We start from the raw sequence: 72,089 nt of genomic DNA on the forward strand, positions 1-72,089 counted from the left end.
TGGAAGATCTGGGATGTATTTCTCAAGCACCACTGATTTAACTTCCGCCTCCCTGAACTTCTGGACCACTTTGCTAAAACACTTGAACGAGTCGTTTTCCACCAACTATCTCCATTTCTCACACAGAACATCCTCCTGGACAACAACCAGTCTGGCTTCAGAAGCGCCACTAAACTGAGACGGCCCTGCTCTCGGTTATTGAAGCTCTGAGACTGGCAAGAGGAGCCTCCGAATCCTCAGTTCTCCTCTTGCTGGATCTGTCTGCTGCTTACAGTTAACCACCAAGAAGAGCATCTCAGGAACAGTGCTTCAAGTCTGACCTCTCAGTGGGTCCTTCAGGGTGTCGTGAGGTGTTTAAGACCCAATATCTAGCTCTCGGTTATTGAAGCGGCTTCTCAACTACAACTCGCTTCAGTGGACTTACAGATACATTACCAGCTCATGAAGGGGAATTAACATATTCCTAACAAACATCTCAGGAAAGGAGACTTATTAAACACAACTGCAGAGGTTTATTAAGAAAATTATAGCAATCATTCAAAATGAAAAAAGATGCTAAAAACAGGAATGAACAGACAAGATCCAAGAATCCTCAAATCAGCTCCATCACACAGAACAGAGAGAGATTATACAGTCTGAGTCTGTCCATTACTGTATTAATATTATATTTAAAGCAGTTTACATATGAAGCGCAAGAGAATGACTTTCAACACTGTAGGCAAATATATCCATAAAACCATATAAATGAAAATAAATCTTGGCTGTTATTTGCACACAAAAAACTTTCTAAACTTTATGGAATGAATGAATGAATGAATGAAGTTTTATTATTGTGTCATGCGTATGATTAAGCCCAGCCCGCATGGACTTACAAGACACCAACATTAATAAGCATAAGTAAGAGGATTAATATACAAGATAGATATACAAAATAGACATGGATTACATCTACATACATTACAGACGCTTTTATCCAAAGCGACTTACAAATGAGAACAACAGAAGCAGTTAAACTTACAATAGGACAACAATATGCAAGTACGATGAGCCTTTCCAGTTTAATCTAACGCAGTACCAGTTTTTTTTATATTGATTCATCAATATTTGTGCATTTGAATGTTTTCATACATGAAGCGTTGCATGTTTTAGATGCCTTCAATACATAGATATTCCACAGTAGGATCTGCAGGAAACATGAGAGGAAGAAGAGAAACTGTACATGACTGAAGTCAAGGGTATTCAACTATCAACAGTTATTGATGAAGCATTTACAGACTGACTGATAGTTTAATGTTATAAAGCTGTCAGTATAAATGAACGTGTCGTACCTCTGTATAATGATCCAGCAGACACACTGACTCCAGTTTCTGATGCTGGATCAGCTGGATCTGTGGATCACGTTGTCACATGTCTGTCTTGTCTTGTTCTGCACTTGGGTGTTTGTTATGTTGTGCCATGTGCTTGTGTCATTGTTAGCCCCGCCCTACTTGTTATCTGATTATTGTTTGAGTTCTCCCACCTGTTCCCCCTGATTAGTTTCCCTTTATTAGTTCCCTCTTGTTTGCAGTCTGTGTGGATCGTTGTCTCTGTTTTCCCCTGTGTTATGTTTTGAGTATTTGCCTGCCTTGTTTTTCCCCCACGAGGGAGTTTTGGTTTTTGGTCTGTTTTGTTGTTTATTCATTAAAATTCCTTTCTGCACTTGAACCCTCGCCTCACCTTTTGACTTCCCGTGACAGAACGATCCACCTAGAATGAGGATTCAGCAAAGGGATTCCTGCCCTCACCTGGAGCGAATCATGAAACTCAGCGGGTTGGTTTCCCTCCGACAGCAGGGGACCAGGGTGAAGGATTTCGCCCGGAAATTCAGCGCGGCTGCAGAGGGACTCGGGCTTGGGGATATAGTCCTCAAAGATGTATTTAATATTTGTTTGGATGTTCCCTTGCCTCAGTGGGAGATGAAGGGGCTGGAAATTTTAGACTTCCCGGGTTTCGCTAAGTATCTCCACCATCGTGCTCGGTGGGATACATCGGACCCGCCTGCATCCCCGCTGCCCAGCCCAGAGAATGCATCGCCGCTGCCCAGCCCAGAGAATGCATCGCCGCTGCCCAGCCCAGAGAATGCATCGCCGCTGCCCAGCCCAGAGAATGCATCGCCGCTGCCCAGCCCAGAGAATGCATCGCCGCTGCCCAGCCCAGAGAATGCATCGCCGCTGCCCAGCCCAGAGAATGCATCGCCGCTGCCCAGCCCAGAGAATGCATCGCCGCTGCCCAGCCCAGAGAATGCATCGCCGCTGCCCAGCCCAGAGAACGCATCGCCGCTGCCCAGCCCAGAGAACGCATCGCCGCTGCCCAGCCCAGAGAACGCATCGCCGCTGCCCAGCCCAGAGAACGCATCGCCGCTGCCCAGCCCAGAGAACGCATCGCCGCTGCCCAGCCCAGAGAACGCATCGCCGCTGCCCAGCCCAGAGAACGCATCGCCGCTGCCCAGCCCAGAGAACGCATCGCCGCTGCCCAGCCCAGAGCTCCATCCACCATTAACTCCGTCCAGACCTGAACCTGCACCTCACCATCGAAGACGGCGGAGGAGGAGGAAGACCTCCGGCCTCCCCAATATCCCGGAGGATTCCGTTGCGGAGGAGCCAGAGACGGTTCACGTCACGTCTGCCCAGCCAGAGACTGTTCATGTCAAGTCTGCCGAGCCGGTGTCTTCGGACAGGATGGCCGCCGCCGAGGGTGTTCCCGTCACATCTGCTGAGCCTGTGTCTTCGGACAAGATGGCCACCGCTGAACCTGTTCACGTTACGCCTGTCGAGCCTGTGTCTTCGGACAAGATGGTCGCCGCCGAGAGTGTTCCCGTCACGTCTGCCAAGCCTGTGTCTTCGGACAAGATGGCCACCACTGAACCTGTTCACGTTACGCCTGTCGAGCCTGTGTCTTCGGACAAGATGGTCGCCGCCGAGAGTGTTCCCGTCACGTCTGCTGAGCCTGTGTCTTCGGACAAGATGGCCACCACTGAACCTGTTCACGTTACGCCTGTAGAGCCTGTGTCTTCGGACAAGAAGGTCACTACCAAGACTGGGTCTTCGGACAAGATGGCCGCCGTCGAGCCTGTGTCTGGGCCGGTGGTGTCTGTTCCTGAGCCTGAGCCCTCAGTGACCGCGACACTGGCCATTATGGCCACAGCCATGTGGTGTGTGTGGGCTACACACACACTTGAGCCGGTGGTGTCTGTTCCTGAGCCGGTGGTGTCTGTTCCTGAGCCGGTGGTGTCTGTTCCTGAGCCGGTGGTGTCTGTTCCTGAGCCGGTGGTGTCTGTTCCTGAGCCGGTGGTGTCTGTTCCTGAGCCGGTGATGTCTGTTCCTGCTCCTGAGCCGGAGCCAGTGTCTGTCCCTGAGCCGGAGCCCGCGTCTGTCCCTGAGCCGGAGCACGCGTCTGTCCCTGAGCCGGAGCCCGCGTCTGTCCCTGAGCCGGAGCCCGCGTCTGTCCCTGAGCCGGAGCCCGCGTCTGTCCCTGAGCCGGAGCCCGCGTCTGTTCCTGAGCCGGAGCCAGTGTCTGTTCCTGAGCCGGAGCCAGTGTCTGTTCCTGAGCCGGAGCCAGTGTCTGTTCCTGAGCCGGAGCCAGTGTCTGTTCCTGAGCCGGAGCCAGTGTCTGTTCCTGAGCCGGAGCCAGTGTCTGTTCCTGAGCCGGAGCCAGTGTCTGTTCCTGAGCCGGAGCCAGTGTCTGTTCCTGAGCCGGAGCCAGTGTCTGTTCCTGAGCCGGAGCCAGTGTCTGTTCCTGAGCCGGAGCCAGTGTCTGTTCCTGAGCCGGAGCCAGTGTCTGTTCCTGAGCCGGAGCCAGTGTCTGTTCCTGAGCCGGAGCCAGTGTCTGTTCCTGAGCCGGAGCCAGTGTCTGTTCCTGAGCCTGTTCCAGTGCCTGTTCTGGTGTCTGTTCCTGTGCCTGTTCTGGTGCCTGTTCTTGTGTCTATGTCCGTTCCTGGGCCGGTGGTGTCTGAGTCGGAGCCGGTGGGACTAGTTCCAGTGCCTGAGCCGGTGATGCCAATTCCAGTGCCTGAGCCGGTGGTGCCAGTTCCAGGGCCTGAGCCGGTGGTGCCAGTCCCAGTGCCTGAGCCGGTGGGGTTTGTTCCAGTTCCTGCGCCGTGGCCGCCCGAGGGGTTTTCTCCGCCCAGGCCGCCCGAGGGGTCTTCTCCGCCCTGGCCGCCCGAGGGGTCTTCACCGCCCTGGCCGCCCGAGGGGTCTTCACCGCCGTGGCCGCCCGAGGGGTCTTCACCACCGTGGCCGCCCGAGGGGTCTTCTCCGCCCTGGCCGCCCGAGGGAAAGTCTCCGCCCTGGCCGCCCGAGGGAAAGTCTCCGCACTGGCCACCCGAGGGAAAGTCTCCGCACTGGCCACCCGAGGGAAAGTCTCCGCCCTGGCCGCCCGATGGACAATCTGCTCCACCCTGGCCGCCCGATGGACTGTTTGTCTCTTCCGTCCCGCCCTGTTCTGTCCCTCCCGTCCCGCCCTGGTCTGTTCCTCCCGTCCCGCCCTGGTTGGTTCCTCCAGTCCCGCCCTGTTCTGTCCCTCCCGTCCCGCCCTGGCCTGTCCCTCCGTCCCGCCCTGGTCTGTCCCCCCCGTTCTAGTGGAGTGTCTGGAAGCCACTCCTTATGGAGGGGGTTATGTCACATGTCTGTCTTGTCTTGTTCTGCACTTGGGTGTTTGTTATGTTGTGCCATGTGCTTGTGTCATTGTTAGCCCCGCCCTACTTGTTATCTGATTATTGTTTGAGTTCTCCCACCTGTTCCCCCTGATTAGTTTCCCTTTATTAGTTCCCTCTTGTTTGCAGTCTGTGTGGATCGTTGTCTCTGTTTTCCCCTGTGTTATGTTTTGAGTATTTGCCTGCCTTGTTTTTCCCCCACGAGGGAGTTTTGGTTTTTGGTCTGTTTTGTTGTTTATTCATTAAAATTCCTTTCTGCACTTGAACCCTCGCCTCACCTTTTGACTTCCCGTGACACACGTCTGTTAGTTCAGTTCAACACATAATGCCACATATACACAACATCATCATCACATAATACTGGAGCTTCACATCACAGAAATGATGAATATGTGCACGAGTCTGTCGTCTATTATCTTCTTACTTCACTCTCAAGCTGTCAGGAGGAGAATGACTATCGCCATTCACCAAAAATAAATCTATTTATACAGTGATCATGTGATCATGAACCTTGTGTAGGAGCTGCTGCTGTAGTTCGGCTTGATGTCTTCTCAGAGTTTGAGCTTCTGACTGGAATCAGTGTTGGTGAAGCGACTGGATCTGCAGAAGATGAATGTTCAGACGCATCACCTGTAGGACATTAACATCATATGTTCATATCGATCATCACATGCAGTTTGTGTTCATCATCACAGTTTACAGTGGCAGTAGTTGAGAAGAGACTGTACTGTATTACTGTATAACTGTATTACTGTGTTACTGTATAACGTCTCGGGTTACGTATGTAACCCTTGTTCCCTGAGAAAGGGAACGAGACACTGCGTCGGTGACGACACTAGGGGAACGCCCTTCAGCGTAGCACGTCTGAATTCATGAATGAAACCGAATCCAATCCTATTGGCGTTGCGTGATGACGTAGTGTGTGACGGCATATACGGATGTGTACAAAAGCACGCCGGCACACAGAAATGTCAGCTTTTGCTATGAAGCAAGTGCTCCAGGCGGGGTGAGGTGTGGCGAACCGACGCAGTGTCTCGTTCCCTTTCTCAGGGAACAAGGGTTACATACGTAACCCGAGACGTTCCCTTTCGAGGGAACTCGAACTGCGTCGGTGACGACACTAGGGGAACGAGATACCCACTATACCACAACGAACCCCGCTCATCCTAGTGTGAAGCTGTCTTCAGGCGCACTTAGGACGAAAGCACTCGTGCACCGGGTGTAGAGGGAAGGTCCAGACTGTAAAACCTCATGAATGTGTGCGGAGTGGCCCAGCCAGCCGCCTCACATATGTCATGGATAGAAACCCCTGAAAGGAGGGCTCTAGAGGACGCCATGCCTCTGGTGGAGTGAGCTCTCACGGCCTTAGGTGAAGGCAATTTGCGCACCTGATAGGCCAGGGAAATAGTCTGAACGATCCAGTTACTGATGGTCTGTTTAGAGGTGGGAAGCCCCTTCTTGGGCGACCCAAAACACACCAGCAACTGGTCTGACTTCCGCCATGAGGAGGACCTCTGAATATAACACTGCAGTGCTCTGACAGGGCAGAGCAGATGAAGTCTCTCCTCATCCGCCGTCACGTGAGGTGGAGGATGAAATGCCTGCAGAACCATAGGCCGTGCCACATTAGATGGCACCTTGGGCAAATAGCCGGGCCTGGGATGTAAGATGGCCTTAATGTTGCCTGGAGCAAACTCCAAGCACCCATAGGAAATAGAGAGCACCCGGAGATCTCCTACCCTCCTCAGAGAAGTAATGGCCAACAAAAAGACCACCTTAAACGAAAGGTTCTTGGCCTCAGCCGACTCCAGTGGTTCGAAGGGAGCCTCGGCCAGCCCTTCGAGAACCACTGCCAGGTCCAAAGAGGGAACTCTGGCGCGAGTCGCAGGTCTCATCCTCCAGGCTCCACGTAGGAAGCGTACGACCAAGTGATGCCTCCCCAGCGGGCCATCACTCAGAGGAGCGTGGAAAGCCGCAATGACAGCCACATAAACCTTGAGTGTGGACGGGGTAAGCCCGGCAGAAAAGCGGTCTTGGAGAAACTCCAGTACTGAAGCCACTGGGCAGTTAACTGGGTCCAAGTCACGCTCTCTGCACCAAACGGAAAATACATTCCACTTAAGGCCGTATAACTTCCTCGTGGAGGGAGCTCTGGAAGTTAATATGGTTTCGACCACTCCAGCTGACAGGCCGGCTTCTAGGTACTGTGCCCCCTCAGGGGCCAGACCCACAGTTTCCACAGCTTGGGTCGAGGGTGGAGAACTGAGCCCTCCGCCTGGGACAGCAAGTCCCTCCTCAGAGGGATCTGCCATGGCGGGCCTGCCAGGAGTGAAATGATGTCCGAAAACCATACTCGGGCCGGCCAAAACGGGGCTACTAAAAGTAGACTGACTCTGTCTCGACGGACCCTTTCCAGAACTGCTGGGAGCAGAGCGATCGGGGGAAATGCGTACAGACGCAGCCTCGGCCACGTCTGCATCATGGCGTCCAGCCCCAGCGGAGCTGGATGCCTGAGAGAAAACCACAGTGGACAGTGGGACGTCTCTTGAGACGCGAAAAAAATCCACTTCCACTGGGCCAAATCTCACGCACATGGCTTCCACCACCTCTGGGTGGAGTCGCCACTCCCCGGGCCTCAGCCCCTGCCTCGACAGGACGTCTGCTCCCTGATTCTGGTCCCCCGGGACATACATCGCCCTGAGAGACGATAGTCTCCGCTGGGACCACAGGAGGATCTGATGCGCCAGTCTGCACAGAGGGCGCGACCTCAGACCCCCCTGGCGGTTCAAATAAGACACCACCGACATGTTGTCGGTTCTTACAAGGACATGGCGACCATGGAGGTCTGGCAGGAAGCTCCTCAAAACCCGGAACACCGCCAACATTTCTAGGCAATTTATGTACCAAGAGGAATGATGGTCCTGCCAGAGGCCTCTCGTAAAACGGCCGTCCATGACCGCGCCCCAGCCCGTGAGGGAGGCGTCTGTCGAAATAGATACTCGGCGACATAACGCTCCCAAATTGGGACCCTGGGACAAGAACCAAGGCTTCTTCCAAATTGACAGGGAACGAAGGCATCTGTGCGTAACCCTTATCAAGCGGAATGGGTTTCCCCTCGGGGAAAACCCCTTGGTTCTCAACCACCACTGCAAAGCTCTCATGTGTAGCAGGCCAGAAGGTATCACGCTGGACGCTTCTGCCATGAGACCCAACACTCTCTGAAAGTGTTTGACAGTGACGGCCTGGCCTAGCTTCAACCTGGACACTGTGGTCAGGATAGACTCGATCCGAGCAGGAGACAACTGAGCCCGCATCGTGACCGAGTCCCACACCACTCCCAGGAACGTGGTTCTCTGGGCTGGTGTCAACACGCTCTTCTTCGTGTTGAGTCTTAACCCCAGGCTCTGGATGCGGGCGAGGACGACATCTCGATGCCGAATCGCCAGCTCTCGCGACTGGGCCAATATTAACCAGTCGTCGATGTAATTGAGCACCCTGATGCCCTCGAGCCTCAGGGGTGCTAGAGCTGCATCCATACACTTGGTAAATGTGCGAGGGGAGAGTGCTAGGCCGAACGGAAGAACCCGATATTGGTAAGCTTCGCCCCCGAAAGCAAACCTCAGGAACTTCCTGTGAGATGGAAGGATGGAGATGTGGAAGTAGGCGTCTTTTAGATCTATCGTGACAAACCAATCCTCGGATTGAATTTGACTCACGATCATGGGAATAGTGAGCATCTTGAACCTGAACCTCCTCAGAGACCGATTCAAGTGCCTCAGATCTAAAAGTGGATGCAACCCTCCATCCTTCTTCGGAACTATGAAGTACCGGCTGTAGAATCCGGACTCCCTGACTGGTGGGGGAACATGCTCTATGGCCCCTTTTGCCAGCAGCGAGTAAACTTCCTGTTCTAACACCAGACCCTGCTCTGGGTCTACTGCAGTCCAAACCACCCCGTTGATACTTACCTCTTTTTTGGTGGGCAGCCTGGAACTGGAGCCTGTACCCTATTTCTACAGTGCGCAGGACCCATGGAGAAATATTGGGGAGACGTTGCCATGCCTCGACAAAAATTCAGCAAGGGAACCAGCCCCTAAGGGTTGGTGTCAAGTGTCTTGTGAGAGCCCTTGACGATACCCTGAAGCGGAGGACCGACAGGGAATAATCGAAAACGACTCTCGGTGTGCGGACGCCAGCGCTGCCCGGCCGCAAGCTCTTGGGGCAGACAGAGCAGCGTGCGTTCGCTGGAAACTGATGTGTCCCGAAGCGCAATTAGCGGCGGGATGCTGACACTAGTTTCCTGAGGGCCCGGTGAGAGGGAGGATCTCTATCGCTCTCTTTTTGGGGGGCCCTCCAAGGTCTCACATAAGTTAGGACCTCTCTCCCGACACCTTCCTGGCCTGAAGGACAGTCCTCAGATCCGTCTTCTCAGGAGGCTTGGGCGAGAGCGCCGCCTAGAGTCCCAAACTCAGCTTTTGCTTTTTTTTTTTTTTTTTGAGGGGGACTTCTAGAAGCGACACTCTCCTTCAGATATTAGGCTGAATTCAAATATCTAACCAAGTTCTAAAGTCAGATAATATTTTAATTATTTTAATTCCTCAGAATTAAATGTAGCCATAAACACTGGATAGTGCACCAGAATACTGTTTAAATACTTATTTATACGATCTACTACACGCTGCCTCGGCAAACGCGAGCCGTTACAAATTGGCTTTCATCCCTCGAGAAGAAAGTCAACAGGCGCGAGGCTGAAACACCCGAAACGCACGACTGTGTGCGGCGAGTTATTTCACAATGAACAGCCTGCCAGCACCCTCAGGAGCTGACTGTGAATGCCTCGCACCCAAACAGTATTATTTCCCAGATCGCGTGTGTCCCTTTTATTGCAGACCCTTAACGCGCTGTCTCAACAAACGCGAGATTCGAGTGGTTCACAATAAATTTGGCTTTCATCTCTCGAGAAGAAAGTCAACAGGCGCGGCTGAGAGACCCGAAACGCACTGTGTGCGGCGAGTTATGACTACATGCCTATATCTTTATTGCAAACTGCAAATAGACTCGTAATCAACGCGCGCCTCGGCAAACGCGAGATTCGAGCTACTAGATTCTGTATTGCAATGCAGACATTCAATCTACGCGCTGCCTCGGCAAACGCGAGATGTCAGTCATAGAATCGTATAGCAAACTGCAAAGTACACTCGTAATCAACGCGCTGCCTCAGCAAACGCGAGATCCGAGCTACTAGATTCTGTATTGCAAAGCAGACCTTAAATCTACGTGTTGCCTCGACAAACGCGAGATCCCAGCCACAGAATCTTATTGCAAAGTACACTCGTAATCAACGCGCTGCCTCGGCAAACGCGAGATCCGAGTTACTAGATTCTGTATTGAAATGCAGAGTTAAAATCTACGCGCTGCCTCGGCAAACACGAGATCCAAGCCACAGAATCTTATTGCAGAGTAGACTCGTAATCTACGCGCTGCCTCAGCAAACGCGAAATCCGAGCCCCTATTCTATTTTGCAATGCAGACTTTACAGAACATACAACACCAAATAGGACAGAATTGTTTCACACACACAGAGCGCTTGCTGAATAGCAAAAAGCTGACATTTCTGTGTGCCGGCGTGCTTTTGTACACATCCGTATATGCCGTCACACACTACGTCATCACGCAACGCCAATAGGATTGGATTCGGTTTCATTCATGAATTCAGACGTGCTACGCTGAAGGGCGTTCCCCTAGTGTCGTCACCGACGCAGTTCGAGTTCCCTCGAAAGGGAACTGTATTACTGTGTTACTGTATAATTTATTCCTGGTTTATATGAGAGTGAAACACAGTTGAGCTTCTGCAAATAAACCTTCAGCTTGAATGAAGGACATAAGCCTTATAATTCCTAAAGCCGACCTCCTACATGGGTCATACTAGGCTTTAATACACTCGTCTGATTTATGCAATATCTCATGTATGACCCATGTAGGAGGCCAATATTGGGAATTATAAGGATTGTTATGCAGTTTATGACTTTGACCACTAATATTTTCCAACTCCAAAACGTATGAAGCCATCAGAAAGAGTAGAGCCAATCTGTGGAAGTTTTCACAAATCTGTCAGAAAAGAGTGTTTTCTCACCTGAATACTTGACAGTGTATCTGACTGAGGTCTCCAGCTGATCTCTGCGAGTAAGCTGACATCTCCACTCTCTGTTGTCATCTTCATTCAGGAGTGTTGTAGTCAGAGTGAGGATGATACAGCGATCTGGAGCTGATGATGATAATATCTGATATCTGGAGTCTGTCTTCAGATCAACACCAGCCTGATTCACCCACAACAGCTCAAATCCCCTAGAACTGACCCAATCATAACAGGAGAATCTATAATATGAATACAACTGACAGGAGAGAGTCACAGAGCGGCCTGGACTGATCTCAGTCTGTGAGGATGATAAAGATGATGATGAAGATGATGATGATGATGGAGACACTGAAACTGAACACAAGACACAAATCACAGACTCTTCATTCATCATCTGAGTTTAAAGGGAGAATCTGCCCTTTTTAAATTGACCACATAATCATAAACTTACCATGAAGAACATACAGATAAACATCAGCAACAGGTCCTTGTTGTTCTCCATTCACAGATTGTCTGCAGTAGTATAATCCAGAATCTTCTCCTGTGACGTTCTTGATGTTCAGAGAGCAGTCAGACTCCAGACTCAGTCTCTCATGTCTCTCTGTGTCGTTCTTCTTTATCCCTCCAGTAATCAGTTTAACTCTCCATGAAAGTCTGTTAGAGTAGATCCATGTAGTTGATTTGCAGTCAGAAAGAGCTTTATTACAGGACAGAGAGACATTTTCACCAGAACTGATGAACACATCATCCACTCCACTGGTTCCTGAAACACAGTATATCTCAGTGATCATTATGATGTATATTAATAAATGAAACATAAAACACACCAGCATAAAAAGCAGAAGTTTTAAATCATAGTATTTTTCCTGACTTAAAGCAAACAACACACTCTCCAGAATAAACTATTAGTCTTTATCAGAGAGCTGTTCAAATCACTGACACACTCTTAATATGAAGATAATTCTTCATCATCAGATGTTTGAGTGACACTATGTCCAGTATCAGGAATAATACAGTATGATCTGTGTGTATCAATACACAACTCTGAGATCACAACGTGAATGTGTGCAAGAATAAACTGAGCATGTTCAAATGAACTCTTTCCAGACTAATTCCACTAAATGTCTTTAGAGAAAATACAGATTTCTTTACCTGTGAGAAGTGAAGAGAGAATGATCAGTCCCAGCAGACACAGATCACACTTATCAGCCATTTTCTGTTTCTGTCAGTCTTCCTCTTCATTATATATAGTTACAGCTCCTCCTTTAAACATCATCAGCTCCTCCTGTGGTTATTAACTTCCTCTCATCTGACCAACCGAGTGTTTACATCCGTTGCTATATAGTGACACTATACCAGTGTAACTTTGTCCTCTCTGTAGATTGGGCTCATATAGACTCTGAACTGTGTACTTTAACACTGAGGATTTTGCTCTGTGGTCTTGAATGGTCTTGACTCTGAGTGACACTCAACTTTCCTCTACAAAACCCCCATGTAATGTGTTGAGTGTTGGACAAAGTTGAGATTGTTATGGGCGATCTTGTAGTTGAACACCTCCAGAGGAACCACGCAAAGAGATCTCGCAAGACGGTGAAGAAGGAGAGAAAGACGCTGGCGAAGGTCTTCCACCAAGACTCAACCCCCTCGAGACGAACCGATTAATCGTGCACAGCAGTTAATAAAGATAATCAGTAAGTTGAAAGATCAAATTAGAAAATAATAGACATTGCATCGGGGTGGAGACGAACCCGAATATGGTGTTCGGAAAGGCACAAATAACATGTTTTGTATTCGGGAACAAGAAAAACTTTGTCAAAAAGGTGCGTTTCCTCATGAGACCGCAGTGCATGCCCGGATGAGTGAGTGACGGACACAGGCTGCTCCACACAGCAACAGAGAGGGTTCGGCTGAGCCGAGTGAAAAACACTTAACTGCATCACTATTTTTGTTGAATAGATTTTTGTATCTTAACTGGGTTCCTGAGGCAGTTTATAAACTTCGGGAAGCGGAGTTTGATCGGGAGATTATTCCATTACGCTGCTTTATTGACGTCTGCCGTCGGGTGCTCTCATGTTCGCTCTTAGTTTACGTAGCTCTGTTAGCTCGGTAATTTAGACAATAGGCTGTTGACAGAGTAACGTTAACGTTCGGTTAAAAAAAATGCTTGTGTAGTTGTGTCGAACTGTATGCACAACAAGGACGGATGAGCTTTGATTGGTGGTTCCCATCATACACTGCAACATTAGGCTTTATGTTTATTTCACCAGTGATGTCTGTGACACAAAGTAATTGTAGTCTGACTACAAGTATATTAAAATGTAATGTAATCTAATTACAAGTACTATATATTTAGAATCTGATTATTTAATCCGGATGTTCCTGGATCACGGGTTTACAGCCAACACTCAATACATGAAGCTTGTTGCATTTTTATACCGCTGTAACACATAAATCATTCTCAGACATAATCATAATCTGTTTAAATTAAACATTTCCCTTACCTTCTAGATTAGGGATGTCTGATGTCGATTCAGGGTCCTCGGCACACACACACACACACACACCCGCGCACAGACACACACGAGCACACAGACACACACACACGCGCACAGACACACACACCCGCGCACAGACACACACGCGCACACACACGGCGGAGCCTCGAACCAGATCAATCTGGAGTTCGAATGCACTGGACGTTCGCTAGCATTAATATTTAATTACTAAATTCATGAAATAATAATATGGAAAATTACTCTGAGACTTGTTTAACAAGTTTTACGAATCACCACAACATGACTTTGTTAAAAAGATTCAGAATAATAAACACATGAGAGTCTTCACCCGAGTTGTGGACCCGAAAAAACCCTCTTTTTTGGGCCGCCTTCTATCTATGGGCTTTCATCTTAGTACACTTAATTCCCTTATAAGGTAAAGGTTGGGACTTATCCGAGTCCCTTCACTAACATAAGCTTGTGAAAGCACATATTCAGATTATCTACAGATCTTATCACTCATGTCTTACGCAGCACACACACCAAAAGCTCTATATGGAAAGTTCCCCTGTTCCCTTTGACCCTCTTCGGCTTCACACCTTTTCTATCTGTGAATCTAGAGATGCTCCAAGTTCTCTTCAAAAACACATGTGGTTTTAACACCCTGAAACATGTCATGTAGCGATAGCTACACACACACACACTCTCTTCCTATGACCTTTAAAGGGATAGTTCACCCAAAAATGAAAATTCTGTCATCATTTACTCAAGTTGTTCCAAACCTGTATGACTTTCTTTATTCTGCTGAACATAAAAGAAGATATTTTGAAGAAAGTCGGTAACCAAACGACTGATGGACCCCATTGACTTCCATAGTAGGAAAAAAATATACTATGGATGTCAATGGGGACCAGCAACTGTTTAATTACCAACCTTCTTTAAAATATCTTCTTTTGTGTTCAGCAGAATAAAGGAAAGTCATACAGGTTTGGAACAACTTGAGGGAGAGTAAATGATGACAGAATTTTCATTTTTGGGTGAACTATCCCTTTAAGTTCGCAGGCCAAGCTCAAACTAGGCTTTAGGTTGAGCTCGCCCTGCAACTTATATATCTCTCTGTATAGCGCTGATGTGTGTAAAAGTGGCTGATTTCTCCAGGTTTGGAATGCACACAGCGACACCTGCTGGTCAATGCTGATATCATGCAGAACAAATCCTCAATATTTGTTAGATGGGTTGTGATACATTAACATATACACACATATACACATGTATAAATAAATAAATAATTGAGTTCTTGGAAGTTTTGTTGATTCATAATGTTGTAAGTGGGCAGTGCTTCTGTTGAACAGAGGGGAATGATGGAGTTCTTTAGACTGGATAAAAGTGATTAATATGGACTGGACAGTGTAACGGCTGCCAAACAATACAATTTAAAAGCAAAAATTTGCAAAGATGATCTTAAGAAAAGAATAAAACTAATTAACCACTCAGACCACTGGAATGCAGCTAATTAATGAAAAGGTAAGTGTGTTTTTCTATTTGTTTGCTCTTTTGCATGAAATGTCTCTTTTGAGATTGAACGAATTAAAGAAAAATGAAATAAAAACAAAAATATAACAGTAACACACAGTATTTCAAATAAATTTTCTTCACTTTTAACTTTAGATCCTTAGATAGTAGAACTTTGTTACTTTTGAGATGTCCTGTATATGTCAGTTGTTTCTATTTGTGCATAAGGGAGCTTAATAAAGCTTGAGCTTGACCCCAGGGGTTATTCTGCTGTATCTGAAACAGTGTCCACACACACACACACACACACCCTTCCTTCTTCACGCTGGAGGAAGATCCAGAACTTTCTAAAGAACACTTTTAAACTTTTAAACACAAGAGCTTGATCGTAGCAACAATTACCATGTCAATTCAGTGGAATGATTTGTATAACTTTATTAGCAAAATGTAATTAAATAACATAACATTTCTCATTCTCTGAAATTATCCTTCTCTTACTGGCCCACGGTGTAACATTGAGTAAATCTGGAATAAAAAATAAATAAATACAATTTCAAGGGATAGTTCACCCAAAAACTACAATTCTGTCATCATTTACTCACCCTGATGTTGTTCCAAACCTGTATGAGTTTCTTAAAAAATAATAAAGAACACCTTTCCCCATTGAAATACCAGTTTCACATCTGGACTTCCAGCATTCGAAGCAAATTCTTCTTGCCGGTGTTCCCTCTTCATGTTCACCAGACAAATAGCTTGGGGTTCAATCACCAAAACTGGCTTGTCCTCCTCATCATGTTGGTCATTGCCTGAAAAAGCAAAGATCTGAAAAAGTTTTTAGATACCTAAAAACATGATTGCGTAACATGCAATAGTGGGAAGTGGGTTTAATTCCACATTTAAAATGGATAATGAAGCATTTTATATGAAAATATCAGAAAATATTTTTTTCAGTTTAGTCAGACTGGATCTGATTAATTGAGGGGAGGTCAGAGGAACAAGAAACAGCCTATTCACCTTATTCCGGAAGTAGCACTGGGTGGCGCCATCCGCGTAATCTCACTTCCTGGTTTAGCTACTTAGCGCTTTGTTTGCCCTGGTCCAATCTGTTATCTGTCTTGATATAAGTAGATAGACTATAATATTATAGCCAAATGCGTTGGCCTATGGTTATTAACAACTGCTGCAACGTACTAATAAAGTACATTTCACTTGAAGCTTTTGAAACAATGCCACAATCAAATTATTTAATAGCTGTGTCTTTCTAATAGCTATTACTTAGTTATGAAGATGTGCACAAACACTACTACATGTAAAGTTTGAAACATTATTACACCACAGTTTGTTTGCTTAATCACCAGATACATTTGCAGTGTATAGCCAACAGATGAGAAAAAAATAGCCACGAACTGGTGTAGAAAGAAAGTAGAGCCTCAACTAGATGAACAAGAGGGTAACGTTAGCTTAGCTAACTGCTAGCTGCAATTTCTTATGGTTTGATCTCTAACACAAGTAATGGCTGTAAAATAAATCCAGCGACTGAATTCTAGAGGACCATAGCTTTCAAACAAGGTATAGCATGTGTATGTGTCCTGTAGTGAGACCATTACAACATTAGATGTGTGTGGCTAATGTAGGCTAAACACTACACATCGGCCGGGCTGCTATCAGACAGGCAGACGGGTCATATAAACACCTAAAAGTCGTTTAAAAATTACCCCGAGAAACAGTGCATTGCTGTGCTGTTGGTACACACGTACATAGCACATTTGGCACAAATTAGCTTATCTTATGTGACATTTTATCAGTGAGACTTCTCTGCAGTTCTCCTCGAAATTGAATGAGGGTCCGCTAAACCGGAAGGTGGTTTACAACGGAAGTCCTGGACAGAAGTAAAAGTGGGCGGGGCGGAATAAGGTGAATATGGTAAGCAGACTTCAATTCAGAGTGTAATGAAACAAATAAACATCATGCCATAAACGTGATTAATTTAAACTGACTCAATCCCAATCAACAAATGTAACAAACATTTAACTGCACTATTACTATGATATACGAATCAGCAGCGAAATAAACCCAGAGACGATTGAAATCAATGTTGAGGAAGCCCACGTACGTTTTTTTTTTTTTTTGCAAAAGTACAACGTAGTGTCAATAAAATCATTAATTTCAGTATTTATCATGTTAGAAATTAAATTGTATGGAAGTAAAATAATGTCAAATGTTTTTGAAATAAAAAGCCTGTTGAATTGCACTACTTGGAAAAAAAAATAGGCATTGCATTAACCCTGCTTGCATTTTAATGCATTGTATTTTTAGGGCTTGCATTTTTATGGGCTGAAATTCAACATGGTTGAATATTAAAGCTGTTAATATTTCAATTAAAAACATTTCAAACACATTTTCATTATTAAAAATTCAATAATCCATATTCACCTTTCATATTTCACTTCCAAAATATTCAAACTGTTTAAAAATACAACCTATAATATTCAACAGGCAATTTCCGGTCTATTTTATTTCGCTTCCACAAATTCAGTGGTTCAAATTCGACAGTAAATTCAACAGTGACGTCCAGGAACTGCAGTAGATTACCGAGCATACTCTCCATCTGCTGTTAGTCGACCTCACCAGCAGGGGGTGCAAAAGAGCTTGTTGTTGACGAAGACATTCATTCTTAAAATGAAAATGATTATCTGTGTCAGTATATGCGGAAAAGATGATAAACACACAAAAGCTGTGTTTATGTTTCATTCAATAACTTGTCATGCCATGTCATCAGCTTTCTCTACCAAGAACAGGATTATAATCGGTTTCCCTCATTAGGGCTGGGAATCGGGCAAAAATTTTTTACTAATTAATTGCACAATTTGCTGTAATTAATTGCAATTCCCCCAAGCTTGTAATCATCAATATTTAAACTATATTAAAATAATATTAAACATCAATATACCAATATATTAATCTTTTTTTATTATACATTTCAGATTTTGCTCTGGACATTTTTTTTATGTTTGTATTCAACATAATAGGCCTACCTTATTATCTCAATTAAAAGTAGCCAACTGAAATGAATGTATATGTGACCAAAAAAAAAAAAAGGTTGTTTATTATTTTGGCCGGTAAAAAATATGCTTGGCTAGTGGATTTTTTCATCTCCCAGTCCCGGTGGCAGGTGAGCCAAAAAGTTAATTTCGGACCCTGGGGTGGGGGAGGTGCGGGTCGCGGGGTAGCAGCGCATTTATCATGGGGGTCGCGGGCTAAAAAGTTTGGGAAGACCAATGAAAGACCAATCTTGCACCTTATTGAGGAAGTAGGCTGTTGGCTTCAGGCAAGAAGATGGACTCAGAATATGAACTTATCGCGCAAAGTTTCATGCTGAGCGTTTCGTGATATACTGGCATAAAATCAACACTTGATCAATTAATACTAACACTTTCTCTTCTATTCTATTCTCTCTCTCTCTCTCTCTCTATAGTATGCCTACGTGTACTGCATTAGCTTAAACTGTCATAGCACTTGCATATTGTTGTCCTATTGTTAGTTTAACTGTAAATCGCTTTGGATAAAAGCGTCTGCTAAATGACTAAATGTAAAATTGGCTTGACATTGGACATTCGCACATTTAGGGAACGTCTCTAAAGTTGCATACAACATCGGCATACACGTTTCTAACTTCGATAGCAAACTTACATTTATTTGAATAAATATCAAAAATCCAAAGGGTGCGCATTATGCCTGACACTACATGAACACTTTACAGTTGTCCATTCGAACTCATGACTGGAAGAGTCATGAAGCTGCCCATCGACCCAGAAATTACCCCAGCAGACCTGGAGCCTCTCGTGAGCGCAACTCAACAGTCTGTGTTGAAGAAATTACGAGAGAGGCTGGAAGTGCTACATGCACACGCTGCTCTGAAACAACAGCAATCAGACCTAACAAATGATGCACAATTCAACCCAAACTCTGAGGTGAAACTCTCAGAAGGAGACATGGTAACGATACGTGTTTTTGTGAAGCAAGGTGCATTCACACCCAGATGGCCCATATGAAATTAAAGCTGCATGCAACAGCTGTGTGGCCACAACGTATGACTGCGATGGTATCACATGTCTCAGTGCAAATCATTTAAAGGTACACAGAATAAATAAATAACTGTCACTGTCTTCTCTTCCTGCCTTCCAGGTCGACTGCAGCGATCCCATGGAGGCCGGATGAAAGAAAAGTGTCCGGGCCCACGTGCATCAGACTGGGCCAAAGGGTTTCACTCACACACAACCTGAAATGTGGGAGGTGGGTGTGGAAATACTCCAAGGGGCCGTCCACACCAGAAATCACAGTCGCACCTAAAGAAACAGCTACATGGCCTCCCGGTATAGTACCGGATCCAGATTGCACACCACAAATTTGCTGTAGTTCAGGTAGCACCCACCCACCTTCAGGAAACATTTCAGGATACACTCGAGCACCAAAATTCATGCACAACCACACTGCCTGGTATCAACTTAAAATAGATTCAGGCGACACAATAGGTGACATGTACACTCTACACAAAAACATCAACAATGGCATAGACCCAGAATTGTGCTAGAATGTTAAAAATCTGGAACCTGCAGCATATAGGTGCACACATACAGAAACACATAATGACACACACATGAGGTTCACAGAGTTAATGTACGATCTCACATCGTACACACATAACGAGCAAAAACATTTGTGTGGACCAACCAAAAGGAAGGAACGTATTGTGTTGGAGAATGTTCACATACTGTAGCATGGACAATTTCAACAGTCCCACACAACTGTTCATGGACTCTTATGTATTGTTTTAATCTGACCTCCTGTGGATACACTAAACCCAAAAAGTGTCCAGAATTCCTCCTGGTGGATTGATTAGAGGAAACATTAACAAAACTTTATTACATTATGTAAATTTGGTAATGACACATGTGACTTACAACATTTCCAACATACTCTCTGCCTATACAAAACATTGTAATGTTAATGATGAGTCATATGCATGGCTAGAGTCACGAATCGATGATTTAATTTCTGATTACAAAGACAGACTTGCCGTCCAAATTCCACTTGCTCTCTTAAAACGAGACCTCAGCGGGATAGCCGGCTTGTTCGGATTTATTAATTCACTAGCCAACACCTTTAAATAACTAAACAATCCCAATTCTCCACATGGTTGACAGATCAGATGGCCACTGGATTTCAACACATCACCAATAGCAATGATAACATTATCAAAGCGGTTCGTTCTGAGGCGCAGGCGCTTCTAACGGTCAGCCACACATTGTTCAATCAGACCCGTACCATCGAACGTGACTTAGCCTGCAGATCATATGCACAAGATATGTTCACTGCAACAAGACAGGACATTTTAGACCTTCGTCTTCACAAGACCCCGAGACATGTTCTGAATGACTTAATTGAGGTTCTAGATTTGCATAGATGGTTCTCTTCAGAAAAAAAAAATAAAAAAAAAAATAAAACAAGTCAAATATTCAGAACTGTTATCCACAGTTATGATGTATACTGGAAACGAATGTATTGGTTGCATTGGGTTTTTTGCCACTTTTCCTTTAATCCACCCAGATCAAGTTTATCCAAATTCCACTACTATTCGCTCCATTGGAGTGGTAGTTAAAGATCAGGTAATTAAATGGGATCACCTCACTGGATATATGTCTTTGAAGGGTACGGAGACCTTGTTTACCAGTCGCACTTGTTGTCTTGAAACTCATAATTATGTTGTCTGTACATGTTACACATTGCAGCCTTTCTCTTCCAATGATAGCAAACTCATAAATGTTGAATCATTGCATGGCCATTCAAATGCTGTTCAAGTGTCTCATACACAGTGGTGCGTCATCAGTGGGATGAATTCGTTCACATATGGAGGACTGACCTGTCCTGCTAATCACTCCTTTTGCTTGGAAGTGGCAGAGGACTTCTCTATGGGACAGATCGACATCCTCGGAAGGATGCCAAAGGTCTCCCCATGGTGGGACGACACCTTTAATGAACACAGAACACAAGCTTTGGTCGACACAATGGACCTGGTACAGAACGTCATCCTCCAAACAGAGTACCACCTCTCTCAAGCGCAAGTGGAGACAAACTTGCTGCACAGATCCTGTCTAGCTCATCTACCCGATCGGCACAGACTGCATACACCTGGTGGGACTGGGTACTTCGAGGTTGTGCGGTTGGAAGTGCACTCATCTTCTCCTTCACGCTATTCCAATGTTTCAATTCTTGTGTGATTCTGTTTATCCAGATTTGTTAGCGGTTGTTCATCATTCTTTTACTTCATACTTAACGTTGAGCATTATTCATATTATAAGCTCTAAAATGCTTATGTTATGTGAGCATTTGTAAAGTCCCCTTTGTAAAGACTTTAACATCATCAGCTCCTCCTGTGGTTATTAACTTCCTCTGTTCTGACCAACTCAGTGTTTAAATTCTGCTAGAGTTTCCGTAGTGTTGGTGACACTGTCCCACAGTGAAGTGTTGCTTTACACGGGTGAAACGTGTGAGACGTGCGTATTGTGAACCACACTGGCTCAACACACATCTGCTCTGAAGAGTTTATAAGATATTCTTTTGCACTCGAGAGCATTACTGTTAGTCTCCCTTCTTTTTTATTTTTAGCAGTTTCCTGAATTAAAAAAACAGATTTTAAAAGTATTGTAAAGTAATTATAAGCATCAGCTTGGTCAAATAAAGCGCACACTGTGTCCCACAGTGAAGTGTGGCTTTACATGCGTGAAACAAGTGAGAAATGCATATACTGTTGTCTGGTTGGCCAGAGGAGAACTGAGGGACTGAGTTTGGGTTCTCACAAGGTTTTTTCTCCATTCTGTCACTGATGGAGTTTTGGTTCCTCCACTGTTGCCTTGGCTTTTGGCTTGCTTAGTTGGGGACATTTAATATTCAACAATATTATTGATCTGCCTTACTTAGGGTGGACGATGAAGCAATTTACTTCTAGAAACAAACTTTGTTGTATTATTTTCATGTTATCACTGTGAAGCTGCTTTGATACAATCTGTGTTGTAAAAAGCGCTATATAAATAAAGGTGACTTGACTATACACAGTTTCTACACATGGATTATAACGTTCTGCTTTACTCTCTCCAGCCTTGAGAAATATATCAGATCCAGACTCCTTTATCAACACTACAAATGCTCTGGAAGATCTGGGATGTATTTCTCAAGCACCACTGATTTAACTTCCGCCTCCCTGAACTTCTGGACCACTTTGCTAAAACACTTGAACGAGTCGTTTTCGACCAACTATCTACATTTCTCACACAGAACATCCTCCTGGACAACAACGAGTCTGGCTTCAGAAGCGCCCCTAAACTGAGACGGCCCTGCTCTCGGTTATTGAAGCTTATTAAACACAACTGCAGAGGTTTTATTAAGAAAATTTGTAGCAATCATTCAAAATGAAAAAAGATGCTAAAAACAGGAATGAACAGACAAGATCCAAGAATCCTCAAATCAGCTCCATCACACAGAACAGAGAGAGATTATACAGTCTTAGTCTGTCCATTACTGTATTAATATTATATTTAAAGCAGTTTACATATGAAGCGCAAGAGAATGACTTTCAACACTGTAGGAAAATATATCCATAAAAAACATTTAAATGAAAATAAATCTTGGCTGTTATTTGCACACAAAAAACTTTCTAAACTTTATGGAATGAATGAATGAATGAATGAATGAATGAATGAATGAAGTTTTATTATTGTGTCATGCGTATGATTAAGCCCAGCCCGCATGGACTTACAAGACACCAACATTAATAAGCATAAGTAAGAGGATTAATATACAAGATAGATATACAAAATAGACATGGATTACATCTACATACATTACAGACGCTTTTATCCAAAGCGACTTACAAATGAGAACAACAGAAGCAGTTAAACTTACAATAGGACAACAATATGCAAGTACGATGAGCCTTTCCAGTTTAATCTAACGCAGTACCAGTTTTTTTTATATTGATTCATCAATATTTGTGCATTACATGAAACGTTGCATGTTTTAGATGCCGTCAATACATAGATATTCCACAGTAGGATCTGCAGGAAACATGAGAGGAAGAAGAGAAACTGTACATGACTGAAGTCAAGGGTATTCAACTATCAACAGTTATTGATGAAGCATTTACAGACTGACTGATAGTTTAATGTTATAAAGCTGTCAGTATAAATGAACGTGTCGTACCTCTGTATAATGATCCAGCAGTCACACTGACTCCAGTTTCTGATGCTGTATCAGCTGGATCTGTGGATCACGTCTGTTAGTTCAGTTCAACACATAATGCCACATATACACAACATCATCATCACATAATACTGGAGCTTCACATCACAGAAATGATGAATATGTGCACGAGTCTGTCATCTATTATCTTCTTACTTCACTCTCAAGCTGTCAGGAGGAGAATGACTATCGCCATTCACCAAAAATAAATCTATTTATACAGTGATCATGTGATCATGAACCTTGTGTAGGAGCTGCTGCTGTAGTTCGGCTTGATGTCTTCTCAGAGTTTGAGCTTCTGACTGGAATCAGTGTTGGTGAAGCGACTGGATCTGCAGAAGATGAATGTTCAGACGCATCACCTGTAGGACATTAACATCATATGTTTACTTCATATGCAGGATTACTTCCTGCTCAGCTACTGTTCGGACGCTCTTGCTTACTGCTCCGCGCTTTGCTCTATCGCTTTTACATTTTATCTCCTATTTTTTCTATATTTGATTTCCTTTATTTTATTTCCTTTTATCACCTAATTTTAACTTCAGCAAATCAGCACAGTGCTCATACGAAAAAGTTTGGATTACTACAAAAACTGAGAATTCTTTTACCCGACCAGCTTACATACCGGGAAAGGAAAACACAACTGCCTACAAGGATAAGAGAAAATGCCTCTTCTGGAATCTACTTGCTGCACTAACTGCCACAGACTTTTACAAAGGATTGCAGTTCTAGAAACAAAGTTACTTACGGGACCACCAAACCAGACGGAGCACACAACAGAGCTTCGTCATGGACACCCACAGCATACAGCCGGTGAGTCCCATGAAACTAGTACTCCTCGAAAGGTAGAGAAACAAGCCGATCGACTTACAAATCGATGGCACAAACAGGGAGCTAAACCCAAAGGCACTCGAGACATCAGATTGTCACGAGCATCACATATTGCCGCAGTAGCATCCTCTACCCCAGATACAGCTCTGACAAGGATTGCAAACACTGGTCTGCCACCACTGCCTATACATCTTGAGAACAGATTTGAAGTACTAATGAATGTAAATGAGGAATCCACAAATGTGATGAATGTGATCGAACACAGACTGAATGGGCCAGTAGCTAACACTGATGCTAACTGGTGCTCAAGGTCGAGCAGACAGCGGCACTCAGCTCAGAGCGCAGCCGGGCCCAGGACTCTGATATTGGGGGACTCCATAATCAGAAACATTAGCAGCAGGGACACAACTACGTGCTGCCTTCCACAAGCAACAACTTCTGATATAAACAGGGAACTTCAGAACATTGTGATGAAACATGAGACTGCAAATCGACTCATCATACATGTGGGGAAGAATGATATTCATAAAGAGCAGTCAGAACTCCTTAAGAAGGATTTCAATGAACTTTTTGAAACACTTAAAAGACTGAAAGTTCAAACATTCATCAGTGGACCTCTCCCAGCAAGAGGAACAAACAGGTTTTCACGGTTGCTTGGGCTTAATACATGGCTGCAAAAAACCTGCAATATAAAAGCAGTGAACTTCATTGACAATTTCAATCTTTTCTGGAGTCAACGACAACTGTTTCATCGGGACGGCCATCACCCAAACAAACTTGGTTCAAGAGTGTTAAAGGACAATATCTACTTCTCCCTAAATCATCCTTCTGCGGTTTGTGCCAATCCACTCAATCTGAATGGCACACACACACCTGGACACAGTATGAATGACCACGGGACTTCACTTCAGCAGCAAAATGGACATGATAACACCACTCCGCCACAACAACCTCTGCTCACGGACTCAATCTCAGCTGAGCCCTGCACACAGAGCTCACCACAGACAGACATATCAGAACTGCTTGAAGATTCAGCACCCAAGGACAACTTCCTGGAAAACAGCCAGGGAAGCCAGGACAGCATATTACAGCCTCCTATAACACCAGAGCAACAGCCCCTTTCACCAGACACTTTCTCCCTCTCTCCTGCAACGCCACTACTCTGCTTCTCACAGAAAATGGAAGAACTGGTGCATGCTGGAACCAGACTATCCCACTCTTTTGCTGCAAGCCCCCAGATACCAACTAAAAAAAGACAGGCACCACTACCACCAAAGCCTGCGGGCCCAGCTCGCCCTCCCCCTCCTCCTGTGAGAGCTCTTCGGCCTCTGCCACAACGCCAGGGCCCACACCCTCCTCCATCAGCTCGAGGTGAACCAAAAACAACTGATACCAGCTCTCAGTGATATGTGTCGGGTGCCCGCTCTGATAACAGTAACTTTCTCAAATGTTTACAAAACAAGCGGGAACCCAGTGTGCCTGTATCTTTCTCTATTGCTGTTCTATTACATGATAGAAAGTCTAAGGCCTTCAATAGCCGTACAGCAAACCCAACTAATCTGGTGCCTATTACACGTCAATCTAATATTGCTGTGGGGAAAAGTAAGTCTGTTAAGTTAGCTCTTTTAAACATTCGCTCACTTAAAAATAAATCACTTCTAGTCAACGACTTAATAACCACAAACAACCTGGATTTTATGCTTCTAAATGAAACCTGGCTAGAAGACAGCTACAGTGCAACAATCCTCAATGAAGCAGCCCCTCCTAACTTTACTTTTATGAGTGTCTGCAGAGCTGTTAAGAGAGGTGGGGGTCTAGCTGCTCTTTTTAAAGATATCTATCAATGTAAGCAAATATCATTTGGTAATTACTTGTCTTTCGAATATCTGGGTATTGTGTTAAAAGGTGCTCCACGCATTTTACTTTTCATTATTTACAGGCCTCCAAAATACTCTCCAGCCTTTGCTGAGGACTTTACAGAACTGTTATCAACAATTACCTCAGAGTTTGACTGTTTTGCCATTGCTGGAGATTTTAACATCCATATAGATAATGGAGAAAACAATATGGCAAAAGAAATCAAAACTGTTTTAAAAACTTTTGATCTGACTCAGCATGTACATGGACCCACACACAATCGTGGACACACTTTAGATTTACTTATCAGTAAGGGTCTAAACATTTCATCGATTGTTATTAAGGATGTAGCACTGTCTGATCATTTCTGTATTTTCTTTGATATATTGATCTCTCCTGCCACTGAAGCGAGATCTGTGTCTGTCAAGAAGAGATGCTTAAATGAGAACACTAGTGTCCTATTTATGAAGGCTATATCCTTAACACCAAGCATATCTGCAGACTCTGTTGATTTTCTCCTTGATTCTTTTAACTCAAAAGTTAAAGGTGTAATTGATGATATTGCTCCTGTGAAAGCCAGGAAGAAGAGTGGCAGACAAAAGGCACCTTGGAGAAACTCAACAGCAGTGCAAAATATGAAAAGACAATGCAGAAAAGTAGAGCGCATGTGGCGGAAGACAAAACTTGTAGTCCATTATAACATCTACAAAGACAGCCTTCATGCTTTCAATATGGAACTAGGCAAAGCTAGACAGACTTTCTTCTCAAATATTATAAACAGCAATTTAAACAACACACGCACTCTTTTTGCTACTGTAGAGAGACTGACAAACCCCCCAAGCCAGATTCCCAGTGAAATGCTCTCAGACAGCAAGTGCAGTGAGTTTGCTTCTTTCTTCTCTGAGAAAATCAATAATATCAGAAAGGTGATCAGCACATCCTTGAGTTACGCTGGGGTCAGACAGATCAGACCACCTGAGAAAGTAGTTACTATGTCTGATTTCAAAGAAATTGATGGCAAAATTTTGGAAGAAACCGTACAGCACCTTAAAACATCAACCTGCGCTCTTGACACACTTCCCACATCGTTTTTCAAAAGTGTGTTAAACAGTTTAGAAGCAGATCTTCTAGAAGTGGTAAATGCTTCACTTCTCTCTGGGAGTTTTCCAAACTCCCTAAAAACTGCAGTTGTCAAGCCCCTCCTGAAAAAGAGCAATCTGGATAAGACCATATTAAGCAACTATAGACCGATCTCAAATCTTCCTTTCATAGGCAAGATCATTGAAAAAGTTGTCTTCAATCAGCTGAACAAATTCTTATGCTCGAATGGATACTTTGACAATTTTCAATCTGGTTTCCGACCACACCACAGCACAGAGACAGCGCTCATAAAGATAATAAACGATATTCGCTTAAATACTGATTCAGGCAAATTATCAGTGCTGGTGCTACTCGACCTCAGTGCTGCATTTGACACTGTCGATCATAACATACTTCTGGACAGGCTGGAAAACTGGGTGGGGCTTTCTGGGATAGTCCTAAAATGGTTCAGGTCATACTTAGATGGGAGAGGTTATTATGTGAGTATAGGAGACCATAAGTCTGAGTGGACATCCATGACATGCGGAGTCCCTCAAGGCTCAATTCTTGCACCACTCCTGTTCAACCTGTACATGCTTCCAATGAGCCAAATAATGAGAAAGAACCAAATCTCTTACCACAGCTATGCAGACGACACACAGCTCTACTTAGCCCTATCGCCTAACGATTACAGCCCCATTGACTCCCTGTGCCAATGCATTGATGAAGTTAACAGTTGGATGTGTCAAAACTTTCTTCAGTTAAACAAAGACAAAACTGAAGTCATTGCGTTTGGAAACAAAGATGAAGTTCTCAAGGTGAACGCATACCTTCACTCTAGGGGTCAAACAACTAAACATCAAGTCAGGAATCTTGGTGTGACACTAGAGTCAGACCTTAGTTTCAGTAGTCATGTCAAAGCTATAAGTAAATCAGCATACTATCATCTGAAAAATATTGCAAGAATTAGATGCTTTGTCTCCAGACAAGACTTAGAGAAACTTGTTCATGCTTTCATCACCAGCAGGGTGGATTATTGTAATGGACTCCTCACTGGCCTTCCCAAAAAGACCATAAGACAGTTGCAGCTCATACAGAACGCTGCCGCCAGGATTCTGAGCAGAACCAGAAAATATGAACATATCACACCAGTCCTCAGGTCTTTACACTGGCTCCCAGTTAAATTTAGGATTGATTTTAAAGTATTATTACTGGTATATAAATCATTCAATGGCCTAGGACCTCAATACATTGCAGATATGCTCACTGAATATAAACCCAACAGATCACTCAGATCATTAGGATCATATCAGCTAGAAATACCAAGGGTTCACTCTAAGCATGGCGAGTCTGCTTTTAGCTATTATGCCAGCCGCAGCTGGAACCAGCTTCCAGAGGAGATCAGATGTGCTCCTACTGTAGTCACATTCAAATCCAGACTCAAAACACATCTGTTTAACTATGCATTTACTGAATGAGCACTGTGCCAATGTTCGTCCGACTGTTTGTACTGTATTTTATTTTGTATTCTTCTAAACTGTTTTAACTATTCTTATTTCTTTTTATTATTTTAATTTCTTCTATGTAAAGCACTTTGAATTGCCATTGTGTATGAAATGTGCTATATAAATAAACTTGCCTTGCCTTGCCTTGCCTATGTTCATATCGATCATGACCTGCAGTTTGTGTTCCATCATCACAGTTTACAGTGGCAGTAGTTGAGAAGAGACTGTACTGTATTACTGTATAACTGTATTACTGTGTTACTGTATAATTTATTCCTGGTTTATATGAGAGTGAAACACAGTTGAGCTTCTGCAAATACACCTTCAGCTTGAATGAAGGACATAAGCCTTATAATTCCTAAAGCCGACCTCCTACATGGGTCATACTAGGCTTTAATACACTCGTCTGATTTATGCAATATATCATGTATGACCCATGTAGGAGGCCAATATTGGGAATTATAAGGATTGTTATGCAGTTTATGACTTTGACCACTAATATTTTCCAACTCCAAAACGTATGAAGCCATCAGAAAGAGTAGAGCCAATCTGTGGAAGTTTTCACAAATCTGTCAGAAAAGAGTGTTTTCTCACCTGAATACTTGACAGTGTATCTGACTGAGGTCAAGAGTTGATCTCTGCGAGTAAGCTGACATCTCCACTCTCTGTTGTCATCTTCATTCAGGAGTGTTGTAGTCAGAGTGATGATGATACAGCGATATTGATCTTGATCTGATGATGATAATATCTGATATCTGGAGTCTGTCTTCAGATCAACACCAGCCTGATTCACCCACAACAGCTCAAATCCCCTAGAACTGACCCAATAATTACAGGAGAATCTATAATATGAATACAACTGACAGGAGAGAGTCACAGAGCGGCCTGGACTGATCTCAGTCTGTGAGGATGATAAAGATGATGATGATGATGAAGATGATGATGGAGACACTGAAACTGAACACAAGACACAAATCACAGACTCTTCATTCATCATCTGAGTTTAAAGGGAGAATCTGCCCTTTTTAAATTGACCACATAATCATAAACTTACCATGAAGAACATACAGATAAACATAAGCAACAGGTCCTTGTGGTCTGTCATTCACAGATTGTCGGCAGCTGTATAATCCATAATCTTCTCCTGTGACGTTCTTGATGTTCAGAGAGCAGTCAGACTCCAGACTCAGTCTCTCATGTCTCTCTGTGTCTTTATTCTTTATCCCTCCAGTAATCAGTTCAACTCTCCCTGAATGTCTGTTAGAGTAGATCCATGTAGTTGATTTGCAGTCAGAAAGAGCTTTATTACAGGACAGAGAGACATTTTCACCAGAACTGATGAACACATCATCCACTCCACTGGTTCCTGAAACACAGTATATCTCAGTGATCATTATGATATATATTAATAAATGAAACATAAAACACACCAGCATAAAAAGCAGAAGTTTTAAATCATAGTATTTTTCCTGACTTAAAGCAAACAACACACTCTCCAGAATAAACTATTAGTCTTTATCAGAGAGCTGTTCAAATCACTGACACACTCTTAATATGAAGATAATTCTTCATCATCAGATGTTTGAGTGACACTATGTCCAGTATCAGGAATAATACAGTATGATCTGTGTGTATCAATACACAACTCTGAGATCACAACGTGAATGTGTGCAAGAATAAACTGAGCATGTTCAAATGAACTCTTTCCAGACTAATTCCACTAAATGTCTTTAGAGAAAATACAGATTTCTTTACCTGTGAGAAGTGAAGAGAGAATGATCAGTCCCAGCAGACACAGATCACACTTATCAGCCATTTTCTGTTTCTGTCAGTCTTTCTCTTCATTATATATAGTTACAGCTCCTCCTTTAAACATCAGCAGCTCCTCCTGTGGTTATTCACTTCCTCTCATCTGACCAACCGAGTGTTTACATCTGTTGCTATATAGTGACACTATACCAGTGTAACTTTGTCCTCTCTGTAGATTGGGCTCATATAGACTCTGAACTGTGTACTTTAACACTGAGGATTTTGCTCTGTGGTCTTGAATGGTCTTGACTCTGAGTGACACTCAACTTTCCTCTACAAAACCCCCATGTAATGTGTTGAGTGTTGGACAAAGTTGAGATTGTTATGGGCGATCTTGTAGTTGAACACCTCCAGAGGAACCACACAAAGAGATCTCGCAAGACGGAGAAGAAGGAGAGAAAGACGCTGGTGAAGGTCTTCCACCAGGACTCAACCCCCTCGAGACGAACCGATTAATCGTGCACAGCAGTTAATAAAGATAATCAGACAAGTTGAAAGATCAAATTAGAAAATAATAGACATTGCATCGGGGTGGAGACGAACCCGAATATGGTGTTCGGAAAGGCACAAATAACATGTTTTGTATTCGGGAACAAGAAAAACTTTGTCAAAAAGCTGCGTTTCCTCATGAGACCGCAGTGCATGCCCGGATGAGTGAGTGACGGACACAGGCTGCTCCACACAGCAACAGAGAGGGTTCGGCTGAGCCGAGTGAAAAACACTTAACTGCATCGCTATTTTTGTTGAATAGATTTTTGTATCTTAACTGGGTTCCTGAGGCAGTTTATAAAGTTCGGGAAGCGGAGTTTGATCGGGAGATTATTCCATTACGCTGCTTTATTGACGTCTGCCGTCGGGTGCTCTCATGTTCGCTCTTAGTTTACGTAGCTCTGTTAGCTCGGTAATTTAGACAATAGGCTGTTGACAGAGTAACGTTAACGTTCGGTTAAAAAAAATGCTTGTGTAGTTGTGTCGAACTGTATGCACAACAAGGACGGATGAGCTTTGATTGGTGGTTCCCATCATACACTGCAACATTAGGCTTTATGTTTATTTCACCAGTGATGTCTGTGACACAAAGTAATTGTAGTCTGACTACAAGTATATTAAAATGTAATGTAATCTAATTACAAGTACTATATATTTAGAATCTGATTATTTAATCCGGATGTTCCTGGATCACGGGTTTACAGCCAACACTCAATACATGAAGCTTGTTGTATTTTTTTACCGCTGTAACACATAAATCATTCTCAGACATAATCATAATCTGTTTAAATTAAACATTTCCCTTACCTTTCAGATTAGGGATGTCTGATGTCGATTAAGGGTCCTCGGCACACACACACACACACGCGCACAGACACACACACGCGCACACAGACACACACACACGCGCACACAGACACACACACACGCGCACACAGACACACACACGGCGGAGCCTCGAACCAGATCAATCTGGAGTTCGAATGCACTGGGCGTTTGCTAGCATTAATATTTCATTACTAAATTCATGAAATAATAATAGGGAAAATTACTCTGAGACTTGTTTAACAAGTTTTACGAATCACCACAACATGACTTTGTTAAAAAGATTCAGAATAATAAACACATGAGAGTCTTCACCCGAGTTGTGGACCCGAAAAAACCCTCTTTTTTGGGCCGCCTTCTATCTATGGGCTTTCATCTTAGTACACTTAATTCCCTTATAAGGTAAAGGTTGGGACTTATCCGAGTCCCTTCACTAACATAAGCTTGTGAAAGCACATATTCAGATTATCTACAGATCTTATCACTCATGACTTATGCAGCACACACACCAAAAGCTCTATATGGAAAGTTCCCCTGTTCCCTTTGACCTCTCTTCGGCTTCACACCTTTTCTATCTGTGAAGCAAGAGATGTTCCAAGTTCTCTTCAAAAACACATGTGGTTTTAACACCCTTAAACATGTCATGTAGCGATAGCTACACACACACACACTCTCTTCCTATGACCTTTAAAGGGATAGTTCACCCAAAAATGAAAATTCTGTCATCATTTACTCAAGTTGTTCCAAACCTGTATGACTTTCTTTATTCTGCTGAACATAAACGAAGATATTTTGAAGAAAGTCGGTAACCAAACGACTGATGGACCCCATTGACTTCCATAGTAGGAAAAAAATATACTATGGATGTCAATGGGGACCAGCAACTGTTTAATTACCAACCTTCTTTAAAATATCTTCTTTTGTGTTTTAGCAGAAGAAAGGAAAGTCATACAGGTTTGGAACAACTTGAGGGAGAGTAAATGATGACAGAATTTTCATTTTTGGGTGAACTATCCCTTTTAAGTTCACAGGCCAAGCTCAAACTAGGCTTTAGGTTGAGCTCGCCCTGCAACTTATATATCTCTCTGTATAGCGCTGAAGTGCACAGGGGAAATGCACAGTTTGTGAAGAAACTTTAGTTGAGACATGAAGCAGAACTGTACTGATCTGACAGCAGCATCACAAACCGTAAGAGAATAACTTCATAATGCTTTGTCTGTAAATGATGGATATATATGAATGTTTTAAAAACATGCAATGACATTAACCAAGCCTTAAGGGACACGCCACTAACACCAGTCATTTCAGACAGGTCTCAGAATAAAGGATGAAAATACTCATTATTGCTAATATAGCGTATAACTGTTGAGCTGAGTGAACCTGAAGGTAGTGATGGTGAGATGAAGCTTCATGAAGCTTTAAAGCTTTCCAGCCTGATGTGTGTAAAAGTGGTTGATTTCTCCAGGTTTGGAATTGTAATGGGAATTTTAATTTTCACACTCTAGGTGTGCTCCTGATTTTTCAATATAATGATTAATGTGAACATTGTGAGACAAAGGGGGAGACAGCTGTAAAAGGGACCTCTGACCCCTTGGGATCAGAGGTGGTCCCATTTGGGACTTCTGAGTTTGTAGGAATAAACTCAGCAGGATTAGGTCACTAGCAGAGAAACCTTCCCTTCTATAGATAAGAGCCGGCCTGTAAGAGACCTTGGAAAAGATATAAAGGCTCCTCTGCCCTCCCTCCCTTCGTCGCACTTGTTCCACAGACTGTACTAATGACTTCTGTGTGGCAACTGGGCCTTCTTGCAAGAATAAAATACTTTTTTAATGATCATTTGAATTTCAGAGTGTCTCTTACGCAGTTGATGATTGTTTAATGAAAAATTGCCACAACAGAATGCACACAGCGACACCTGCTTATGGAAGCAGATTAGTCTCAAATATTATTCACGCAAAAAAAAGATTCATACATGCGTAGACAGTTTCACATGCATGAAACCTAATTCACGTACCCAAAAAAAAAAATCACGTGCGTGAAAAAAATATACATTCACAAAAAGCAATTCACGTGCACAAAATGAAATGATATATTCGTAAAATATATTTTCACAAATGCAAAACACAATTCGTAGAAATACAACTGTGCACAAAAACCTTTGAATGTTTAAAATGTACGAGTTTATCCTTGAATGTGAATGTGCAAATCGTCATTCACGTGTGTGAATCGCCTTGGTTGTGTGTGTGTGTGTTTTTGAGACTTTCCTGGCAGCGCACTCCTCCCTACACAGAGGAGTCGTACTCTTTAGCCAATCAGATTTAGGCTTATCAATCGACCAATCAGTATCACGTGAGGGGGGGCCTACGGCGGATGTTACGTCATCAGCTTTCGACCAGTTCATGGCTAAGCAGAGGTGTGTGTAATTGATCTAAGGCTCTCTGCAGGTCTTTCTCGTCTCTTGGTTCCAGCATTTCCTCAATTGCCTGGATTTGTTCTCTGTCCGGCTGTACCCCTTCTTCAGACAGTCTCTCTCCCAGGTATGTGATTTCTCTTACACCAAACTGACACTTCTTTTTATTCAGTTTTAACCCTGTTCTTTGTGCTTGATTTAGGACCCTGCGAAGTCTTGCATCGTGCTCTTCCTTAGTGCGGACCCATACTACTACATCATCAACTCCTACTCCTTCGAAAAGTAGGAGTAGCTGCCGCACGGTTCTGGGGAATACTTCTGGGGCTGAGCTGATGCCAAACGGTAACCTTAGGAAACAATGCCTTCCAAATGGCGTGTTAAAGGTGCATAGCTTTGAGCTTTCCTCATCTAGCACTATCTGATAAAACCCGGATGAGGATCCGATTTAGAAAAGTAACATGCTCCACTCATTGAACTAGTTATATCTGATTTTGTTGGAAGTCTATAATGCTCTCGCTGGATTGCTTTGTTTAAGTCCTTTGGATCTGTACACAATCTTAGATTGTTGATCAGGAGTATTTGACTGTGGGGTGAGTCGTAAATCGTGCCGTGGGGAGGGGTTAGATCTCGAGTGGCTGGACGAGTACGCCCCAGTCCATTTCTTTTGTTCAAAAGTTCACTTCACTCTTTTAGATGTAAAGTTAGCCCATATTTTGTATTTTTGTATTTAAAAAAAAATGTTTTTAGTGGTAGTATGTGTATTTATGTTTCATTTTTACAAAATATTTATTTTTAAAGTTATATTTTTATTTATTTATATTTAAGGTCAGTGCCGGCCCCAAGCCCGGATAAATGGTGAGGGTTTTTACTCACTTATGGTGCACTTTGTCACGGTCACCAGCTAGTCACCACCTCCTCACTACATTACCCATCATCCTCTCTGGCCCTCACCTGCATGCACTTACCTGACTCCTTACCTGCACGATACCTACCTGAACAACTTGTCTTCAGTCATCTGCTTCCTTCATCCGTCTTCAGTCATTGCCTCGATCTCCATTTCAGAACAGACATCTATCCTGAACACTGTATTCATCAGTTACTCTCCTGCTTCCATCGCTGCGATCACATACTTCTGCAAATAAACCTGTTGATTACTTTACCTGTGTGAATCCTTTACCTGTGAGAATCCTTTACCTGTGTGAAAAAATAAATCAGTATTTACAACATTTATAATAAGTGCACCATATATGGTATAAATACTTATAAACATAACATATTATTAGACCTTTATTTAACCAGAAAAGAGCTCTCTGAGATTAAAAATCTCTTTCACAGGAGTGTCCTGGCCAAAATGTGCAGCAATACATTCAGTTACATCACAGATAAACATCACACAAACAGATTAGAGAAAAAAAAAAAAAAAAAAAAAAAAAACCTTAAAAGCAATTGCATAATGTTAGATCAACTTCCATTTGCCGGATAACTGATTTGAAACGGTCCAGAGTCAGTAGATTTTCTAATTTTAATTTAGATTGGAGGAGATTCCAATCAAACGGCGCTGCATACATAAAAGACTTCTTACCAAACTCAGTTCGAGCAAAAGGAACAAAAAGAGTATAAAAGTTTTGCGAACGAAGAGAATAGTTCTTGATAATTTTCTGCTGCACAAAACAACAGAGATAAGAAGGCAACAACCCCAAGATGGCTTTGTAAATAATTAAGTACCAGTGCGTTTTTCTTCTGGTAGACAAAGAAGGCCAACCTACTCTATGGTACAAGGTGCAGTGATGAGTTGAGGATTTACAATTTGATATAAACCTTAGAGCGCCATGATAAACGGCATCTAAGGAAGAAAGAAGATAATAAGGTGCAAATTGATATACAACATCACCATAATCGAGAACAGGGAGAAAAGTAGCAGAGACTAATTTCTTTTTTACATTAAAAGAGAAGCAAAACTTGTTCCTGAAATAAAACCCAAGCTTGATTTTCAACTTTTTCTTCAGTTGAGTGATATGAGAACTAAAAGATAGGGCATCATCAACTATGATGCCTAGATATTTGTACTCTTTTACTGATTCAATCACTGTTCCTTGAAAGGTCTGAAGAGATACTAAATTATTTTCAAGTTTTTTTGATTTGGTAAATAACATATACTTGGTTTTATCAGTATTCAGAACAAGTTTTAATGTGTATATGTTATAACATTTAATAATCCATAAGCATTTCACAGATTCTATGTACACTAATTGTATAAAACAATTCTGTCAGTACACCATAAGTTATAAAAATGAACTAGATCAATGTGATTAATGCCATTCATAGTTTCCATCCTTATGTTGTGTCTCCCTCTAGTGGGCAAGCAACATTTATTCATTATACGTGTTTTAAACACTTATGAAAAGAACATATAATTATAAAATATATATAAATATAACATTCATGCATTTATAATACTTGGAATTTTTAGAAATGTTTACTTTTATTTTATAATATTATTATTATTTTTTTTTTCATTCGTTAATGTTACCAAATCATGATAATTAGTTTACTAGATCAATGCGATTATTTCCATTCATAGTTTCCATCCTTATCCTGTGTCTCCCTCTAGTGGGCAAGCAACATTTATATGTGTTGTAAACACTTATGAAAATATATATAAATATAACATTCATTTATAACATTTAGAATTTTTAGAATTTTGCACTTTTATTTTATAATATTATAATTTCTGATTTTCCATGATTAAATCATCATAAGTAGTTTGCTTTATTATATATTTTTAATTCATGTTATTTTTTTATTAACCACTGAAATCACTTGAAAATGAGTGTGATGTGTCCAGTTGAGTGTGCTTAGTACAGTAGAGGCGGGTTAATACACGTTTAGTGTTTAAAACTAATGAGGCCTCATTCAAACATGTCATAAGCTGACAGGGGTCAAAAGGTCAAAAAAGGGTCACGCGTCCATAAGGAGACGGAATGTTGTAGGACCCTGAAATTCTAGGTTTTCGTGGTTTTGGAGGGATCTGGTCCTGGCTTTGAGTGGTTTGGGTTATGTTTTAGTGGTTTTGGAGGGGTCTGGTCCTGGTTTTGAGTGGTTTGGGTTAGGTTTTAGTGGTTTTGGAGGGGTCTGGTCCTGGTTTTGAGTGGTTTGGGTGGTTTGGGTTAGGTTTTAGTGGTTTTGGAGGGGTATGGTCCTGGTTTTGAGTGGTTTTGGGTTAGGTTTTAGTGGTTTTGGAGGAGTCTGGTTCTGGTTTTGTGTGGTTGGGGTTAGGTTTTAGTGGTTTTGGAGGGGTCTGGTCCTGGTTTTGGGTGGTTTGGGTTAGGTTTTAGTGGTTTTGGAGGGGTCTGGTCCTGGTTTTGAGTGGTTTGGGTGGTTTGGGTTAGGTTTTAGTGGTTTTGGAGGGGTATGGTCCTGGTTTTGAGTGGTTTTGGGTTAGGTTTTAGTGGTTTTGGAGGAGTCTGGTTCTGGTTTTGTGTGGTTTTGTGTGGTTTGGGTTAGGTTTTAGTGGTTTTGGAGGGGTCTGATCCTGGTTTTGGGTGGTTTGGGTTAGGTTTTAGTGGTTTTGGAGGGGTCTGGTCCTGGTTTTGAGTGGTTTGGGTGGTTTGGGTTAGGTTTTAGTGGTTTGGAGGGGTCTGGTCCTGGTTTTGAGTGGTTTGGGTTAAGTTTTAGTGGTTTTGGAGGGGTCTGGTCCTGGTTTTGGGTGGTTTGGGTTAGGTTTTTAGTGGTTTTGGAGGGGTCTGGTCCTGGTTTTGTGTAGTTTTGTGTGGTTTGGGTTAGGTTTTAGTGGTTTTGGAGGGGTCTGGTCCTGGTTTTGTGTAGTTTTGTGTGGTTTGGGTTAGGTTTTAGTGGTTTTGGAGGGGTCTGGTCCTGGTTTTGGGTTTTAGTGGTTTTGGAGGGGTCTGGTCCTGGTTTTGGGTGGTTTGGGTTAGGTTTTTAGTGGTTTTGGAGGGGTCTGGTCCTGGTTTTGTGTGGTTTGGGTTAGGTTTTAGTGGTTTTGGAGGGGTCTAGTCCTGGTTTTGGAGGGGTCTGGTCCTGGTCCTGGTTTTGGGTGGTTTTGGTTAGGTTTTAGTGGTTTTGGAGGGGTCTGGTCCTGGTTTTGGGTGGTTTGGGTTAGGTTTTTAGTGGTTTTGGAGGGGTCTGGTCCTGGTTTTGTGTGGTTTTGTGTGGTTTGGGTTAGGTTTTAGTGGTTTTGGAGGGGTCTGGTTCTGGTTTTGGGTGGTTTGGGTTAGGTTTTAGTGGTTTTGGAGGGGTCTGGTCCTGGTTTTGGGTGGTTTGGGTTAGGTTTTAGTGGTTTTGGAGGGGTCTGGTCCTGGTTTTGGGTGGTTTGGGTTAGGTTTTTAGTGGTTTTGGAGGGGTCTGGTCCTGGTTTTTGTGTGGTTTTGTGTGGTTTGGGTTAGGTTTTAGTGGTTTTGGAGGGGTCTGGTTCTGGTTTTGGGTGGTTTGGGTTAGGTTTTTAGTGGTTTTGGAGGGGTCTGGTCCTGGTTTTGAGTGGTTTTGGGTGGTTTGGGTTAGGTTTTAGTGGTTTTGGAGGGGTCTGGTCCTGGTTTTGAGTGGTTTTGGGTGGTTTGGGTTAGGTTTTAGTGGTTTTGGAGGGGTCTGGTTCTGGTTTTGGGTGGTTTGGGTTAGATTTTTAGTGGTTTTGGAGGGGTCTGGTCCTGGTTTTGAGTGGTTTTGGGTGGTTTGGGTTAGGTTTTAGTGGTTTTGGAGGGGTCTGGTCCTGGTTTTGGGTGGTTTGAAGATATTGAGATATTGATATCTGGCTGAATTATAATTATAGAATATAGAGTTAGAGTGCCAATATCTCATGACCCACACATGACAGAGACATCAGAGTAGACTCCTGAAACCTCCTTGGTTCTCACCTTTCCAAGGAGTCTACTCTGATGTCTCTGTTATGTGAGGGTCATGAGATATCGACACTCTAAATCTTAACCGGAAGTGGGCGTATCTCCTAATTAGAAGTTCTCATTGAATCATGGGAGGTGTTAATAGAAAGGTCTTGGTGAGGCCTTTAACATGACACCATACTTATGTCGTTCTGAGCTTTGGGGGTGGAGCTATGGGACCTAATATATTTGTGTATCCAAAAATTATCTCGGTCTAGGAAAGTCGAACCGACTCGTAACTGGCATCATTGGAAAAGATTTCTGAGTGCTTTCCAATGACACCTTGGTATGGGATGAATATAGTATCAAAAAGATTTACACGTGCAAGCACACTTATCAATGAACTTGATACATGTTGCAGAAATGTTTTATCCATGCCTTTCAACTTGCGTGTGCAAAATTCTAAATTGAATGAATGTGAAGCAATTTGTACAAATAGAGACATTTTTGTGAATACAAATGTTTTTCTTTGTATTAGTGTATCATAATTTGCACATGCAACAAAGAAGATGTGCATGTGTGGATCAGGTGACACGCGTGCATTCATTGACGTCTTTTCTGAGTCGATCTCATTTGATTCATTTGGATTTTGAGACTTTCTTTTCGCGGTTTTTAAGGATTTCACAACCCACACACAAACAACTACAAATGAATAGGTCTGGTGCTAATTATTAATGTGTGCACAACTACCCATCTATTTGACAAATTCACAAATGTGCGTCACTACATTTAAACTAATACAATACAACTTGTGTGTGCAAAATCCAAAATCACATGAATGTGTAGCATTTTGTACAAATAGAGACATAGTTGTTAATACAAAAACTCGGTTTTGTATTAATGTAGGCCAGAATTTGTGCATGCAACAAGTAAGCTGTGCATTCGTGGATGAGGTGACACATGCATTCATTGACTCGTTTCTGAGTCGATCCTATTTGATTCATTTGGATTTTGAGACTTTCATTTCGCAGGTTTCGCCTTGCACGATCCACACACAGATGTCTGAGAAAACCTGCTACTACTAGATGGCAGTATTCTGCTAAAACCATACTGTCTATGGCTAAAACAGACAATGGCAGCGTAATCAAGCGTTCTTCCCCATTTAAGACGCTTAATGAGAGTGATATTGAAGCACCAAATTTAGTAAACAATATAGTCCTACCTTATTAATAAAGCATACTTTATAGAGGCAAACAGATTACATCAGATTATGAACAACACCCATAGAAAACCATTATAAAACGCTTAACGTGCAATCGTTAGTATGCGTTGCATGTTCAATAAGGTGTATTGTAATCTTTTTGATATTATATTCATCCCATACCTTGGTTGTACCGCTGAGACATGGAGTGAAATCACTCCCAAGCATGCTTGAAGAAGATAGGCTCCCTAGCATGATCCCATTCAGTCGATATATATACACATTACAGCCTAAACACAAATAGCAAGAGCATTACATCTAGCATTCAAGTCAAGTCACCTTTATTTATATAGCGCTTTTTATAATACAGATTATTTCAAGGCAGCTTTACAGAGATAACAGGAAAATAACGCAAAAAAGTTTGCTTCTCCTGTACAGCAGATCTAGAAGGAAATAGTGATATAGTCCAGTTTATGTAAGTTCAGTAATGGTTTATTTTTGTTGTAAATAAGTTATTAATTTAGTTCATCTAAATATAGCCACTCTGGATAAAACAGTGATGTCATCGTCCAAATGTCATTCATGCACAAACTATTCATTGAGCACAAGCAAAAGTGTTTGCTTTCCCGTTGATGGTAGCAATCTTCCACTAAACTATGGCACGTTTCATGTTTTCACCATGAATGAAACTGAGAAATGTCTTCTTAAATGTGAATTTTACATAAAACATTGCTATTTTAATAAACCCGTATATAAATATCATTACTAATTTTGGCAAATAAATTTTAATAATGCCACATATCCCCCCCAAAACTACACAACTGTAGATTAAAACATTAATTAAAATAGTGATAAAAATAAAAGTGTCTAAAAACTGACATGATTGTTATAAAATCACACAGTCGTGGGCCTCTGGAGAACTCACAACAACTGCTAGCAACTGCTAAAAATAACTGCCATTAAATTATAGTATCTTACTAGTACTATGCAATTAGATAAACTGTTCATTCACTACATCACTTTACCTCTGTCTTTATCCCCTTGTATCCTCTTCTCTTTGGCACTGTATCTATCGCAGACTATAATGCTAATTTATAATGTGTCATGTAAATTCGGCCATCCGTCACAATCAGGGAACTTTCACCGTGTCTAGAGCCGGCGTGAGCTGCCAGGCCCGTTTCTACAGGGGAGCCTGAGTGTGTAAAGCGCCCTCAAACAAAAGCAGTGCTGTCTACATTGTACTATAATCTTTCAAACATTTAAACATAACTATATGCACTCACAGATTGTATTAGAAAACACTTAAAGCATTTTCAAAAAAAAAATTATATCACTCATCACTTTTTCAAATGTATTTTTCACATTAAGAGTCCAAAAGCAGTATCCACATTACCTAAATACATCTCTTATGAAGAAATTGGTACTCACCAAGGAGAAATATAAATCAGAGACAAAACAAGTATTTTCTCAAAGAAACAGATTTAGTTCAGATCCTATCACGCCAGTGTCTTTTCTTCTCGTCGCGTTCAGGTTCACATCGCACTCTTCTCAAAGCGTGGGCTTTTTAAAGAATTAATACCTCATAAATCTACTTCTCAGCTTGTTAATAATCTATTGCTGGATTATTAAACAGTTTGTTCTCACTCAAATCACTCAATCGCATCTGCTCTCACTCTCATGTCATTCGCAATCTCTCTACATTTCTGCTTGTGCGCGATCTTCTGGAACTCTCCAACAGGGGGCGGGGCTAACCTTTCACCTCACCAATCAGGAATCAGTTCAGGAACCTTCTCTTTCTTTTGGGATTATTTATAATAAAATAAATACATTATACTTCATGTTCTTTTCTTACTATTAGTTTTATAGCGATATAAATAAAATAATACAAATTATTAATATTAGTGATAATGAGCGATCGTTTTGCTAGATAAGACCCTATTCCTCAGCTGGGATCGTGCAGAGCCCTTTGAATCTGCATTGATTTGGACTTCAACAATAATATTACCGCTGAAGTCCATTGTGTGGAGAAAAATCCTGAAATGATGAACATCTTGGATGATGTACTATAAGTACTATAGCCATCTAGTTACTATTGATATTATTGCTTTTTTGTAAATTTTATACCAACATAAGACACCAGATGTCACCAAAGTCATTTGCATTACATATGGGTATTTACACCCACTCGAGTGATTTGTTTGCTAAACTACAGAAGCCATTGAGCATCATCGAGAGGTTAAAAGGAATCGGATTGGATTAAACCGGCCAATAGCGCGCCAGGTGGATGAGCCAGTGTGTGATTGGTCCCCGCAGATTTGTAACGGAAGCAGGACAGAAGAATGTACAGGTTTCCAGCCTGAGCTGCAGGGCGACATCAAATCACCGGCAGATGGGGCTGGGTTTACCCAGTCTAAGGCCAGCTAGTAGTCGCTGTGCAAGTATAACTCACTCCTCTGATCTTTAGCCTCCTTGTTAGAGGTCCTGACTCCCACGCTGTAGACCCGGGTTTGAGGCCCGCACAGAGCGGGGCGAGTAGGACCTGGGTGAGGGGTCACATATGGAAACACAGTAAAAGGAACTAAATCACAGGAACTGAAACCAGAATCATCAAGACACAAGAAATACAAAGTAAGAGTCCATGAACACAGACACAGGGGAATCGTGATGCTTACAATGATTTGTCCTTTTAAATAAATCATCACCTCAAGTTTCTTTCTGCAACAATCAAGCGCATGCATAAATCTTGTCGCAGAAGCAGGCTAATGATAATAAATATGTCTTAAAACATATTTAAATATGTCTTAAAAAATAACGAGACATTTAATTGTTTATTAATAAACTAGTGTTTTCTATATATTCTTTCCTAACTTTTTTTTTTTTTCACTTATTTTTTAAAAGGAAAGAAAAATTCTGTACATTATTTATTTTTATGCAACTGTAAATGTGTAAATAAAAGATAACTAATTGTTCTGGACATTGTTTATTTTTGTAATGACAGTCATAATTTCTACATGAAACAAATTATTCTATACCTTTTTTTTTTCAAATAAAATTGGTAAATGAAAATAATTAGTTCTATAGGCCACATACAATAACTTTTTCCAACTATTTCCAACATATGTTAACCATATCAAAATCATCATAAACATTTAAATGTACAGTACATAAAATAAGAAATGATGTAGACTTGTATTGAGCTGAGCAGGGAGACCCTGGTGGAGCCGCTGGACCGGGATGGGCTCCACTATAGAGACCCTGGTGGAGCCGCTGGACCGGGATGGGCTCCACTATAGAGACCCTGGTGGAGCCGCTGGACCGGGATGGGCTCCACTATAGAGACCCTGGTGGAGCCGCTGGACCGGGATGGGCTCCACTATAGAGACCCTGGTGGAGCCGCTGGACCGGGATGGGCTCCACTATAGAGACCCTGGTGGAGCCGCTGGACCGGGATGGGCTCCACTATAGAGACCCTGGTGAAGCCGCTGGACCGGGATGGGCTCCACTATAGAGACCCTGGTGAAGCCGCTGGACCGGGATGGGCTCCACAATAGAGACTCTGGTGAAGCTGCTGGACCGGGATGGGCTCCACAATAGAGACTCTGGTGAAGCTGCTGGACCGGGATGGGCTCCACAATAGAGACCCTGGTGGGGCCGCTGGACCGGGATGGGCTCCACTATAGAGACCCTGGTGGGGCCGCTGGACCGGGATGGGCTCCACAATAGAGACCCTGGTGGAGCCGCTGGACCGGGATGGGCTCCACAATAGAGACCCTGGTGAAGCTGCTGGACCGGGATGGGCTCCACTATAGAGACCCTGGTGAAGCTGCTGGACCGGGATGGGCTCCACTATAGAGACCCTGGTGGGGCCGCTGGACCGGGATGGGCTCCACAATAGAGACCCTGGTGGAGCCGCTGGACCGGGATGGGCTCCACAATAGAGACCCATGTAAGGCCTCCTGTTGGTGGGACATGATCTGGGACGGTCTCCAGAGTTGTTGACTGCATATTTACACTATCCACTGAGTTGTCTACCAACAGGTTTGCAGGGCTGACTCAATCGACGGCTGCCATGTCACTGAAATTTTTTTCAGAAAGAGTATATTTCTGAAAAATTTACTTTTAATAACTACTAATACCACATTGGGTAAAAACTACTAGTCATATATTTCAAACCTTAGTTAAGTAAAATTATCTTGCATACTCTAATGTACTTAAGGTATCAAGACTAAAACTAAAGGTATGTATTCTGATGAAAAATAAACTCCTTGTCAGGGTCTTTATGATGGTTTTGCATTTATATTAGGCTACTACTGTATTACTGCGTATGCTGCATTTTACTTCTGAATATTTTCAAGGTTGTTACATTTAAACTATATACTTTTGTGTAGTTTAATGTAAAACAATACATCATATTGTAAAAGAACATAAATTTGTAGTGTTAATGTCCTGTGAGGGAACAAAAGTACTTCAGTAGGTTACTACACATTTGTACATGAATACTTAACGAAGCATGTGGTTCCGAAAATTAAAGTAACAAAATGTAGGCCTATTGTCACAATATTAACAAATTGTTGCTAACTACAGCCGCCCATATCAAAGGGCGCATCTGAAGCGCTCGGACCGGTCTAGCCTACGGAGGATTGTTCTTGTCGCCTAGCAACTGTGACTGACAGCTGCCGATGACGAGCGGGAGTAACGTCTGCAACGTTAGCCATGTTCTTGGCTAAGCCGAAAATACATGATCCAGCAGCGCCGGGGCTGAAACATCCGCTCCATGTCCTCCAGTAAAATACAAAACATGAAAATGACAATAGCCAATTCTGGCTCCATAGCTGTTCACACAATTATATCAAATGAATTATCAGGATGGCGGCCGTACTCTCACACCGTTGCTAGGCGCCAGGAGCGGTAATCGGGAACACCTGGTTACGCAATTAGGAAATCCTACGAAGGCTACATGATGTATCCTTCAAAGTCTGCGGCCTTCACATTGGGACACAGCTGGTAAAAGCCTAACCAGCGTAACGAGAGAGGGGTCTCACTAAGGGGGATGCAGAGATGTGGCTGAGTCTTTATATTAACTCCTTCGTCATCATTGCGTGGCTTCATTTCTCAGGTGGTTTGAGGCAGAACTTGTGCTAATATTAGTTTAATATTTGCACTAGTCTGTCTCACTTGTGTATTATAGGAAACATCACTCACCCTATAAAGCCCACAACAATAAGAAAAGCAGTATAAGGCAGTGGGGTTTCACTTTTATGTGTTTTTGTAAGCTATGTCTACAAAGGTTTTAACCACATTTGAGTATCCAGAAATATGATTTCTGAAGTATTTTGTATGCATGTCCTGATGTGTCATATTTTACAGTGTTAATGATGCAGTAATGTTAATATTGCACCCCTGTGTTCATATTTTCCATAAGTACCCTTTTCTGCTTTTTTAGAGCAATTCTGGAGAAAATGGGCAAAAAAAAAAACAAAAAAAAAAACAAAGTTAGTTAGTTATAGTTAGTAGTACTTTATTGTCCAGCCTTAGCTGAAAATTGGTCTTTGGTCTCGCCATACAATCACAAAACAATTAACAATACACAATACACATCAAAATTAAAATATCCACATCTCCTTCCTCTTATTCAAAAGACTTATTGCATTTGGTACAAAAGTTTGTTTATATATTGCTTTGGTCTCTTTTGGTGTTCTGCAGCGACGACGTGATGGCAATAATCCAAAGACATGATTCAGGAGTGTGTTGTGTCTCTTGCTATAGTCAAGGCTTTTCTCTGAACTGCACTGTGATTTAACTGTGCGACTGATTTCTGCTTAGATCCTATTATTGTTCCTGCTAATCTTGTAATTCTGTCTAATTTTACTTTATTCACAGATGTAACTCGCCCGAACCACACAGTTATATTATACCCTAAAACACTCTCAATTAAACTAATATAAACTCTTTGCAGAACAACCTGACTTACAGAAAATTCTCTCAATTCCCTTAGCAGGAATAGCCTTTGATTTGCTTTCTTACAAATAAGATTCACATTATCAGAGAAATTCAATTTACAGTCAATCATGGTTCCCAAATACTTAAAAGTCTTCACAATTTCAACAGTTTGATCACATAACATTATTCCTGTTACAGGCTCTGAATAATTTAAAATCAACTCTTGTTTAACTTACATTTATCAATAAAGAACTTGCTTCACACCATTTTTCTAGTTTCAAAACCTGCTCCTCGTACTCAAAATGTACGCAGTCTTTCCATAAAAGTGCCACATCATCTGCATATTTGTATAATTTATAATTCTCATGCTGCACTCTTATACCACTTGTATAAACTGAAAACAGCAGAGGTGACAGGACACATCCTTGCCCACATAGCAACATTGTTTCGGCCCAGATCCGGCCCACATCTGGCACTTGTGGAATGCGGATCCGGCCCACATGCGGCGGGGAATGACGGCCCTTGACTGGACCGCTCCTGTTTGCCAGATCTGGGCCACAAGCAGGCCATAGCAATGCCACATGTCAGCCAAGAGCAAAGAGATAAACCAGAACTGGACCTTATCTGAGACACAAAGTCTGTGTATATTAAATATGGAGTAATATCAGCCTTAATAAGCCTGTTAACAAGCAGAATCACTGAAGGAAAGAAGAGAACAGAAGAAGAGACGAGCAGAAACACAAGAACTACAACTGACTTCAGACACAGCCTCAGATGAAATCCACTGAAGAGAAAAGAAGACATTAAATCTGTGAAGATCTCAGCAGAGGAGGATTAAACACCTCCACAAACAGCATTACCAGCTTCACTTATTACTAACCAGACTGACTTTATTTCTGTCAGATGTCTACAGAAGCTCTTATTGAGAATTAACAGAGGTTTAACTCTAATGTGTTTCATGTAAAGTCACCATAACAGTGATCAGTGTTTCCATTAGTTGGGCTCTTAACTCTTCGTTTATGTTTTGTCTGTTTTGGCCGCTGTGACAGTGTGTTTGTCAAACACATTTGTTGCAGCAAAGAAAGCTAAAGTGAAACGAGATCAGGTGATGATGGCTATCCCACAGAACCCAACAGACTACAGCAACAGGTGATTCCCACGCAACACACACATATACGCCCCCTAGTGGCAACTCTGGACGTGCTAGAATGAACTCAATCTACTACATACACTTTAAATTCTTGGCATTAACATGCGATCACCGTTCTTTTAAAGCCAACCAGGACACGGTGCGTTTACACCTGTCCACATCAAGAGCCTTCTGTGTCTGGATAACAGATCGGATCTCGCATTCCCCCGAAAAAAAAAAGAGAGAGAAATAAAGGATGGCTCCAGTGCAAAGTGCGAAGTGGTGGGTTTTCTTTTAAAAACGTGGTGGGTTTTCTTTTGGGTTTTCAGTCGAGGGACATTTTACAAATCTGGCAAAATGAGGAGGATGAAGAGGCTGCTAATAATGTGGATAGATGCCGTAATGGAGACGTTACAGAGAAGTGTGTGTATTCTTGTACACCTGAAACACAGCTCTCGGACGACACCTTCCCAAAGCGCTAGGAGTTTTCCTTTCCGGGTCCACAGACCACATAACAGGCTACATTTATAAAACGTTTAAGGTTTGGTTAGTTCAAAAAGAAAGAAACAATATGACAAATGTCATGATTTGTGTTGTATACCTCATAACTGAGTTTACATTGATCTGGAGTGACACCAGTTAATAGTGTTCAGTTACATTAGAAAGCGATCCCGTTATTGCCATACTTTAAGATGAACTCCTTGTGTTTCTATAAGTTTGGAGATATGGAAATGTGATTAAGAGGGGAGAAACTGAGATGTTTTTGGGTAATTCAGTCTGGCCTGTCGCCACTGGAGGGCGCTCCAGGTCACGTGTTGTTTGGCTGATGCTGACAAAGTAATAAAATGAAGAACAAGTTGTTTTCCCTTTACTATACTCTTGGTGTTGTCTCTATTTCTACAAGAAGATATAAATAATCAGTACTATATGATGCAGACATAATGATAGCCTATATATTTTAGCACCTTTTCTGACTATTACAAAGCATTTGATTGTTTAGAATATGTTTTTATGATGTTAGAAGAGGCAGAAACCCAATAAGAATATTTAAAAAAATAACGCAATAAAATGACCCAACAGGCTGCATTTGGGTTAAAAAACAGATGGCCTATAAATACCCATTGCGTGATAATATTTCAAAGTGATTTCCGTCATTTTGACAGATAATCAATTGTATTTTAAACCTGGAAAAAGACGTGAGGATTTGAGGATAAAAAAATCCAGTGAATCAAAACTGATGGGATAGACTATCGTAAATTAAATCGGGAGAACAAATTCCCCAAACCAGAAGTGACAGTGACACCCATAATTCAAAACGCAGATCGCCAGGAACAAGGTAGATGAGTATAAATATAAACGCTAAATTTATAAGTATAAATATATATCAACACAATTTATAAGTATAAATATATTTGCATGGTCCTCGAGTGTGTTGGAATGTTTCAGCAGTGTCAGCTCTGGGACCGTTCACCGCTTGTATCACTCCGCGTGTATAGAACCAGAACCAGGCGAAATGAGCGAGCTGGGCCGGGTTTCACGATAATGATGTCTCTTAGCGCGCTACGAAGACTCTTAAGGTATAACTGAACTGAAGGTATACCATTACTAGGTGTGTTCACAGAACTATACCTTAGGAAGCTGCTTAAGATATACCTTCTTATGTGCGACGTTACCCGGCGCTGTCCGTGGCGATGCTGATGAATCCGCTGATATCGACGACTCGAGAATCAACTATTCTCTCGTGCAGGGGCTGCTTATGTGAGAAAGCGGTGATCTTTATTAAAGAAGCACTTCAGAGATAGTTGAAATTGCATTTATTAGGACTCATGGGATGTACATTTTAAATTGTACATATTTTAACATATTTTCATCTTATGTACGGTGCTCGGCAGTGATCAAAAAGGATTTAAACAGTGGATTTTGAATCTCTTCTTGTAAACTCGGAGATGTTGATTCAGACGGCAATTAAATTCCCACACGACCTGTTTGTCAAAAAACAGCAGGTACTAATTTGGCCAGGGATTTTTACGTGGGTTGGGTGAGAAAAAAAACATGTTATTGATAAAATATTATGGATTCGGACGGCACTAAAATCACCGACTTACCCCTGTAAATGTTTAAAATACCGGACGAGCCCATGAGAAACATATTAGCGCACGAAAAGGCAGTAGTATGCTTTCACTGGCCTTTAAAAGCGCTCTTTTATTAAATTAATAATATTATGTATAATAATAATGATATAATTAAAATTCTAAAAACAATCAGTGTAATGACAATTTTATTCTTTTCATGAAAACACTTGAATTAGCCTAACTGAGCACTGTCTGGGTTTATTAAAACTTCAGAATTATATTCATGTAGACCTGCAACAGTGATAAGGTGAAGCTAAGAGCGGTCCAGACCAACCTTACGAAAGTGTGACTTACAGAAGATATACTTAACTGAGAACGTTTCGGGAAACACGTATTAACGATAAGGTGCAGCTTAAGGTGGAACTTAAGAACGACGAAGCGTTAAGGAGGTTTCGGGAAACCCAGCCTTGAACTTTAGCTAGATGCATCTTGATTTAAGAATTTTTATTTATTTTTTTGCAGTGTAATAGTTAGAATATACAGTTTGTCCAGTATAAAATTTATGTCTATGGAATGTCCCCATAAAACATCGAAACTCAACATTTGTTCTGTGTGTGTGTGAGAGTCTAGGCCTATATATGAACTAGGACTGCAATATATTAAATTATGAATAATATAGCAATTTTTTGTTTGTTTGTTTGAATGTTGTTAACATATAGGCCTACAACTACATCATAGTCTGTATGAATTCACGTAATCTTGTCAGCCACCCCAAGCCCCGGATGTTTTTAACCCTAGAAACACCCCTGAGTGGAGGCCTAATGTGACAACGTGCCCCATAGGTGGGGTTCATTGTAACATGGCCATGACAGATTCAAATGTTGTCTGATCTCATCTAAACAATACACAAGAAAATATTAAATACTATTATTAACCTTTTCATAACTGACAACTGACCTGTCCAACACTGAACTCACGATACGTCTGAATTGGTGTATAAAAAAATCTGTAACACTTTATAATAATGTTCTATTTATTTAACTATTTAACCCTCTGGGGACCAAGCTATTTTTGGGGTCCTTGAGATGTTCTGACATGCTCTGACATTTGTGCTTTTTTCAGTTATTTATAAACATGTTAATGCGAGCAACGTGTATGTAGATGTTTGTATTTTTAAGAGAATAATGTTTATGCGTGGTTATTGGAAAAAATTTAAATGAAAGTGCTTACAACATTATGTGCTTGAAATATCAAGATGCGCTATTTTTGAGACGCGCTCCAGTTCACGGAGACCATGAAAGCGCGCCCTGATTGTTTTATTAATAGTTTTAAGATTCAGCTTGTGTCAAAATGATTGATGGCTTTTTAATTAATTATGATTGATGGGTTTGACCTTTTGACCTTAATCATTTCAACATTATACTTTTGAGTATACATTCATACATTGAGGTAGTGAAGAAAATTATAGACTGGCATAACATACATAAAGTAAAACAATAACGCTATTTACAGACGGTCTAACCAGAATAGAAAATCTCTGCAGGCTATCATGTTTTGCTCTAGGTATAGCTGACCAGACTTTCAACTATTTCACCAATGTCAGTTTTTGCATATATTTGACACCTGTGACACACAGAGATCTGTCACAAATGTACACATACAGAGTATTTCGGTGACTCCGAACTCGTCACTACATACACGCAACACATCCAGAACTTTTCAGAGGATTCGGACCTCTTACGACATCCGTTTCATTTTTGAGATTTGTTACATGTTTGATATCCTGCACACAATCGTTTTTCATATCACACGCAGCATCGATGATCCTGTGCATCAAGCCAACCATCTGGCCTCTAAAATGATCTTTAAACATACTGTTGTCATGATTCTGCACTCGTGTCCTTGATTTTCTTTAGTCTTGAGGCAAAATCATGACAGACCCGTGTTTTATGTGCAAGCTCATGGCCTTTTGCTGGGCCATGTGCTTGTGTTGTCTCGTTCTCTTGCCCCGCCCCCTTATTATCCTCGTTTTGTCATTATTGCTTCACCTGTGTCACCTGTTTCCCTCATTAGTTTCTCCCTATTTAATCCCCTTGTGTTTGCTGTCCTGTGCCGGTTCATTGTCATTCATTGTATGAAACAATCTGTGAGTAACCTGTTGAGAGTCTTGTCTAGTGAGAAGAGTTTGATCCTGTCTTAGCTGTTAGTTTATTGTCTGAGTCTGAGTCCTAGTCTAGTCTTGTCTGTCTAATATCTACCCTGTCTTGTTTTGCCCCCTCGTGGGTTTTGTTTTCCCTGTTTTTTCTGTAATAAATGTAGTTCACTTGCATACTGTCTGCGATTGGGTTCATCCTCCTCCAACTTCATAACAGAATGAACCAGCCAGAACCAAACCCAGCAGACAGTATGTCCTCTTATGTCAAGCATAACCCAGATGATCTGAAGGATTGGTGGTACAGGACACAATTACAACAATAATTACAATTTCAACAATATTTCAAGTGTACTCTTTCTTTGTAAAAAAAAAAAAGAGAAAAGATTATAGGCCTACATTTTATCATATATGTATTCATTAGTTTGAATATAGCAAATATATATATATAATATATATATAAATATATATATATATATATAAATATATATATATATATATATATATATATATATATATATATATATACATAATATAGTTATATATATATATATATATATATATATAAATAAATATATATATATATATATATATATACATAATATAGTTATATATATATATATATATATATATAAATATATATAAATAATATAGTTATATATATATATAACGTTAGATGAGCAGAAATTGCTAAACAAAAGTTATTTGATGTGGCAGTATATTCTACAGTAGCCTAAAAACTGTACCCAAATCTAGTCAACAAGTGACTGACTGTAACGTTGTTTTTATGAAATATTAGGGCATATAAATGCTAATTTGCAGTTTAACCTGTTAAGCTGCAACCCCACTTTTGAAAAATCCCCAGAAATGACATACCCAAACTGAAACACATACAGTTCATGAACCCTTTGTACTAAAAGCACAAGTATGATCTCATTTGAAAGCTGACACCTGGCAGTTTATTGTAAATGTAGAATTAATTATTGTCATAATGAAAAAAATTATTATAAATAGCTTCAAAGTTTTGTAAAGTTATTAGAAATTATTTTTTATGAAACATCCTCATGAAAATAAAATTGAAGTTGGCACTGTAGCAATCTAGAAATGCATTATAGCTAAAGCCACATGTCTAAACATTTTATGTTTAAAATCTGAAGATAATAAGTCCAAAACTCTGGATATAGTTCAATGTTTTTCAAGACCATGTCAAATGACTTTATTTTTAACGTCCTGGAATGTCACATGATCATGGCTCTTCTTCATGTTCCATATATGGACTATAATTGTGCATATAGCGCCCTCAGGCTATTGGTATGAATTAAAAAACACAGTATCAAAGTACCAAACGCTCATAAAGATTACATCGACGCATTTGGGTATAAATTCAATAAATATTATTCCTGTCTATAGAAATATGATGTAAATCTATGAGAATCTATCAATATTTCTCCAAATCTGCACATTTTTGAGCTAAAGCCCTGAGGCACGTTGTTTTGTTTATCGCTGTCATGACGACAGCACGGAGTTTTTTATGAATGAAAGCGGCTGACGCGCATAATTCATATTAAAGGTATCGACTCATTTTTTCATTTCATAACTCCTGACACAAATTAAGACATAACTGTCACTATGAGTTTCTCAGAATACAATAGTGGTCAAATACTGAAACTTGAGTATTATATCTTTTTAATTATGTATAGTTTGTCAAGGTATAACATAAAATCTGATAGTAATTTTGAATTAAATAAATAAATAACGCTTCAGTGCGCCGACGCACTGGCAACGCTTAACAGGTTAATACGTTGCTTATACAAATACATTTTATTTCAACATATTCCAGTCGATTTTTACTCATCTCAGTAGGCTATAGCAAAGCAGTTTATTCTTTCACACACAGACGCGCGATTCATATTTAGGCTAAACAGTCTTTACAAATATGTACCCTTCATTCATCTCACAGAAAGGCGAGTCATATTATAGAAATGCGATTCATCTTTTTGCGGTTTGCATAGGCCTACACTAACGTTATTCCATAACGTTATTCCACACTTGAGAAAAGAAAACAGCCTACCTCACTCCTCAGCGGGATCTGCTCCTCATATCAGGAGATATTGCTCCTCATATCAGCACTGTTCTGAGCAAACTTTTCTCCATAAGGTAGGCTATATCAGAGAATGTCTAGCTATATTATGCCTCACTCGCGGCGCTTTTTTCTGAGGAAACTTTTCACCAGGTAGGCTAGGCTATATTATGCCTCACTCGATTGCAACGCGCTTTGTTTACAGCTGATGTGGGCGTTCTCAGAATTTGCGTTTGAATAGCACGCGCTCTCCGGGGAGTGGTCAAATTGACCCTTCGCTAAGCCACGCCCGAAAACCGCCACTGGCCAATCGTGGCTTAGCAACCGTAACTAGGCGCGGGAGGTCTGGCAAGCTTTCGAGCGAGGGAAACATGCCGAAGCGTTGTGCGTATGGATTGTGCAAATCTGATACCCAGTATCCTAAAGGTTTGGACGGGGTGGTGGATTTTGTTCCCTTCCCGAAACCTAAAACCCAAGGGGAGAAATGCCGGGCGTCATCTTCATTTATATAACGCTTTTAACAATGTAGATTGTTCCAAAGCAGCTTAACATTGATAATAGGAAATTAAAAGTAAAGTGTTTTGGCTTTATAGCAGCTCTAGAATAAAGTTATTGTCCAGCTCGTGGATCAAGCAGTGTGATTAAAGGCAAGACGGAGGCTCACTGACATAACGTTACTTAAAAATATATTTCAGCATTTTGTTAATAGACGGCCAAACTAGTACCCCAATCCGATCGCGACTCTCCCGGTGTTAGTTCTAGTAAAAGTAAAAGGTAGTTAGTAAAAGGAGGGAACATCAGGGGGCTTGCCAGAGATCTCCAAGGAAAAGGTTGGTATGCAAACTTAACGTTAATCAGTTCATAACAGTAACGTTAGTCACTTATGTGACCCACGACGTGTGAGCAGTAGCCTGGCGCGCTAAAAATATAAGCGGGAGAATGTTATTGCAAAGTGGTCAGGCTAATGTCTTGTGTTTATTCCACAATACTTATGGATAAGCTGTTTGATTTATAAATATTAGATTTTCAAATTTCACCCACCCTGCTGTGCTTGAACATAGCTTTTCCTCAATTTGTGTGTTTCCCATTTGAATGGTCAGCGTATCAGGCGCTGCTGCTTGCGCTGGGACCTAACGATCTAGGCTTTAGCTTCAATTTTGATGAAATTATTCTCTAATCGTTTGCATATTATGTCGTGGATATATCCCTCGAATGCATACTGCAGTCCCTTTTGTCTTGCTCTCTCAGATATTTCACCTGTTCGCCAAAAATGACTAATTATCTCCTTGGGAATGTCTGAAACCGGTGCATACATGTAATAGACGTGCCAGGCGCAAAAGCTTGACAGGCGTAGCAACAGTAACTAAGGAGGGCGGGGCTTAGCTCCTCTTTTCACTCTATATGTTGCCACTGGGTGCCATTTTTGAGAAACATAGGATATCCTATCACTGTTACGCTGACGATACACAGTTTTATCTACCGGCAAAAACTGATATGTCTTATCCCCTGGAAGCACTGTGTGACTGTTTTGAGGAGATCAAATGTTGGATGGCAAATAATTTCTTACAATTAAATGAAAGTAAGAGCGAAATTTTGACTTTAGGCCCCTCTAGCTTCTCATCTACTTCTAATTCTGGTTCGATCCCTGTCAGTGCTCGACCTCATGTAAGGAATCTCGGATTTACATTTGATTCGGCACTTAACTTTGATAAACAAGTCAGCTCAGTGGTAAAAGGCAGTTTCTTTCACTTGAGATCGATTGCAACGGTAAAACATTTCTTGTCTCAGAAAGATTTAGAGATTGTAATCCACGCCTTCATTACATCACGGCTGGACTACTGTAATTCCCTGTACTGTGGTCTGCCTCAAACTACAATCTCTCGCCTGCAAATTGTTCAAAATGCTGCAGCGAGACTTCTGACCGGTACAAAAAAGAGAGATCACATTTCACCTATCCTAGAAACTTTACATTGGCTTCCGGTGAAGTTCAGAATCGATTTTAAAATAGCAGTTTTTGTGTACAAGGCGTTATCCGGTGTTGCACCAGAATACCTATCTGAGCTTCTTACTCTGTACACTCCCCAAAGAACTCTCAGGTCTTGTAATCAGCTTCTTTTAACTGTCCCGCGCTTTCGCTGCAAAACCAAGGGTGGTCGGGCCTTCTCTGCTGCGGCACCTAAACTCTGGAACAGTTTGCCCTTCGCTGTGAGGTCTGCCCCGTCATTATCCAGTTTTAAATCGGCTCTTAAAACTTATTTATTCTCTCTGGCTTTTAATTAAGTCTCTTTTGATTGATTTTATATGATCTATTAAATGGATTATATTGGGTGTAATCGTGTCTATAATTGTATTTTGTCTTGTCTATTCTAATGCTTTTTATTTGCACACTGTAGCTCTGTACAGCACTTTGGCGCAACTCTGTTGTTTTTAAATGTGCTATAGAAATAAAATTTGACTTGACTTGACTTGACTTAGCGAAGGGTCAATTACTTTTGAATGGCTCGTAATGAGCTCGACTGGAGTCGCTCTCTTTTTGTACAGATTACAGAAGCTGAGAATATTTGTTTTTTATATAAATTACTTCATTTAAAAGATGCGATCTCAAGCTTTATGCCCGTGGGTCTGTTTGCCTGTTTGACTGAATTTTCGCGGAGTTATAGATCATTTTCGAACGCGTTTCAAATGGGAGTTTACTGACAGAGAGAAGGCAGAAATCGCATCATGTTAATTTTTCTTTATTTGTCAAAAAGCAAAACACTTTATTTTTATTGTGAGTATACAGAAAAAAAATAGAAACTGAACAGGATCGATTGATGTATTACACGAAAATGAAAGATCAAAATTAACAGAGCATTTAGTGTTTATTTTCATTGCTAAAAAAAAAAAACGAGCAAAACGCGCGGGCGCGTTTTTGGTCCCCAGAGGGTTAATAGGGGTGTAACGATACGCGTATTCATATTGAACCGTTCGGTACGAGGCTTTCGGTTTGGTTTTCGGTACGCATTTTCAAACCGAACGGTTCGTTGGACCATTTTTCCTGCCGACCAAAATTTCGTTATTTCTGTAGGCGCGTTGCGACGCCGGCGCGACCACAACATTGCCCAACATCAAATGGCAAATGTAATGCAAGCGGAACGAATCTGCTCGTTATTGTGTGGTTGAAGGACCGTTTATCAGTTTGGACCAAAGCAGCGCGAGCCGATCGTGATCATGTGACGCTGTTACAACACAGCGCTAATAAGAGATAAAGAAAGCATTTGAATTCGCCACAGAAGTAATAACATCGCTGCGAGATCTAGTGAGAAACATTCACATTTCTCTGTTATTAACAGATCAAACATTCACCATGGATTTACTACAGTAACACTAACTGCAACCATGGAAGTTTGGCAGGAATAGTAGGCTATAATGCCTTCAAGTAACATTACGTCGGTTTTATTTTGACATTATGAATACAATTGCTGCCCTCAAATATTAATCTGAACTAAAATAAACCTTTGTTTATAACTACTACTACAATATTACATTTCATTTTTTCCAAGGAGCTGTTTTGTTTTATATGCTCCTAAGAAGAGTCAATTATAGCTCTAGAATTGCTCAAAGTAAAAAAATATCATACTTTATGATGTTAGTTTTAATAAAAAATAAAAAAATAAATAAAGGAAATTTCTCTGGCATTTCTTTTGGCTGTAGCCTATCAAAAACGTACCGAACCGTGACACAAGTGTATCGTATCGAACCGAACCGTGAATTTTGTGAACCGTTACACCCATAATATTTAACTACATTAGTTAACATTTACTATTAGTAAACTGCACTTCTACAACATTGTTAATTTCAACATTTAGCTATAGCCTACATTACTGAAATCAAAAGTTGGACAGTATGAACAGCTGTATTTTTATAAACTATGATAAAGAAAGATTAATAAATACAGTAACAAAAGTATTGCTCATGGTAAGTTCATGTTAGTTATTAGATACATTAACTAATGTTAACAATTCAAACCATATCCTAAAGTTACAAACAAATAATTTACACTAATTTAAATAATACTCTGATGTTTAAATCATTTAAAACGAGAATGTAAGTGTGCTTACCCCATTTTTGTTTGTAAGAAAAAATTAGATTAGATTTCATATCGCAATACATATCGCAGAAAAATAAAATATCGCAATATAATTTTTTCCCAATATCGTGCAGCCCTAGCGTATACTGTTAATCACACTGGCTCAACACACATCTGCTCTGAACACAGTTTCTACACATGGATTATAACGTTCTGCTTTACTCTCTCCAGCCTTGAGAAATATATCAGATCCAGACTCCTTTATCAACACTACAAATGCTCTGGAAGATCTGGGATGTATTTCTCAAGCCCCACTGATTTAACTTCCGCCTCCCTGAACTTCTGGACCACTTTGCTAAAACACTTGAACGAGTCGTTTTCGACCAACTATCTACATTTCTCACACAGAACATCCTCCTGGACAACAACCAGTCTGGCTTCAGAAGCGCCACTAAACTGAGACGGCCCTGCTCTCGGTTATTGAAGCTCTGAGACTGGCAAGAGGAGCCTCCGAATCCTCAGTTCTCCTCTTGCTGGATCTGTCTGCTGCTTACAGTTAACCACCAAGAAGAGCATCTCAGGAACAGTGCTTCAAGTCTGACCTCTCAGTGGGTCCTTCAGGGTGTCGTGAGGTGTTTAAGACCCAATATCTAGCTCTCGGTTATTGAAGCGGCTTCTCAACTACAACTCGCTTCAGTGGACTTACAGATACATTACCAGCTCATGAAGGGGAATTAACATATTCCTAACAAACATCTCAGGAAAGGAGACTTATTAAACACAACTGCAGAGGTTTTATTAAGAAAAGTATAGCAATCATTCAAAATGAAAAAGATGCTAAAAACAGGAATGAACAGACGAGATCCAAGAATCCTCAAATCAGCTCCATCACACAGAACAGAGAGAGATTATACAGTCTGAGTCTGTCCATTACTGTATTAATATTATATTTAAAGCAGTTTACATATGAAGCGCAAGAGAATGACTTTCAACACTGTAGGCAAATATATCCATAAAACCATATATATGAAAATAAATCTTGGCTGTTATTTGCACACAAAAAACTTTCTAAACTTTATGGAATGAATGAATGAATGAATGAAGTTTTATTATTGTGTCATGCGTATGATTAAGCCCAGCCCGCATGGACTTACAAGACACCAACATTAATAAGCATAAGTAAGAGGATTAATATACAAGATAGATATACAAAATAGACATGGATTACATCTACATACATTACAGACGCTTTTATCCAAAGCGACTTACAAATGAGAACAACAGAAGCAGTTAAACTAACAATAGGACAACAATATGCAAGTACGATGAGCCTTTCCAGTTTAATCTAACGCAGTACCAGTTTTTTTTATATTGATTCATCAATATTTGTGCATTTGAATGTTTTCATACATGAAGCGTTGCATGTTTTAGATGCCGTCAATACATAGATATTCCACAGTAGGATCTGCAGGAAACATGAGAGGAAGAAGAGAAACTGTACATGACTGAAGTCAAGGGTATTCAACTATCAACAGTTATTGATGAAGCATTTACAGACTGACTGATAGTTTAATGTTATAAAGCTGTCAGTATAAATGAACGTGTCGTACCTCTGTATAATGATCCAGCAGTCACACTGACTTCAGTTTCTGATGCTGTATCAGCTGGATCTGTGGATCACGTCTGTTAGTTCAGTTCAACACATAATGCCACATATACACAACATCATCATCACATAATACTGGAGCTTCACATCACAGAAATGATGAATATGTGCATGAGTCTGTCATCTATTATCTTCTTACTTCACTCTCAAGCTGTCAGGAGGAGAATGACTATCGCCATTCACCAAAAATAAATCTATGTATACAGTGATCATGTGATCATGAACCTTGTGTAGGAGCTGCTGCTGTAGTTCGGCTTGATGTCTTCTCAGAGTTTGAGCTTCTGACTGGAATCAGTGTTGGTGAAGCGACTGGATCTGCAGAAGATGAATGTTCAGACGCATCACCTGTAGGACATTAACATCATATGTTCATATTGATCATGACCTGCAGTTTGTGTTCCATCATCACAGTTTACAGTGGCAGTAGTTGAGAAGAGACTGTACTGTATTACTGTATAACTGTATAACTGTATTACTGTATAATTTATTCCAGGTTTATATGAGAGTGAAACACAGTTGAGCTTCTGCAAATAAACCTTCAGCTTGAATGAAGGACATAAGCCTTATAATTCCTAAAGCCGACCTCCTACATGGGTCATACTAGGCTTTAATACACTCGTCTGATTTATGCAATATATCATGTATGACCCATGTAGGAGGCCAATATTGGGAATTATGAGGATTGTTATGCAGTTTATGACTTTGACCACTAATATTTTCCAACTCCAAAACGTATGAAGCCATCAGAAAGAGTAGAGCCAATCTGTGGAAGTTTTCACAAATCTGTCAGAAAAGAGTGTTTTCTCACCTGAATACTTGACAGTGTATCTGACTGAGGTCAAGAGTTGATCTCTGCGAGTAAGCTGACATCTCCACTCTCTGTTGTCATCTTCATTCAGGAGTGTTGTAGTCAGAGTGATGATACAGAGATCTGATGATGATAATATCTGATATCTGGAGTCTGTCTTCAGATCAACACCAGCCTGATTCACCCACAACAGCTCAACTCCCTCAGAACTGACCCAATCATAACAGGAGAATCTATAATATGAATACAACTGACAGGAGAGAGTCACAGAGCGGCCTGGACTGATCTCAGTCTGTGAGGATGATAAAGATGATGATGAAGATGATGATGATGATGGAGACACTGAAACTGAACACAAGACACAAATCACAGACTCTTCAATCATCATCTGAGTTTAAAGGGAGAATCTGCTCTTTTTAAATTGACCACATAATCATAAACTTACCATGAAGAACATACAGAAAAACATCAGCATCAGGTCCTTGTTGTTCTCCATTCACATATTGTCTGCATCTGTATAATCCATAATCTTCTACTGTGACGTTCTTGATGTTCAGAGAGCAGTCAGACTCCAGACTCAGTCTCTCATGTCTCTCTGAGTCTTTATTCTTTATCCCTCCAGTAATCAGTTCAACTGCTGAATCACTGAAGCTGTTCTCGTAGGCCCATGTAGTTGATTTGCAGTCAGAAAGAGCTTTATTACAGGACAGACGGACATTTTCACCAGAACTGATGTACACATTAGGACCTCTTCTGGTTCCTGAAACACAGTATATCTCAGTGATCATTATGATATATATTAATAAATGAAACATAAAACACACCAGCATAAAAAGCAGAAGTTTTAAATCATAGTATTTTTCCTGACTTAAAGCAAACAACACACTCTCCAGAATAAACTATTAGTCTTTATCAGAGAGCTGTTCAAATCACTGACACACTCTTAATATGAAGATAATTCTTCATCATCAGATGTTTGAGTGAAACTATGAACTAAAACCTGTATGATTTCCTTTCTTCTGCTGAGCACAAAAGATGATATTTTAAAGAAGGTTGGTATAAACTATGAACTATCCCTTTAAGGGTCATAGGAAGAGTGTGTGTGTGTGTGTGTAGCTATACGTACAGGACATGTTTCAGGGTGTTAAAACCACATGTGTTTCTGAAGAGGACTTGGAGCATCTCTAGATTCACAGATAGAAAAGGTGTGAAGCCGAAGAGGGTCAAAGGGAACAGGGGAACTTTCCATATAGAGCTTTTGGTGTGTGTGCTGCGTAAGACAAGGGTGATACAATCTGTAGAAAATCTGAATATGTGCTTTCACAAGCTTATGTTAGTGAATTAAGTGTACTAAGATGACAGCCCATAGATAGAAGGCGGCCCAAAAAAGAGGGTTTTTGTGAGGGTTTTTTCGGGTCCACAACTCGGGTGAAGACTCTCATGTGTTTATTATTCTGAATCTTTTTAATAAAACAAAGTCATGTTGTGGTGATTCGTAAAACTTGTTAAACAAGTCTCAGAGTAATTTTCCCTATTAATATTTCATGAATTTATTAATGAAATATTAATGCTAGCGAACACCCAGTGCATTCGAACTCCAGATTGATCTGTTTCGAGGCTCCGTCGTGTGTGTGTCTGTGTGCGCGGGTGTGTGTGTCTGTGTGCGCGTGCGTGTGTCTGTGTGCGCGGGTGTGTGTGTCTGTGTGCGCGGGTGTGTGTGTCTGTGTGCGCGGGTGTGTGTGTGCCGAGGACCCTGAATAGACATCAGACATCCCTAATCTGAATGGTAAGGGCAATGTTTAATTTAAACAGATTATGATTATGTCTGAGAATGATTTATGTGTTACAGCGGTATAAAAATGCAACAAGCTTCATGTTTTGAGTGTTGGATGTAAACCCGGGATCCAGGAACATCCGGATTAAATAATCAGATTCCAAATATAGCACTTGTAATTAGATTACATTACATTTTAATATACTTGTAGTCAGACTACAATTACTATACACACACACACACACACACACTCGATGGCCAGGCTGTGCTCGCTGAGTCTGTACATCGTCAGGGTTTTCCTGAGCTTCACATCACTCACTATGTTTAGGTAGTTCGCAACAGTGTACTCTCGATTTAGTGCCGAATAACATTCCAGTTTGTGTTGGTTTTGAATGGTGTCCAATGGGTGATGTACTTGTTTTACTCTCTCTCTCTCTCTCTCTCTGGAGTTTGGGGTGTGTGAGTGTCTCACGGGTGAGAGGATTGAGCGATTTAAATGGGCCTTTTCTGGTACTTCTTTTCTAGTTTTTCTAGGTTTTTTTTTTTTTTTCTGTTTTAGGTATTTTTTTTTTGTGTGTGTGCTTTTTCTTTTTTTTCTTCGTACGATAGTTTTAGGTGAGCGTGTTTTCTTTGTTTGATTTTGACTTTTTGGCGGGTGTTTGAGATGGAGGTTCACCCGAGAGGGTGTGACTCCTCTCTCTCACTCCGCCATGGAGTTAGATGAGTACCTGAGGCCGGCGTTTCAGTGGAAGAAGTGCTCGTGGCGATAGGCGAACAGGTGGGATATGATAATGTTGTTTCGGCTTCACGGATGAATAAGGCCGTTGTGGTCTTTCTGAAGGAACGGAACTTAACCAGTCGGTTGGTTGAGAGCGGCATTTGGGTGAGTGGCGTTTATGTTGTCATTTCTCCGCTGGTGTCTCAATCAAGCCGTATAACAATCTCGAATTGTCCCCCTTTTATACCAAATCATGACATTGAAAAGGAACTGTTGAAATTTGGGAAAATAGCTAGTGGAATTAAAACGGTTCCACTAGGATGTAAAAACGAGTCACTGAAACATGTCACGTCTTTTAGACGACAAGTGTTTATGTTTTTAGATTCAACGGCTCTTGACATTTCCTTTCGAGTCATGTATGAAGGCAAGTCCTACATGCTTTATGCAAGTACCGGGAGTTTAAAATGTTTTGAATGTGGTGAAATAGGACACAAAAAAAATGCGTGCCCTCGTAAAACGAACATTGAAAATAATGGAGAAACTGGACCGAGTGGGTCAAATGACAAAGCAGGACCGAGTGGGTCAAATGATAAAGCAGGACCGAGTGGGTCAACTGAGGATGATGGTGAGAGGGATAGTGCAGTTAGGAGTCTAGATGAAACTGAAAAGGGAGATGCATTAGAAAGGAACAAAACGCAGAATAATCAGGATGTAAGATGTGAAGAAATAAATAATCTTGGTATTTGTGGTGAGAGAGTGGAGGAAACTGAGGTGAATGTTTCTCAATGTGAAGATGAAACTGGACACAGGAATGATCATACAGGTGCTGGCGAGGTTGATGATAAGGATGATGAAATGGAGGAGATGGGAGATGACGATAGTCTTTCAGAAATGTCTGACATCATTTCTCAGTGTGGTGATGATCAGTTATATACAGTGAAAGAAATTAACGATTTCTTGGAGGAAACTTTTGGAAAGACTTTTGATGTCAAGAGTTTTTTTCCTGATGTTGAAAGATTTGTGAGATCGGCAGTTAAAATACAGAAGAGTGTAGGATTCGAAGAATTGAGCCGAAGGAAAAGATTTAGACTGAGAAAAATTGTGACAAAATTACGGAAAAAGTAAAGAATGCAGTAAAAAGAAATGTACGTAATGGTTAGGTCACAAAGGGTGTTTTTTTCTTCTTGTTTCCTTCTGATTGTTTGTCTTTCTTTCTTTTTTTCTCTTTTCATGGAGAGCATAAAAATAGGGACAATTAATATCAATGGAGGAAGGAATAATAGTAAGAGAGCTGCTTTGTATGAATTGATTCAAAACAAACATATGGATATATTTTTTTTTGCAAGAAACCCATAGCGATTTAGGTAATGAAGTAGAATGGAAAATGTGGTGGGAGGGTAAGATCTTTCTAAGTCATGGCTCTAATTTAAGTGGTGGTGTTGCAATTTTGTTTTCAAAGAGGCTTAATATGACTAATATTTCTTCCTATGAAATAGATGAGGGCAGAATTTTGATTGTTCAGGTGGAGTTAATGGGTTTTCCTTTTCTTTTCATAAATGTTTACTCCCCAAATAATGGAGCAGAAAGGGTGGAATTTTTTAAAAAACTATCTCGTGAATTAGAAAATTTTGATAATGCATATATAGTTCTTGGGGGGGATTGGAATTGTACCCTAGATTTTACACTAGACCGAAATAGTGAAGAACCGTATCCTCAGTCTGCTGATTCATTAAACAGTATTATAAGGAAATATGAATTATCTGATGTTTGGAGGGAAAAACACCCAACAATAAAACAATACACATGGGTTAAAGCCTCTCATGATTATATTAGTGCTGCGAGGTTGGATAGGTTTTACGTAAGTAAAAATAATTCTAATAGGGTTTTAAAAGCTAATATTTTTCCAAATGGTTTTACTGATCATCATTTGTGCATGATTGAAATGAGTTTAAAAAAGTCACAGCGTTCTAGTTATTATTGGCATTTTAATTTGAAATTATTACATGACTCTTTATTTTGTGAAAAGTTTGGGTTATTTTGGTCTAAGTGGCAAGAGCAAAAAAGTGACTATGAAGATTTAGTGCAATGGTGGGAGATTGGAAAAGCACAAATAAGAATCTTTTGCCAGAACTATACAGCCCACTCAAACAGACTTGTAAAGGACACTATCAAAATACTTGAGAGAGAGATAACTGAAATCGAAGAAGGAATTATTGAAGAAAATTCAGAAGAAGTGGATTCATTAAGAGAAAAAAAAGACTGTTTTGGCGTCCCTGTTTAATGAAAGAGCAAAAGGTGCTTTGATAAGAGCCCGTTTTTCCTCAATACGAGAAATAGATGCTTGGAACTTGGAGCGGAAAGAAGGAGAAAGAAAACTCATGTTACATTTGAAACTACCAGATGGAACTTTAACAACTAATCCAAAAGAAATGAGAAACCATGCAAGTAACTTTTATACTGATTTATTCAAAGCAAGAGACTGTGACATGAACTGCATGGACGATCTACTAAGGGATTTGCCAAAGCTCACCGGTGATCAGAGACAATGGCTTGATGCCGATATCCAATTGGATGAAATATCAGAGGCGGTCAAGAAACTTTCTAATGGCCGGTCCCCTGGCATAGATGGACTACCTTCTGAATTTTACAAACAATTCTGGACTCTTTTAAAAGATGATATGCTTGATGTTTTTAGATTTTCTCACAGGAAAAATGAACTGCCGACTAGTTGTAGAAGAGCGGTTTTATCTTTACTACCAAAAAAAGGTGACCTAGGACTGTTAAAGAATTGGAGACCAGTAGCTCTACTGTGTACTGACTACAAGATTCTAGCTAAGTGTCTTGCAAATAGGTTAAAACATGTTATTAATGATTTTCAGACATATTGTGTGCCAAAAAGAACAATGATGGACAATCTGTTTCTTGTGCGTGATATAATGAGTTTAGCAAATGCGGGTAATGAGGATGTGGGTTTTCTGTCAATTGATCAAGAGAAGGCTTTTGATAAGGTGGATCATTTTTATTTATTTGAAACTCTTAAAGCTTTTGGTTTTGGTGAGAATTTTATCTCTTGGATCAAACTGTTATACAGTGGAGCTTCTGCAATGTTAAAGGTTGGAGGTGGGCTAAGTTGTCCAGTCTTGGTTCAGAGAGGTATAAGACAAGGATGTCCTTTGTCAGGACAGCTGTACTCTCTAGCAATTGAACCAATGCTATGTAAACTCAGGGAGAAACTGCAAGGGTTTCTAGTTAAAGGTTGTGAAAACAGGCCAATCACTCTTTCGGCCTATGCTGATGACATCACTGTTTTTATAAGAAGTGAAACGGATGTAGTGAATTTGAAAAATGTTTTAAATGTTTACGAAAAGGCTTCATCAGCTAAAGTAAATTGGGAGAAGAGTGAAGGATATTTGTTAGGAGATTGGCAGGGAATAGCCCCTCCTGTGCTTCCAGGGGGAGTTAAATGGGGAAGACAGGGTTTGAAAATGTTGAGAGTATTTTTAGGAACAGATCAATATAGGCAGAAAAACTGGGAGGGTATGGTGGAGAAAACGTGTGACCGGTTGTCTCGATGGTCGTGGGTTCTGCTCCAGCTATCGTATAGGGGCAGGGTATTGGTCACGAACAATCTGGCTGCATCTGCTTTATGGCACAAAATGAATGTTCTGGATCCCCCAGAAAGTGTAGTGGAAGAGTTACAAAGAAAGCTAATTGACTTTTTCTGGGATGGACAGCATTGGAAAAAATCTGCTGTACTTTTCCTACCTGTTCATGAGGGAGGACAAGGCCTAATGGACATTAACAGCAGAATAAAGACATTCCGACTTCAAGCAGCACAAAGATTGCTGTATGCGGAGCCGTGCTGGGCTGACACGGCGTGTGCTGTGTTGAGGAAAATGAACATTTTCAAGTATGATGTGCAATTGTTTTTGATCAACTTGGCAAACATGGACTTGAGGAATGTTTCCCCTTTCTACAAGACAGTTTTAAGAGCATGGACCTCAACGTTCATGGTCAAGAGGGTGCTTTCAAATATCGGACACTGGACAGAGAACGAACCTCTTTTTAATAACCCGCTGATACCAGCACCGGCACTGGAGCCCAGAAGCATCCAGAATGTAATGGCAAGAGCGGGGTGTACAAGAATTGCTGACCTAAAGACTGGTGAAAACTGGAAAAGTCCAGAGGAGATGTGCAACAAGACAGGTATCAAGTCCATAAGGGTAATGAAGAGAATAATGGATGGAACTGTCTCTGCATTGCCTTCTGTCTTCAGACAAAACCCAGAGGAAGATGAGGTTCCTGAACAGAATGGAGGGAGTCGTTTTCCCCAAGTGGTAGTCTCAGCAGCGGTGGATGAGGAGCCAGAGGAAGGTTCTCTTCTACATTTCAGGACTCCTGTGTTGGAAGGTTTCGAGACTGTCTCAAAAAAGGCAATGTACAATATTTGTGTGAAAGTGTCCCATTATAACGTGCTCAAGGATTGTAAGGAGACAAAGTGGTCAGATTTGTTCGGGCCAGACTCGTCCCCTAGAGGATGCTGGAGGTCCCTATACAAACTTCCTATAGAGAAACGCACGGCGGATCTCCAATGGAGGGTTGTTCACTGGGCGGTAGCTACAAACAGGCACGTGGCACACATCGACCCCACTATAGGGAAAGAATGTCCTTTTTGTGGCACTGAGGAGTCAGTAGATCATTTGTTTTTAAATTGTTTAAGGTTAAGAGCACTGTTTCAGATTTTAGATGGGTGGGTCAGAGATTTCGGGGTAGGGTTTAATAATGAATTTTTCATTTTTGGACCAAAATATGTTGCATCAGACAGGAAAAGAATCTCGTTAATTAATTTTGTGTTTGGAGGAGCCAAAATGGCAATATGGTTAACAAGAAAAAGGAAACTGAAAGGAGAGGGGGAAGTCGGCCCTGAGGTGGTCTTAAAGGCTCTTATAGCAACTAGAATAAAGGCAGAGTTTGCATATTTTAAACTAATGAATAATATGGACAGATTTGTTGAAATTTGGGCTTTGAATGATGTTTTGTGCTCAGTGATTTTTGAAAATGAGCTGGTGTTAAATTTATGAGGTTTTTTTGGTTAAAAAAATAAATAATTGTTTTAAATGAGGATTGTAAAATTTTATCCAATACTTTGCAATGTTTATAAGAATGTTTGAGTTTTGAGTGGGTATATTTGTGTATTTATCAATGTACATCTGTGAAAAATAGATGTTTATGAGGAATGTTTTTATAATGTAAGTAGGAATTAAAGTGTGTTAAAGGAGCATTTCACCCATGGGAACATTGATCTTCATTGAAAGTGGGTCATATATGTAGTCGAAATGTAAAATAAATTTTGAATTTGGTGCCTTCTTGACCGAGGAAAGAAAGAAAGTAACTTCAGGACGCATTTGTATGAAAGACAACAACTCCCACAATGCACCACATTGCACAGCTGCGCAAGCCACTCCCACTAATCCAGAACAGCATATGAATTACTCATCCGTCCATAAGGCTAGCTACCTACAACCGGAGCTTGAAATTCATTTCACACAAAATGTCTAACGTTAGTTATTTGGCGAACTCATTAATGAATTACTCCTCATTTGTATTTCTTTCGAAATGGTGAATTATTGCATGGTAACGTTACCGGGATGTTCAGTCAGATGCGGTGTGACCGTGCGAAACTAGGATGGTTCACAACACAAACGTCCGTGTCCTCGTCTGATTCAGAGATTTCGTCTAGGAGAAATTCTTTGCCGCAGTCGGACTCTATCTCTGTGTTCGTAGCGGTTCGTAGTTGCATAGTGAGATCACCGGCGCCACCAGTCCGCCCTAACTCGAGCCAGTCTGGGCTTCTCGTCCGCGACAGGCAGGTCTTCCGCCTCGGCTGCTCTTCGCTATAATGCGGCTTGTAAAGGTAGCCACAAACACCCGATTCGAGCAGCAGACTTCCGAAATCCTCTTCTTCTACATCATATTGAGTAACGTTACCCTCCGCTATTGTCATATCTTCACAGCTGGCTCCACAGTGCCTGTTAGCTTAGCTTCCAAACAAGATGGAGGATATTGCTTTCAGTTTCAGAAAGTGAAGTCCCACCCACTGATCTGTAATAGGTCTGTAGCGTGAGCGGGTCCCGCCCCCTGGGAAATATGAGGAACTAGTGTTTGTAGTCTCTACACTTTTCAATGAAATGTGACTTCCTGCTTATTATGACGCAAAATGATGATTTTTACGTCATAATAAGCAGGAAGTAAAAGACTTAAATCCTTATTTCTCCCATCTCAGGGAAAAATGAACGAAAAATCCACGTTTATTATAATATATGACTGGGTTTCTAACAATACAAAGCTTAATGCAAATGGGTGAAGTGTCCCTTTAAAGGTCTCTCTCTCTCTCTCTCTCTCCACTATCTCTCTCTCTCTCTCTCTCTCTCCACTATCTCTCTCTCTCTCTCTCTCTCTGGTAACATATTTCATATATGCTGGGCAAGATTAATGGTATAAGCTATCATCATCTATTTTGTAACTATTTTAAGTGTAACCATAACCATATTTTGTCATTAAACCTGTTCAGTTACAAATAATGTGCTAACTAGTTTTGATTTGGTATTGACTGTGAAGTGCTTCATATTGCAATGCAATATCAACCCTCTCTTCAGCAACGCTCTCCCACATATTAAGCTCTTGTAACTGCGCTTATTTCCGTTGCTGGTATCAGTGGCAGTGGGTGGAATAGACAAGAAATGTGCAGTTTTCTACCATCATGCTGACAACGTTTCTTTAGTCATTCGGCAGTCTTGCAGACTGAACCCCTGCAGGAAATCCACCCTTACAGGCTATTCTTAGCATTACTGATAGTTTCACGTCTGTATTTTAGCAGTTTCCAGCATGTCATTAAACTCTAGAAGTAAAATCATTACATTATTACTGATAAAATTGGTTTGTTACTGAAAATGTTTCCACTATCCATGACTCCTGAATTATAAAACAGATTTTAAAATTATTGTAAAGTAATTATTAGCATCAGCTTGGTAAAATAAAGCTGCATTTGCACATGAGCGTCTGTAAAGCAGATATTAACTGTCTTCAGGGAGTTTCTACACATGGATTATAACGTTCTGCTTTACTCTCTCCAGCCTTGAGAAATATATCAGATCCAGACTCCTTTATCAACACTACAAATGCTCTGGAAGATCTGGGATGTATTTCTCAAGCACCACTGATTTAACTTCCGCCTCCCTGAACTTCTGGACCACTTTGCTAAAACACTTGAATGAGTCGTTTTCCACCAACTATCTCCATTTCTCACACAGAACATCCTCCTGGACAACAACCAGTCTGGCTTCAGAAGCGCCACTAAACTGAGACGGCCCTGCTCTCGGTTATTGAAGCTCTGAGACTGGCAAGAGGAGCCTCCGAATCCTCAGTTCTCCTCTTGCTGGATCTGTCTGCTGCTTACAGTTAACCACCAAGAAGAGCATCTCAGGAACAGTGCTTCAAGTCTGACCTCTCAGTGGGTCCTTCAGGGTGTCGTGAGGTGTTTAAGACCCAATATCTAGCTCTCGGTTATTGAAGCGGCTTCTCAACTACAACTCGCTTCAGTGGACTTACAGAGACATTACCAGCTCATGAAGGGGAATTAACATATTCCTAACAAACATCTCAGGAAAGGAGACTTATTAAACACAACTGCAGAGGTTTATTAAGAAAATTATAGCAATCATTCAAAATGAAAAAAGATGCTAAAAACAGGAATGAACAGACAAGATCCAAGAATCCTCAAATCAGCTCCATCACACAGAACAGAGAGAGATTATACAGTCTGAGTCTGTCCATTACTGTATTAATATTATATTTAAAGCAGTTTACATATGAAGCGCAAGAGAATGACTTTCTACACTGTAGGCAAATATATCCATAAAAACCATTTAAATGAAAATAAATCTTGGCTGTTATTTGCACACAAAAAACTTTCTAAACTTTATGGAATGAATGAATGAATGAATGAAGTTTTATTATTGTGTCATGCGTATGATTAAGCCCAGCCCGCAAGACTTACAAGACACCAACATTAATAAGCATAAGTAAGAGGATTAATATACAAGATAGATATACAAAATAGACATGGATTACATCTACATACATTACAGACGCTTTTATCCAAAGCGACTTACAAATGAGAACAACAGAAGCAGTTAAACTAACAATAGGACAACAATATGCAAGTACGATGAGCCTTTTCAGTTTAATCTAACGCAGTACCAGTTTTTTTTATATTGATTCACCAATATTTGTGCATTTGAATGTTTTCATACATGAAGCGTTGCATGTTTTAGATGCCGTCAATACATAGATATTCCACAGTAGGATCTGCAGGAAACATGAGAGGAAGAAGAGAAACTGTACATGACTGAAGTCAAGGGTATTCAACTATCAACAGTTATTGATGAAGCATTTACAGACTGACTGATAGTTTAATGTTATAAAGCTGTCAGTATAAATGAACGTGTCGTACCTCTGTATAATGATCCAGCAGTCACACTGACTTCAGTTTCTGATGCTGTATCAGCTGGATCTGTGGATCACGTCTGTTAGTTCAGTTCAACACATAATGCCACATATACACAACATCATCATCACATAATACTGGAGCTTCACATCACAGAAATGATGAATATGTGCACGAGTCTGTCATCTATTATCTTCTTACTTCACTCTCAAGCTGTCAGGACGAGAATGACTATCGCCATTCACCAAAAATAAATCTATTTATACAGTGATCATGTGATCATGAACCTTGTGTAGGAGCTGCTGCTGTAGTTCGGCTTGATGTCTTCTCAGAGTTTGAGCTTCTGACTGGAGTCAGTGTTGGTGAAGCGACTGGAGCTGCAGAAGATGAATGTTCAGACGCATCACCTGTAGGACATTAACATCATATTTTCATATCGATCATCACATGCAGTTTGTGTTCCATCATCACAGTTTACAGTGGTAGTAGTTGAGAAGAGACTGTATTACTGTATTACTGTATTACTGTATTACTGTGTTACTGTATAATTTATTCCTGGTTTATATGAGAGTGAAACACAGTTGAGCTTCTGCAAATAAACCTTCAGCTTGAATGAAGGACATAAGCCTTATAATTCCTAAAGCCGACCTCCTACATGGGTCATACTAGGCTTTAATACACTCGTCTGATTTATGCAATATATCATGTATGACCCATGTAGGAGGCCAATATTGGGAATTATAAGGATTGTTATGCAGTTTATGACTTTGACCACTAATATTTTCCAACTCCAAAACGTATGAAGCCATCAGAAAGAGTAGAGCCAATCTGTGGAAGTTTTCACAAATCTGTCAGAAAAGAGTGTTTTCTCACCTAAATACTTGACAGTGTATCTGACTGAGATCTTGAGTTGATCTCTGCGAGTAAGCTGACATCTCCACTCTCTGTTGCCATCTTCATTCAGGAGTGTTGTAGTCAGAGTGAGGATACAGCGATATTGATCTGGATCTGATGATGATAATATCTGATATCTGGAGTCTGTCTTCAGATCAACACCAGCCTGATTCACCCACAACAGCTCATATCCCCTGACCCAATAATTACAGGAGAATATAGTATACAACTGACAGGAGAGAGTCACAGAGCGGCCTGGACTGATCTCAGTCTGTGAGGATGAAGATGATGAAGATGATGAAGATGAGGATGAT

At 41.1% G+C, this 72,089-nt stretch overlaps 3 protein-coding genes and 1 pseudogene across 4 annotated transcripts; 1 reads left to right on the forward strand and 3 right to left on the reverse strand.

Annotated features, from left to right (window-relative positions):
• Positions 1-489: 489 nt before the first annotated feature.
• On the reverse strand, positions 490-12,380 carry LOC311301686 (uncharacterized protein). The gene is made up of 6 exons (XM_084426960.1): positions 11,979-12,380; positions 11,278-11,589; positions 10,824-11,180; positions 5,201-5,320; positions 1,329-1,388; positions 490-1,183 (listed from the first exon to the last, which is right to left on the reverse strand). The coding sequence occupies exons 1-6, from the start codon at positions 12,037-12,039 to the stop codon at positions 1,146-1,148; spliced, it is 948 nt and encodes a 315-aa protein (XP_084283086.1). The 5' UTR covers positions 12,040-12,380; the 3' UTR covers positions 490-1,145.
• A 7,396-nt stretch (positions 12,381-19,776) lies between these two features.
• LOC311299264 lies at positions 19,777-21,134 on the forward strand (annotated as a pseudogene). The gene has a single exon. The product of its transcript is annotated as an uncharacterized misc_RNA (transcript).
• A 1,442-nt stretch (positions 21,135-22,576) lies between these two features.
• LOC311286320 (uncharacterized protein) lies at positions 22,577-30,315 on the reverse strand. Its single transcript, XM_084402477.1, has 6 exons — positions 30,157-30,315; positions 29,456-29,767; positions 28,996-29,358; positions 23,371-23,490; positions 23,090-23,149; positions 22,577-22,944 (listed from the first exon to the last, which is right to left on the reverse strand). The coding sequence occupies exons 1-6, from the start codon at positions 30,215-30,217 to the stop codon at positions 22,907-22,909; spliced, it is 954 nt and encodes a 317-aa protein (XP_084258603.1). The 5' UTR covers positions 30,218-30,315; the 3' UTR covers positions 22,577-22,906.
• A 27,971-nt stretch (positions 30,316-58,286) lies between these two features.
• On the reverse strand, positions 58,287-62,536 carry LOC311299273 (uncharacterized protein; the record flags this gene model as incomplete). The annotated part of the gene is made up of 6 exons (XM_084422760.1): positions 58,287-58,874; positions 59,020-59,079; positions 59,301-59,420; positions 59,884-60,231; positions 60,329-60,643; positions 62,386-62,536. 6 exons carry the CDS (start codon positions 62,534-62,536, stop codon positions 58,837-58,839), a joined length of 1,032 nt encoding a protein of 343 aa, XP_084278886.1. The 3' UTR covers positions 58,287-58,836.
• Positions 62,537-72,089: the final 9,553 nt, after the last annotated feature.

Source organism: Rutilus rutilus (assembly GCF_951802725.1).
Source record: "Rutilus rutilus genome assembly, chromosome: 1".
Classification (NCBI taxonomy): Eukaryota; Metazoa; Chordata; class Actinopteri; order Cypriniformes; family Leuciscidae; genus Rutilus; species Rutilus rutilus.

Coding starts and splice junctions, on each gene's coding strand:
- LOC311301686 (XM_084426960.1), bottom strand. CDS start 12,039: ATGGCTGATAAGTGTGATCTGTGTCTGCTGGGACTGATCATTCTCTCT. Junction 11,590..11,978: donor TCTCTCTTCACTTCTCACAG/GTAAAGAAATCT, acceptor ACTGTGTTTCAG/GAACCAGTGGAGTGGATGAT. Junction 1,184..1,328: donor TGCTGGATCATTATACAGAG/GTACGACACGTT, acceptor TGTTTCCTGCAG/ATCCTACTGTGGAATATCTA.
- LOC311286320 (XM_084402477.1), bottom strand. CDS start 30,217: ATGGCTGATAAGTGTGATCTGTGTCTGCTGGGACTGATCATTCTCTCT. Junction 23,150..23,370: donor AGCAGCAGCTCCTACACAAG/GTTCATGATCAC, acceptor CGTGATCCACAG/ATCCAGCTGATACAGCATCA. Junction 22,945..23,089: donor TGCTGGATCATTATACAGAG/GTACGACACGTT, acceptor TGTTTCCTGCAG/ATCCTACTGTGGAATATCTA.